Raw genomic sequence first — 72,089 nt, 5'->3', positions numbered from 1 at the left:
TATAGAGATGATGTTTGATTATTTAAGTTTAATTTAAGCAAATATGTATACAATTTGTAATTTGAAGCAATCTAAGGAATATAATTGTTTGTATACAATTTGATTTTAAGGGAATTCGCACATTCAATTGAATGCAAGAAATCGTGTATATAAATAAGATTAGTTGAACTCTTACTGTGATCGTAGTTCTTAGTTCATAAAATTATTTTTTTTTTCTTAAAAAAAAAAAAAAATTTTAAAAAAAATTGCAATTTGCGTCGCACGTAACCCAAGGTGCGACGCAAATCACGCATCTGCGTCGCACTCTAGGCGATGTGCGACGCACATTACCCTTATGTGTTGGCCTGAAGAGAGCCATCTGCGTCGCACCGTATACAACGTGCGACGCAAATAGCTAATTAATCTGCGTCGTATTCGCATACGACGCAGATCATTTTTAGGTCATTTGCGTCGAGACCTGTGCCGTCGGACCCAAGTCCGATGCAAATAGGTGTCCAGGGTCCGACGCAAATCGACCTTTTTGTACTAGTGGTCGTCAGCGTGGAACATGGTGGCCGAAAGGTTGAGGAAGGAGAGGAAAAAAAATTGTGAGTTTCAAGAAAAATTGGAAGAAGATAAGGGGATGTCTGTTGAAAATGGAGATGGGTAATCAGCTTTTATAAAGGGTCATGCCTAATTGTGCAGTTCATCTACAGTTAAAAATATACAAAGCAATAAAATATTAAGATTGGCAAATATATATTAGAGCATGTTGGTAAAATGGTAATATAATATATGTAACTACAATTGCAAAAAAAAAACCAGAAGATTAGAGACAATAACATATAACAGTGTTCTGAATGCTTATTCCCTGCATAGATATAATATTATTGAACATATAAGAGATAATAACTTTATGACTTCACTAGGCCGTCCATATAGGCAACAATTTTTTTTTAAAAAAAAATAACCTGTCCAAATAGGTTATTCAAGAGCAAAAAGAATAACATAAATAAACTGTCCTTTCCCTCCATGAAGGTGGCATTATTATCAAATTATTTATTTTCTTGGTTAGCAGCATGGTGACGTTTACTACAAATTTCTTCTTGTTCATCTCAAACTCTTTTATTACTTGGTTGGGGTTGGAGTTGATTTTCAGTTGGTTGTATAGAAGGGTTATCATTGGTGTTGGGAATAGGGGTTTGTGGATTTTCTCTGGTATGAGTATTTGTACTGTCATTGAGGTTACTGGGTCAGGGCTGTCTTACAGATCCCCTCGCTGGGTTGGTAGTGAATAGCTCATTGTTTCGCTCTATAAAAAATAAACACCTGAGACATAGACAGTGTGCAAAACAATGTTAATCTCGTTACTTTGTTGATATATGTTCGGATAGTGGGTTGATATAATGAATGTAAATATTTTAAAGATATGTTTAATTTTTTTTCGGTAGCAAACTCGTGCTGATAACGTGTTGTGAAAAACAAGGAACAGAAAGATTATACAGTGAGAAATAGCAAAGAAGTGATTTTTTCATCCTGTTGTTGTGCATTACTACTTATGGCGAAAGCCATAGTTATACTACAGGAAATATATTACAAGTTAACATGTGTACATTACCCTAGTATGCAGGTTTAGGAAAAACTTTCCTTGCACTAAATACATGGCATTCACTTTTTAACTTCATAACTTAAACATTAATATATGTTTGTGTTTTGTGATAATTTTAGGTTTCTTTCTAGCTATTATCTTAGAAAAGTTTTAATTGTTTGATGTATAGTGTTGTTCATATAAAAACACTAAAAATAACATTCTTAATCAATCATCTAATTAGTCATGGACTCTTCCATTGAAGGTTAGGAAATTGGCAATTACATGTGTGCATGCTTTAAAATGGGAATTCGTTTAAAGATTTAGAGATTGGTAATTTTCTTTTATTTATGTTTGGAAGCACTACACGGAAAAGTGAACGTGGATACAAGATAATTAGGCACAAGAGATAGGACTTATTTTTTTCAATATTTTTTATCGAACTAATTATTTTTTCTTATGAACAATATTGTTTTAACTTTATTTAATTTCGTTGTAACGTTATTGAATTGAAGGGTTTAAATTTTAGTTAGATTTTACTATGGTAATTTTTTATTTTATCGTAGAATCTATTAACATTGTTATTTGTTATTAATATTAGTATCTTCTCTTAAATTCTGCATTGTATTTGAATTGTTCCATTTTATGGTTGAGTAATAAAGAACAATAAGAACAGTGGAATAATTAGTAAAATTATTTTTTTACTTTTTGTAATATGTTGCACCCTTGAAAAGTGTTGTGATGCTATAGCGACGCTCTTAATGCGTCCTAATAGGTTGGCAAAAGCGTTGGATTGAGCTCTGATATATGACATTTATGTTGCTCTTTGAAAAGTCAATGAAGGCTCTTAAAAAATGTTACGACCCTATAATAACCACGCTCATAATGTGCAGTAATAGGTCTACAAAACAGTGTCATAATTGTGGCGCTTTTTGGTATTTATACCGATGCTATCAAATTGCGTCACCAAAAGGTCCCAATGATACTGGCAAAGTCGTAGCTTTCCTAGCATTGGTAAAGGCTTTTGCAACACTTTTTACCATCGCAATAACCCTTTTTAGTGCGTCGCAAAAGCCCATGTGTCGTACTGGTCGATGATGACGATGATGAAGTTGCAACAAATATAATAGTTCTCCTAAGTCGTTTATTTTCTCCTTTTGATTATCCAACTTCGAAAGTATGTTCTCGAGGATGCTCTAGTTTGTATTTTCTTTTTTTTTAATGAATCAAATTATAATATGTTATCGAGTGTTGCAACTGTTCTCTTTATACCAAATGTGTTTGTTACAATTGTTTTATACTTTAACATTTTCTGCTAAAATCGACTAGATAACTTTGATCGTTTTGAAAACAAACTTAACATGTAGAAATTAACTCTTTGATTAAGTTCTAAATCTCTTACATAAGGTGTGTTGTCTGCCTCGAGTTGTAACAAACATGTGAGTTAGTCGTACAATCGTTTAGGTAAAAGACTTAAACATACTGAAAATTGACCTCATTGCATAAGATGAGTTCTTACATTTGGTGTGTTGTATGCCCCAAGTTAAAGATTGTGTTGTTGGTAAACAGGTTAGTTTTGTAGTTCAAACATAGTATTTTTTTAGATTGTCGGTGTTCCGTGGTCGGGCGAAAAGGGATGGCCTCAATTGATTCAAGTCGTTAAGTTCCCTGCTTTAATACCTGAGTCACTCTATAGGGTCATCCCACTTGGGTCCCAACATGCCCTTCAGTTTCCCGAGTCTGGTGGCCTCTACTTTCCTCAATACTCAACCCCCTGTATCGATAAGTCTCGCCTTGACGCGGAGGTTGAATTTCTTAGTGATCCTTCGTTTGTTCAGAATGAACTTAAGTAAAAAATTACCCCTCGACTCAGGGAGCACATCAAGGTTGATTCTCTTTTCTTCCTCGTTTAGTTCATATTCATAGAAGGTAACTCTAGAGATGGGATTCCCACTTCAACCGGTAGTATGACTTCACTTCCGTACACCCCCTTGACAGTGGTCCTCGCCGACAATAGAACCCCTGGGAGATCCTCAATCCACACCCCCTTTGTTCCCTCACGGGACTTCTTTATCTCATTCAACACTACCTTGTTTGCCACTTTGGCTTGGCCATTAGCCTGTGGTCAAGACACTACTGAAAATCTAGTCTAGATACCGAACCTCGAACAATAATCTCGAGTAGGTACTATTGAATTGTCTGCCGTTATCGAAGATAAGCGTTTGTGGCACTCTGAATCGAGTAATAACATTTCTCCATATGAATTTAAGCACTTGATTGTCAGTGATAGATGCGAGTAGATCATCCTTGATTCATTTGGTGAAGTAGTCAATGGCCATTATGAGAAATGTTCTCTGTTTCGAAGCATCACTGAATGGGCCTAGCAAATCCATCACCCACTTGTCAAAGGGCAGTACCGCCTGAATGTTGGTTAGGGGGTTAGCCGGTATCCCGAGTTCGGAGGCTTCTTGCTGTAAAGTGGGCCAGTAGTACCCAACTCTTAATTTCTTTCCTGCGTGTAAGATTTCTTAGAAAGGTGGTCATCATGCCATATGAACCAACTCACCCTCTTTTTCAACTAGTTTGCCTCTTTTTCTCCTGAGGGTAATGTCCCATCCCTTAAGAATGCAATAATCTCTTCCATCCATGTATCAGTTATGCTGAGAGTGTGAACTTGTATGTACTTTATGCTTGGCTGACCGAGTACCTTGCAGATTATGGTTGGAGGTGCTAACCCCTTAGCTGAGCTTGCCATTCGAGTTAGGGCATCAGCCTGCTGATTATTTGATTTGGGGAGGTAATGGATGTCGAACATGGAGACTTTCTTGATCAGCTCTCGAGTTTTCTAATAAGGTACATCCTCATATTATCCGCTTTGGATTCATAGTCCTTGAGACTTGTCCGACAATCAGTTTGGAGTCGGACATAGCAGTGAAGGCCCGTGCTGCCACCACTACATTTTTAATCAAAGGCAATGGCTAAAATTAGCTAATGCGACGATTGGCTTTTACACCGTTGTAGTAGGAGCATCTATTGCAACAATCCATGTCAATTCAGGTTCATGGATTGAGCTACTGCAATAGCTTATCAATGACTGTTACATTAGGTGTATCTATAGAAACAACTTGCTTATTGTCGTTACGTTAGATAGAATTATATGTTAAGATAATTAAGGGTCGTCGCATTAGACATTATTTATGGAAAACAATGATCTTTCCCTCTATATCTATAGAAACGACTTGCTTATTTGGCCAACGTGGTCATGGAAAAAACAACTAGCGGTCAATGGAGAATGTGGTGGATTTCACGGACCTTAAGAGAGCTTGTCTGAAAGATTGCTATCCACTACCGAGAATAGACCAGCTGGTAGATTCTACTAGCGGTCATGCACTGTTAAGCTTTATGGACATATTTTCAGGCTATCATCAGATAAGCTTGTTGGAGGCCGATAGAAAGAAGACGACATTCATTACGGATTGTGGCGTGTACAATTATAAAGGCGATGTCATTTGGGCTTCGCAATATTGGGGTCATATCAGAAATTGGTTGATACGGTTTTTGCGGACTAGAGGGGGAGACATCGAAGCTTATGTTGACGACTCCATCGTCAAGAGTAAAACTGACCGCGAACACCTCGATGATTTTGCAGTGACCTTCAGAACATTAAGAAAGTACCATATGAAACTTAGCCCAAAAAAGTGCGTCTTTGGGTAAAAGCAGGAAAGTTCCTAGGCTTTCTCGTAAGCAAGAGAGGGATTGATGCAAATCCGGAAAAAATTCAAACCATTATCAACCGACCTGAGCTAAGGAGCATTAAGGATACTCAAAGGTTGACAGGGTGCATGACGGCCCTCACTCGATTTATTTCAAAATCAGTAGATAAAGCTTTGTCTTTTTTCACATTGTTAAGAGGAAAAAAGAAGTTTGAGTGTGGAGAGGAGCAAAGCAAGGCGTTCCTGACAGTGAAAGAACACTTGAAGGGCCTGCGCACCATCACAAGGCCGCAAACCAGAGACGTATTACAATTGTATATCTCGGCCTCGCCAAGAACGGTCGCGGCCATGTTGTTGGTGGAAAAGGAGAAGAGACAGCAGCCAATATATTTCATCAGCCACATCCTTAACGGTATTGAGAGCCATTGGCTTTGGCTGTGATAATTGCCGCCAGGAAGCTCATACCATACTTTGACTGTCATCCCATCCAAGTTTTAACCAATCAGCTGCTGGAGAAGGCTTTGCAGAAGATGGATAGTTTAGGCCGCCTACTAAAATGGGGCGTCGAACTATCTGAGTATGATATACAATACAAGCCCAGGACCGCCATCAAGGCACAGGCCCTGACAGATTTTATTGCGGAAGCCTCGTATGATATGAAAGAACTGGAGCAAAAGAAGAGCTGGCTGCTGGAGGTTAACGGATCCTCCGCTGTTAGCGGATCGAGGACAGGTATAGTGATGACTAGCCCTAAAGAGAATTCATACTAGTACGCCATCAAGTTTGCCTTTCCAGCGTCGAACAATGAAGCAGAGTACGAAGCACCAATTGTTGGTTTAAGAATGTGTTTGGCGGCGGGTGCTAAAAATATACGTTTAAAGAAGGATTCAAAGATGGTCAGCGGTCAGTTGAGGGGAGAATTTGAAGTCAGAGTAGGCCAACATAGTGAAGTATGTGGAGAAGGCCAAAGAACTGATTACCCAGTTGAGCCATTTCGAGATCCAGGTGATACCCCGGGCCGAGAACACAAAACCAGACGCCCTGTCCAAGCTAGCCAACTCTGACTCATTCAGCATAGAAAAAACTTTCACGATAGACGTACTAAAAAAGAAGAGCATTACAAAGCACATTGTGACCGTCAACAGCATAAACCAACAGGGAGAATGGTTTAGTGAGCTGGTGGCGTACAAGTTGACGGGAGCACTTCCCAATGATCCCTCGGCCGCCAAGAAGCTGAGACGACAAGCAAGTTGGTACGTCATATACAGAGATGAGCTATACAAGAAATCATTCAGCCTACCTCTGCTTAAGTGCGCAACGGCCTGGTAATCCGCGAAAATTATTGAGGAGATACATGAAGGCATTGGCGGCAATCACATTGGCGATAAGGCATTGGCATTGAAAGTGCTAAGGGCGGGGTTTTATTGGCCAAATATGCTGGCGGACGCCTATAACTATGTTAAGAAATGCGACAAATGCCAGAGTTACGCTCCTGTCATCAACAGGCCAACCAATGATTTATGGCCTATCCCGTTCCCAATCCCGTTCGCTCAGTGGGGAATGGACATCCTGGGACCAATTACCAGAGCAAATGGAGGAAGGAGTTTCCTAATAGTCGGAATTGATTACTTTACGAAATGGATTGAGGCGGAATCGACAACAAAAATCAAGGCAAGACAGGTCAAGAAATTCATCTGGCAGAATATTATGACAGGATTTGAGATTCCCACGGCCATCATTTTCGATCATGGTGTCCAATTTTACTGCCATCCCATACAAGTTTTTTTTGACATAATTTCGTGTGAACCTTAGCTGTTTGCCATCCTCAGAGCAACGGGCAAGCAGAGGTCGTGGATAACGAAATCTCGAACGCCTTAAAGAACAAGCTTAATGAACTCAAAGGAAGATGGGCCGACATGGTACCCGCTGTTCTCTGGTCGAATAGAATAATAGAGAAAGAGGCAACAGGAGAAAACCCTTTCAAGCTAGCCTTCGGTACAGAAGTAGTGTTGCCGGTCGAGGTGGGCTTGCCCTCGTATCGGATCAAACACCAGATCCCCGAGAAGAATGAGCAAGCACTCAGGGAGAATTTAGACTTCTTGCGAGAAATAAGGCTGATAGCGGAACTAAGAGCAGTGGCCTACAAGGACAGAATCAGTAAGGCTTACTACAAGAAGGTTTAGGAAAGGTCGTTGGATGTAAGCGACCTAGACCTTCGTAGGACAGTGGCCACTAGCAAGGTGCATGTTGAAGGAAAGATAACCGCCAATTGGGAGGGCCCTTACATTATTGCCAAGAAGCTTGCCCCCGGTTCCTTCATTCTCAGAGGCATGGACGACAAGGAACTTAAGAATTGTTGGAATGCTAGTGTATTGAAGAAGTATTATGTTTAAGTTATGAAATGTAATAGGCCGAGAGCCAGTTTTGAATACATGAATAATATAAACTTCTGTTAGTGTTGCACGAAAATGAAGTTATTTGTGTATTAATGAGTTGCATAACAGATCAGTATGATAAAAACCATATGACAGGCAAGGTGCGTTAGCGGTCATATGACAGCCCCAGCACATAACAAAAAGCCATATGGCAAGCAAGGTGCGTTAGCGGTCATATAACAGACCTAACACGTAATAAAAAACCATATGACAGGCAAAGTGCATTAACGGTCACATGATAGACTTATCACGTAATAAAAAGCCATATGACAGGCAAAGTGCATTAACAGTCACATGACAGACCTAGCACGTAATGAAAAGCCTTATGACAAGCAAAGTGCTTTAACGGTCATATAACAGACCAAGCACATAATACCGCCATATGACAGGCAAAGTTTGCTAACAGTTATTAAACAGATCAAACTCATATTAACCATCATGCAAAGACAGGAACATTAATATGCAAGGAAGCAAAAGTACGAAAGTACATTTCCATAAAAGCTACTGGCTTGGCGGCCAACTACAGATAAAAAAATTGTAGCGGCAATAAAAAAGGCTTTCAGTTGGAATAAGTACTTACAAAATCAAAACCAAGTCCTTGTTTACAAACGCTAACATGGGTCGAATACAATGTTTAGCTAAAATATTACGAAAAAAATTATATGAAACTACAAACTATTTGAAGAGCAAGAAGAGCTGAGAGAAGGCCGCCAATTGCTTCAAGAGGGAGGAGATCCTTCGGTCGAAGGGTCTCTCGGATCCACATTAGTAATGGCGTCCTCATCAGCAAAGTTGGGATCCCCCTCGAAAGGCGTGAGATGTTGGCTGGCAGCATGAGCATCCTCGATCACATTCCAGTCAAACCCTGGCAGCATGAGCATACACATCTCATGGCAGCCACCCATCCGCCATCATACCTCTTGTGGAGGGCCGCCACATAATCGTTAGACTTTTTAAACTCAGCAACAGCTTTGTTGACCCCCCTAGCTTCAGCTTTAGTAGAGGCGTCCAACACAGCAACCTCCTTCTCAGAGTTGGCGACCGCAAGAGCTTTGGTCAACGCCTTGACATTCTCTTCAGTCTCTTCCAACAAAGAAGCCCTCGACCGTAATGTCTAGAGGCTGCAACTCTGCAACCTTTGTCGCCAACTCACTCTCGGCATCCTTAAGGAGGCCCTGGCAAGTCTCCATGGAAGCCTTATAGTTGTCCGCCAACTTCTGGTACTCAACGTACTGCTCAATCAGCTCAATAGCAGAATTGTCGGCCTGTAAAAAGGAAGAGAACGCCAATGAGTTTATATAAACAAGTGAAAATAAGATTTCAATTAACCGAAGTAAGAAAACGTACCACAAGCTGGTCATGAGCCAGCCGGGCAGCAGGAGTTACCAAGGACCCTGCAGGCCTATCTAAGGGCAGTTGCATGCCCTTCAGAATACGGTAGGCTAGAATGCCACCGTTCTCAGGTATGTCGGCATAAAACGATTCATCCTCCCTGACGTCCCAGTCAGGATGGTAAATTTTGCCGGGGATGACAGGCCGAGGAGAAAATGTGGCCGCTATAGAATCATTGAGCGACACCTCCTTCTTTTCAATCCATTCCTGGTACCGAGAAAAGATACCAGGACATACAGGTTGGAAAGAAAACTAGGCATGGTAGTCAGCTCCCTTTTCTTCTCCCTGATGGAAGAATAAGAGCCGACAACCCAGAAGTGCCGCTAGCATGTCCAGGACCAGTGGCTGCGACAGTATGCTCCGAGACCTCCGTAGGAGCATCGATGTTCAGATCTTCCACTTGAACAATGTCATTTGCGGTAGAAGTTCTAGGGTCCTCCAAGGCTTGCCTCTTATTGGCGGCCGTGTCCGCCGGGACCTACTCACGAGGTCGTCTCCTGTTAACAACACCCCTAGTTACATGCCGAGAGGCTGATGACTTGAGGGGAATGGCAGGAGATGGCGGAATGTTGGTGCTACTAGCAGCAGTAGCGCCTTGAGCAGGGGCACGAGACGAAGTCTCCCCGCCGCGACCTCGCCGGATGTTCTGGGGTCCATTGCGGTTCCCCCCTCGACGACCGTGAGTGATGTCGTGCATTGTCTCGTAATAGGCAGATAGAGGGAGCAGGCGACAAGTTAGTTAGCGGCCGGAAGTCCTCGTCGACGCAAAGCACGTCGAGATCAAGGTTATCAAAACCTGCAAGCAAGCAAGACACAGTTAAAAAAAAACGAAAAAGAAGAGTGTTCATCATGTCGGACCCATCCGGCAGCAACACTTATCATTCTCATGAGTAGGCGACAATATAATAGCTGATAAGGGTTTATTCCATATATTGTACTTAGAATGCGGAATCCAATGTTTGGGCTCTTTGACCGTATTCGTCTTTTTATCATCATAAGTGACAACATAATCTTCCGTATGAAAATAGTCAAAAGCCGCCAACTCCTCCTCATTTAACGGCACCAAAGGTAGATGCTCCATATGGGGACGAGCCTTAGTGAAGTGGCGGCGCACAGAGAAGTTCTCGGGCACTCTTAGCCACAAGAAGGCGTCCTGCCAACCCTTTAAACCTGTCATCTTAGGCTGAACAATCATCTCTTCTCAGCCGTAGTTATCGACTACCAGCACGCTTGCTTAGAAGATCCGTTCTTTTTAACTAGTGGATATGACAAAATAAATTTATTGTATGCGGAAAATCCAAAAAGCGTACAACCCAAATGTACACGATCCAGTTCCGGATCACCAAGGGTGTCAGCTGCGCCAGACATACATTAAACGCGTTCAAGATGTCCACCAAGAAAGAGTCCAGAGGGCATTTGATATAAATCCCGAGTAACTCTTGGGAACGCAAGATCAAGGGCGTCCTGACGCCATGGTCCATCTATCTCTACGTTGAGAGGACCGGCAGTAGCATCCTCAGGCAGCCAAAGAGCATCTGACCCCGGGCCGGCAACACCCTCTTCAGGCTGGCTTGAGCGAGAACTTTCCCTAGTTATAGGTGCTGCCAAAAGCGCAGAAGCACTGACTCTACGATGGTAAGCGGCCTCAGTAGCATCTTCACGAACCATGACGGTAGCAGTCGAATCACTGCCGTCACCTAAATCAGTATTAGGATGGTTAGGAGCCGCAAATCCCTGCAAGCGGTCGTAAAAATCGTCCGCCACCCTAACCCGGCGTCCGCTTCGCTATCCAACCAGGAATGCTCTCTAAGAGGGGCCACATCAAGGCCGGGAACGGCATTGGCCGGTGGATGCCTAAGAGAGCGTCTAGCAAGAATTTGGTGCCTAAGCTCCCTAAGTGTTTGTTTGTCACCACTTGGACTAGAAGACGTATATCTCGTAGTCAAGTTATGCTCCTCAGGGGTGGAAGGACCTGAACCGGAAGCGGTTCACTATCCACCAAACCGGAAGCAGGATCGTTATCAGCCAAAGGGGAAGAAGGATCACTTTTGGTCATAAACACCTCACTAAGGGAATTCTGGCAATCAGATAGGTCTGACATGATGGAAACACGAAAGAAACTTAAGGAAACGAGGAAATAAATTGAGGGAATAGCTGGAAAAGAAGGATCGCCGAAAAAAGTGAAGGCAAAGAGCGAAAATAGCCGGAAAAGATGAGCAAGGTCCTCAAACGGTGGAATCTCACAAAAGATCGCAGCTTCAAATCGGAAAATCACCGGAAAGTCCCAAAAGAGCGCCGGAAAAACACGAAACCTCAAGAGCATAAATAACCCAGATAATGTTCGTCGGGAAATAGCGAAATTTTCAGTGCTCCAGAACCGGAAAGTAAAAACTCGAAGATTGAGAAACTTTTCAAAGTGAGTTGAGCACAAGAAGGGTGATTTCTCAAGCAATGCAAGTTTTGGTAATGGAGGAGTTCGTTAGAATACTGAAGGAGAGAGAGACAGAGAGAGTTTTGAGCGAAGAATGAAAAATTCAGGAAAAGACAACTGCTCTGATTTATATGCACAGATAAACGACTGAGAATAAAAAAACTCTCCAACGCCTCTCTAGATTCCTGCCAAGTGTCATGGCGAAATGAAGCCCTAATAATATAAAATATTAGGCGGGATTTTCGGAAAGGTAATCATTAACTTTTCAAAATGCTTCAACTCCCTGCAGTGACACGTGGCATCCAACAAATTAATCTCATCGAAAAATCAAGCACGACAAAAGTAGGCTCGCGTCCACCAACAACATCCTTAGCGGTCAAGACCCCAAATGATGCTAGGGGGGCTAGTTGTATGGGTATAACCCAAGTACGTTAGCAGACCAACATGGTGAGTCTGGGAACATCAATGAGGACGCGAGCACGGTGAACGTCGTCCACAGCTCTAGCAAGTCAGTTCACCAGCGGAGTCCGATAACGTTGGCGGTCGCCTAATAAGACAAAGGTATGTAAATCTTCTTACCTGTCATGCGCGTCATAGCCATACATGTGTCAAAGGATTACACCCCTCTCAGAGGAATAGTACTTCTATAAATACCCCACTAGTACTATTCTGCAGGTACATCCTCTCTCATACTAAAAATAGCTTCTCTCTCTCTAAAAATCCTAGTTGGACAAACACTGACTTGAGCGTTGGAGGGGGTTTCCTCACATCCCCCCGAGGGTAGCTCACGTTTGCTTAATTGTACAGCTATTAACCAAAGGACATTCCCAAGATCTTTGGCGAACTTCTTTTAGGGCCGTCAACCGTTTCACAACCGAAACAATTACTATTATAGTTTTCCAAAAGTACTTCAGCAATATTATATTGCGACATTACTAACAAATAAAGCTCGTTACTTTATATTATGAACAAAAGCACACTAGTAATGAAAGATCAACAAATAAAGCTCATTAGCTGATATAATGTACGCGAACTGTTCTTCATGAAAATATATCTAAATGATGTACAAGTCGATCTCTAGTAAATCACCTTATCCTAAACAATGATACACATCTCATAGGCATAAGAAGCTCGAATTAGGCAACTTTCATCACCAAAAAAGAAATAAAATACTTCTTATCTGGTGTTCAATCTATTTGTTTCTATATATTGTTCTTAAACTTTTCTCTCCGTCTTTCTTTGTTGGCCACTAAAGAAAAAATGTCCGGATTACATACAAAAAGTGCATTATTTGCAGCTAATACCATTATGTTTCCCAGTGAAGACAACTTTTGCATTTAGGCAATTTGTTACCATACCAAGGGCACTATCAAGAACCTTTTTATGCAAGACTGCTTTTCCATCAAAGGTAAGGTTAATATCTGCAACCTCAATACCTTCACAAGGCAATGCAGGGCTGCATGCAAAAGTAACCACCTCAGTTGTGGCTGAGGTTCCCCTTATATTCTTGAAATGCACATCACTAATCTTCACATGAGATGCCTGCAATTTCAATTACAGAATTATTATTTGTCTCTCGAAAATTTCATAGCTATTAAGGGTTAATAATTTTCTAAAAGTTGTACAATATATATAATCTATACGTCAATACATGTGTCCATTTCTTATATCCCTTTCTTTGAAATCTCTGACTAATAAAAAGTTTTAATTTTTAAAGTAATTCCAATGTTGAATTAACCTCTTAAATTATAGTTCCTATGTTCCCGTTTCCTTCTTTTTCAGTTTAATTTTTTACTCTTCTTTTTATACTACCTCATAAATAATTTCCGTTTCCCTTTTCCTTTTCGTTTCCTGTAACTAACATATGATGTTTGTGCTTTTCATGTTTATTTAAGTCATCGATCTCTATTATTCTGGAGTTATTACTTTTTAGAACTTAAGCTTTTCACACTTGTTTTTTTTACCATGAACCTCATGCTTCTTAACTTTTTAGCTGATTCTTTTATTTGTTTGATAATGTTGAGTTTTTTTTTTTTTTTTTTTTTTTTTTTTTTTTTTTTTGAGTTATTCCCTCCTTGGAGGGAGAGTTCACACATGTTATGAGCTTATTATGGTTGCCAAGGTATTTGTCATATGGGTTTTAATGTCTTCAGCCCACATGATGACTTGACTTTTAAAAGAAGCTTTAGGGGTTGATTTAATGAAAGAGTGTATGCTGGAATTAATGTACAACAACATACAACAGCATGACTGTTTAGACACAATACAAAAATAGAGTGAGGCAGAGAGTTTGACTGAGTTTTCACTCTTGGAGCTATTACGATTTTTCACTTCGATCAAAGGCCAAATGTGCTCGGATTATAATCAAATTTTGACACGGTGCTCCTACCATCCCAACCCACATATTCAACGGGTGGATCGTCATTTTCTCCCCTTTATTTTACTGTTGTGGGTTGTTTTAATATTGCTTTGTTGATGTCTACATTGGTTTGCTTGAGATTGGTTGTGATTGCCCATTCTACAACACACAAGAGTAAAGTGTATTTTTGCTTCCGCTGATATCGTGTGTGGTCTATGAGTACTTTCCCAGCAACTTGGTATCATAGCCGATTATTAGCATTTGGGTGTTCTTCAGTTGATTAGAATGGAAGATAAAATTGTTTATGGTGGCATGTTTAATCTCACGTCTTCTAATTATCAAACTTGGAAGACGAGAATGGAACATATGAAAGACTTGCATGAACCAATCTTGAATGCGAATAGGCCAAGTGGCAAAGATGAAGCCGCTTGGAAGTTGCTTAATCGGAAGGTTGTTGGTTTAATTCAGAAATTTACTAACCAAAGTGTTTTTCATCATGTATCTAGTGACACAAATGCCTACAATTTGTGGAATCGACTTTGAGTATATGTATGAGAGGAAGAATGCACTAAACAAAGCGTCACTCATGAGAAGACTTGTTAAATTGGAATACATAGATGGTAAAAGTGTTATTAAGCACCTAATTTGTCTTTCAAGGTTTAGTGAATCAATTGTCTGCAATGAAATTGGTGTTAGAAGATGAGCTACAAGCTTTTTTTCTCTTGTGTTCTTTTCCAGATAGTTGAGAGACTCTTGTTGTGTCACTTGAAAACTCTGTCTTGGAGGAAAAACTCACAATGGAGATTATGAAGGTAAGGTTGATGAATGAAGAAGCTAGGCGGAAGGATCTTAACTCCTCTTCGAATGACATAGGGGCTTATGTAGTAGAAAAGCCGGGTTGAGGAAGAAGAATAAATAAGAATTACGAGCCTAATAATTTTGAGTCCAGGGGAAGATTGAAGTCAAGGGAACTAATCACTTGTTATTATTGTGATAAACCGGGCCACAAGAAATCTAAGTGTCAAAAATAGAAGTGTGACAAAGCCCAACAATGTAGGGAGAACGGTAAAGAATACCAACATTCTGAGAAAGATGAGGAGAATTAAGATTCTTCAACAGTTGCAACTAGTGATGACTTGTACTTTGTTGGTTGGTGATACTAAAGTTGAGGTCTCTTTTGATACTTATTCTTGGTTGATTTACTAGGGGGCATCATATCATTTCACTTCACACACTAGTTCTTCTCATCATACACTAGTGGTGGTTTTGGCTATGTGAAAATGGGAAATGACAAGGTATCCAGGATTTTAGCCTTCGGTACAATTTGTTTGGAGACATCCACTGGTTGCAGGTTGACTCTCGGCGATGTGAATCATGTTCCAAATGTTCGTGTGAACAAAATCTCTGCTGGAAAGTTGGATGATGATGGTTATTCTAGTTACATTGGTGAAGGAAATGGAAGTTGACTAAAGGATCTTTTATCATGGCTCGAGGAAAGAAAGAAAAGGGTTTTTTTCGTGATGCAAGCAAAGTTATGTGAGAAGGGCGATAATGTGTCAAATTCATCCAAGTTGATGTATAAGGAGCTTGATCACATGAAAAAGAAGAGTGTGAAGTTCCTCTTCGAAAGTAATTCTCTTCTATTTTTCATGGTTGTGTTGATCATAGGAGTATAGAAGTAAGGAAGTGTAGTGATGATGGTGCTTTGAGTAATGGTGATGTGTTGATTTCATCGCTTGTTGAGCATGTTGTTTGTAAGCCACTACATGTACCTCGCTTGCGATGAGATGATGAAAGTTATCAGAACGGTATGTCAAAGGTGCACCAACAAGGGAAGAGAGTACAAGCAATGCAAGATGGGTCTAGTGCCTTACATGAGACATCTTTCCATTGACATGGTCTGATAAAGTTGCTTAAGATCAAACACCCAAGGATAAGCGGGCGTGTTGGTTGTGAAAGGTCGTTGTGAAAGGTCATCATCTGTCAAAGGGTATGGTTGAAAATAGATCCAACAAAATGTCATGTTTTTCACCCAAGGATAAGTGGAGAGCTTGTAAGAAAGTGGGTACTGTAACCTCTCCTCTTTAGGGGGAGAATGATATGAGTTCCGTGTGTTGGTTGTTCCTCCCTCAAGTAGGAGTGAGTGGGAGATTTGTTGGGATATCTCCTCCTTCTTGGAGGAAGAATCCACACATGGTATGAGCTTATTATGTTTGTTAAGGTAATTGTCATATGGGTGTTAATATGTCTTGAGCTCACATGATGACTTTGCTTCTAGAAGAAGCTTTAAGGGCTGATTTAATGAAAGAGGGTGTGCTGGAGTTAATGTACAATGCACAGCAGTAATATTTAGATACATGAGAAAAATAGAGTGAGGCAAAGAGTTTGACTCAGGTTTCACTCTTGGAGCCGTTTCATTATTGCACTCTGATTGAAGGCCACACGTGCTCGGTTCATCGTCAAATTTAGACAAGATGTTCCTGTCATCACACCCCGCATATTTAACGTTTCGTCATTTTGTGCTCTCTAGGTTGGTATTTCTAATTCAACCCTAATTTTTCCATAATTGTTGGTTTACCACTTTCAGTGATGTTTTATGGAAGATTGTTATTCCAATGTCGTTCCTTGATGTTTGTGACACCTCTAATGTAATTTACAGAAGATAATTGGTGTACACGTTAATTTTATTGGCGATTAGTGGAAAGATGTGGTGCCACCTAACGGCTTCGTGGTTTTCTCCCCTTAATTGGGGTTTCCACGTAAATCCTTGTGTGCTTTATTATATTGTTGTAGGTTGTTTTAGTATTGCTTTATTGTTGTCTATATTAGTTTGCTTGAGATTGACTCTGATTTCCCATTGTACAAAACACAAGGGGAAAGTGTATTTTTGCTTCCACTTGATATTATGTGTAGTCGGTGAATACTTTCCGAACAGATAATACAACGATTCTTCCAAATGAATTCAGGCTTTGAATCAATTTTGAATATATCAACCTTCGTAATTATTTTTTCTATAGTAAGTCGAACTGATATGGATGCTGTAAAACACGTAAATTAGAACTCGTGTCAACTGATAATTACTTCTTTCAAAAAATTTAAAAAATTTACATATACTAGGTGTTGTAGCTCGTACATTGCTCTGGCTGTTCATGTCCATCAAATTTTCTAATAATTATTTTTTCTTGAAAAAAATCATTTTATTTTCGAAAACACACTAAGCCGACCATCCTTATGGGGCATGAATCACGAGAATTCGACCAAAACAAGTACCAATATGCCGACTTCATTTCATGATAAACATGTTTGTTTGTTTTTTTTACCCCGAAAATGACGTTTTTGAGAAGAAAAAAAACTTTACTAACCACCCTTATAGATCACAAAACCACGAGAATCTAGTCAAAATAAGTACTAATACGTCAACTTACGCGATATCCATCCAGAGCCGGAGAAAACGTGTTTTTGACCCTGAAATAGGATTCCCCTGACCATCCTTATGGGGCATGAATAAAGAAAATTCGGTCCAAATAAGTATCAATATGCCAACTTTCACCGTAAGCACCTCAAGCCAATCTAAAGGATGTTTTTTTTACCTCAAAAACGATTTCCGAGAAGGATTACGCTGAATTTTTTTTCTTTTTAAAATTTTTTAATATTACTATTTTTTATTTTCTCTATTTATATTTTCAATTTTTTTTTAAATCCAATAATCAGTTGACACATGTTCCCGAATAACATGTTTCACAATTTGCATTCAATTTGAATTACTCTAGAAAAACTAGGTCTAAAGATTTGTTTGTTAAAAAAAGTTAAATAGTTGGATTATTTTGAGAGAACTGTTGAAATGATGAAAAATACTCTAGTTAAATTTTTCTAAATTAACTGCCCTTCTTATAAGGTGTTGGTATGGATATTTGATAATAGGAAAGATAATTAAGTTCCTTTTTCTCTTTGAGGTATCTGGTTAATGATATTTTACTTTTCTTTTTCTTGCCATTTTCAATTCAAATATTTTCCAAAGGTTTCTACTATGATTCCAAAATCCTATACATCGTAGCTTTGACCAATGTCCTTTTCACTACAACTTTAGCAACCCTCGTCAATAGAATCCATGATATCCCCATTAATCACCAACTATCGTTGCTACCAACACCAAATTCCCACCTTTACCACCAACTCTTCAACTCCTGACTAGACAAAATCTGAATCCGTAGACCAAGATCCTTTTTCAGGTGCTAGATCCTGAAACGTAGACCCAACAGATTCATATCCTATGCTGAGAACGCAGATCCGAATCCCAACCTAAACCCAAGACCCAGACTCGGATCCGTAGAACTTTTTTTAAAAGGGTTGGGTTAGTTTTTATTATTCATTAAATAAATCCTAACAAAAACCCTAAGTCTCATTTCTAGCCACCCTTGTCATATTCACTCCCATTCGTTATCTCTCTCCTCCATCTACCACGACGCTCACTAGCCCTGACGCCCACCAAAACTTGATGCCCACCATCCCCCACCGCTTACCATCTCGTGACACCCACCACCCCCTAACGACCACGTCTCTTTGGACCAGCTACTCTTTAGCGCTCCCAACTTGCTAGGTACTCTCTCTAACATGCCACGACGTCCACAACCACCATGACACCACTGTCTCTATCATCACATATCTCTTATGTAGTGAATATTGCATATTTTAGGTTAACTAAATTGGCATGTAATAAAGTTATATCTAATATATATATCATTTTCGATCACATTTAGTAAACTCGAGCTTATGCAATTTTTAAAAATTATTATTGATTATTGATTTTTAGGGGGTTTGATTTAAAAATTTTTTTTGCTTTTGGGGGTCTTGACTTTTGGTTTTTCTGGGGCCTGGATTTCGGGTTCTAGGATTTCGCTTAAGTTGACTTGTTATTAGTTGTGGAAGTCATTCTTAAATTCGCAAATGTTGATGACTTCTTGTTATTTCTTGTTGAATTCGTTTAATTGAATTTGTGTACCATCATAATCTGTTGATTTGAATTTGTGGTAAAATTATTGAAATTAGTTGCAAATTTGTAGTGAAATAGCTGAAATTAGTTGAGAAATTATGTTTATATGAAATAGTAGATAAAATAGTATAAATCATGGACAGATACGTTTTAGACCTGTATACACAGTATTTGGATTAGGGTCTTTTTTCAGACCTATCGAATTCAAATCCAGATTCAGCCTTTCATAACGAATCTGGATTTGAGTCCCTAAAACGCGGTCCCTTAACTCCTACTACGATAAGAAACTCAAAATAGATATTATAAACTCTTCCTAAACCCCTTATTTTACCCAAAGTTTATTGAACTTGTTAGAAGTTAAAACCGACATGTAAATTTGCTTAAAAAAGGCTCTTAAGACTAAAGGCGATGGAGAAGAAACATTAAACATATAGAGTGAACAATTATGCCTGCTGGTTTTATATTATTTTCCCCTCATTTTTTAGCTTTGCAAACACATAAGCCATGAGGGAATCAAATGTATCTTGATTCATGTCTTTACTTTTCTGTTTCGTAATGCTTTTATGTTTTTCATCTTCCAACCAAATGGCCCCTAATTTTTGATGAAAATTTATTCTCCTTCCTCTCCAAATTGGATTCAACACTTTCCTTTTCTGTTCTATCAGATTAGTCAAAGCACTTCCATTATACAAGTTTTCAAACATCTCGTTTGACCCCTTCTCTATCTCAATAATCCCTAGATTTTTTTTAACCTTCAATAAATAAATAAATATTCCATTAGATCTTATTATATCTACTATTTAACAACTTAATATTTCATTACTATTTTCAACTTGTCAACTTATACAACATGCTTCAACAACTGTTTAAATTTTTTTGGGCAAATGGGGTGTCAAACCTTGAAATAAGCAATTTCAAGTTCATATATGACAGCTTTTAAATACTATAAAGAAGTTTATATTTAGTTTTGTACTAAAAAGTAAATTCATGACAAACTCATGGAAGGCATATGTTTATTTAGGATTTATCTCAACTATTTTAAGTGTTGTACTAATATTTTGTTTCTTCTACAAATTAGTTTATGAATGGGTATTTGTGCAGATTCGCAACATAGGTCAACTCTTCATCCATAATAAGTTGAATCAAATTAAGTTTTAAATCAAAATCACTACAAACCGATAGGAACCATTGTAAAATATTGTATCAAACAATAATGTGAAATAGGTTTTCTAATTGTTAGATCTCATCAATAATCGCGGGTTTGTCATAGCAAAAAACCTGATTGATCCAACTTGATATGTATTTTTTAGTTTTGTCGTATATTATAAATGTCGTATGGCTTAAAATTAATGAATTAATCAATATTGATTTGAAAAAAATTAAAATTAAATTATCCTGTTTTTCAATTGTTGCCTTTTTGATTTTTTTTTCAAATTACTTTCTTTATTTCAACTGTTTTGACACTGATAATAACATCAAACAACAAAATAAACACTTCAAAAAAATTAAAAACCAAATCCATGCGTACTCCGTATTTCTCTGTCTCTCAATACTTTAGAAATTTGCTTATCTCTTTAAAAAGTCATAACATTTGACGATATCTTTTCATTAATATATAAGAAAAAAATATCATGTGTGATCTTATTTGCTTTATTCAATGTGTATTTTCAAATCAATTACTTTTAAAAAAATTTATTTATACATGATTGAAAATATTACTGATAAAATTTTTTTGAGTACCATGAAATAAATGAATAATATATTAAGCATATTTCACAGCAGTAAACAATAGTAACTTGCTGGAAAATGAACGAAGCTGGTATTTAAAGGTAGATGGCGCTTGGAAGGAGGAACTAGTAAAAAATTAGCCAACTTGGAGAGCAGCTTACGGATGGAGCTTAGGGCAACGAGGATCTGAAACTAACCATGGTGGGCAAGGAATACATGCAATGTCAAGTGTTCAAGTGGAAGCGTATGCTCTACTACGAAGCAGTCAGGAAATCTTGGATTTGGGAGTTGAAAACATCGAGATTTGGACAGACTGCTCTACTTTATTTAAGGGCTTGCAAGTAATAGAACAGGCGCCACCATTGATAAGGAAAATTCTAGGGGATGTAATGGTTACTTTAGATAATTTTAGTAGCTATAAGGTTATGAAAGTTAGTAGGGAAAAAGTCAGTAGGGCCAACTAACTTGCCACTATAGCAAGAAAGGTAAGTGCCTAAAGAATATTTATCCTCTATTGTTACTACTTATATATTATTAAAAAAAAAGCATATTTCACGTTGTACAAGAATGAAGAAAATGATATTTTGCCAAATTGCCAATAAAAGGTTTATGAAAAAACAAGTTGTGTAAAATTTTTACCTCTTTACTTTCTTTCTTGCCATATTGTTGGTCAATGATGATTGGATTCTTTACATGATCCATTACCAAATCTTCAAATATGATTGCTGAAGCTTTATTTGGCTTATTCCCTGGCCATGACTTGATTCTTGCACCGTTTGTGGTTCCACTTAGGGTACAGTTCTTAACTAGGACGCGTACTACTTCTAGCTCGTCCTTGTATTTCCCAAGGCTCCCAACACTGTTAAACATCAAACATGAAACATGTATATAAGAGCATGACACTCATGTTCCAAAAAAAGCATGTCATTAACTTTCTCTCTCCAATTACAAAAGTTTATCATGCCTTATGACCCATTTTGACAAATTCACCCCACTTATAAACCAAACAAAAAAAAAGTATCCTTCTCTTTCCTACTTTTTATTATACTTCATCTCATTTTCTCTCTCCTAAATCAATACATTATTTATATCTTTTGATATTTATAATATCATATAAGATTATAAATAAATTATATTGTATATTTATGATTCTAAATTAATTCATTTAAAAATTCTTAAAGAATAAATGTTTCCAAAAATAATTATTCATATGTAAAAATAATTAATTTCAAAAGTGTGTCAAAATATAACAAAATGAATGTCTATTTATAGATCACAAAAAGATAGGACCATTAGTAAAAAAATTATTTTTCATTAATTTGTATTTTTAAAGTTATTCATATTATCAAAATTTGAATAACAAAAAAAACCTTTTTGACACACTTTCATATGCTGTCTACAAATAGTTGGCTTGGGTTATAGGATAACCAACCATGATTTGGGTCATAGGATGACTTACCATGGATTGAGTCATAGGCTAATAGCATGACCCAAATACAAACAAAAAAAATCATGAATACAACCCCATGTTTTCTTTGAATAAGGTTCATGACTCAATTTTATGCCCAAAAAAACCATGAGTCGAGATGCTATAAGCAAGCAAATCTGAGTATGTTTTGCAGTCATCAGATTTACTATTTGCTCTTTATAATTGATTTATCAAATCGTACATTTATTAATGATGTGTTTTGCTATATTTTCCTGAAAAACACATTTATAATATATTGTTTTATGGGTGTAACTGGTAGATCACAAGTCATGACGTAACAACCTCCTCCAATCTCTTCTCTCCACCAATACCAGACCACCTCCTCCATACCTCATTCCTCCTCGGGCCATGTATTTTTGAATAAAAACATGAGGGTCTTTCCTTCTGTTTTCCCTCCATTCCCTCATTCATTCCCCTTACATTCCCTTTCATTCCTCCTCGCCTCTTCCATTTCCTCTCATCTTTCACTTTATCTCTCATCCTTTTCATCTTCTTCCATTTCCTTCATTGAAGGACTACAATGCTTCAACATTTTCCAACGATTTTAAATTTTTTGACCATCTCGTCATATTGTTGGAAAATGCTAATGTAACTAATTTTTTTCCGAATAAAACTGATAAAATATCTTGAAACTGACACTTCAAAAACTTAACATGGGGGTCTCGCTGACCGGTCAACGAGTAGGAGTTAAGGGACGTTTTGCTATATTTTCCTAAAAAACACATTTATAATATATATTATTTTTTGGGTATAACAGTTACATAATAAGTGTTGAGATATAACAGCCTCCTCGAACCCTATCTCAATCCACCACCACCAGACCACCTCCTCCAACCACTCTTTCTCCCTCCTTCCCTCATATGTTACATTCATTTTCGTTCCCCTTTTCTTTTCCAAATATGACGATTGATTCAGAAGGATCTAGCATCATGAATAACCCACCATTTCGCATCTATTTATGATGATATTTCACGGTATATTCTACTGTAATTTGTATTTCTACATCAATTTAAAATTTAAGGTTGAATTTCGTTGTTTATTAGATTGTGTTTATGAGATTGTCATCTAGTGTTTGATCGATTGATATTATATATGGGTTTTAATTACTCTCAAACGCAATTAACCCCCTGTCACGACCCTCGACTTTCCTTCAAAGATGAGGAGACATAGAAATGTGGGATGTCGAGGAGGAAGGACGAAGATGTCAAAAGCTAAAAGCACTGGTGAAGACGGAAAGTCAAGTCCGAGGACGAGTAGAGGAAGTAAGCATAGGTTGTGAGTGGTGCGGTGGTGGAGGTTGTGGTTTGAGGAGTTCGAGGGGTGGTGGTCCGTGAACGACGAGTAATAACAAAACACTAACAGTAAGTGGCCAAAATAACACTAACAAGGACTAATATGCAAAATACAAAATTCTTGGAGGGTTTAACAGAAAACTCATAATTTACTTTTTTGTTAAGAGATTAGAGATTTACTTTTTGACAAAAAAAAAAAAAATATGATTTCACACAATATAAAAATGAGTTGATATATAAATAACAAGCGTCTCAAACAAACAAATAGTGGTTGGTATAGAACACACAAGTTTCTTAAACGCCCCAACAATGGTTCTTATAAATTTTACTTTTTTGATAAATCGCACTTATCGATCCAACTTTTTTCATAGATCACATCTGTACTTTTTGACAAAAAAGTAAGATTACAAGACAAACATGGGTTGGTGTATAGATAACAAATTTCTTAAACACATAAGCATGGGTCAGTTTCATAAATAATAGGTATTTTAAATACACAACAAGAGTTTTTAAAGTACGAGAGAAAGAAATCTCATTTTTTTTTATATGAATAGATAAAAATACATTTTTATTTTTTATATTAAAAACACACTTTAATCATATAAGCTGACAAATTTATTGATATACCCTCCAACAATTATGTTTTTGCATATTGCTCCTTGTTAGTGGCCTTTTGGCCACTAACTATAGTGATTTATCATGGCTCGTGAATGACATGGATGGTACAAAATAATGATACAAAACATATAAATAGTGACATGAAAGTGTATTCTAAATGACATAAAACAAAGTTAATAATAAAATAAACAGTTCTAAAATAATGTGAACATACTAATTTTGACATGAAAGAGTTTTATACATGACATGAATTAATTTCAAAATAATATGGAACATAATTTTAAATGACACAAAACATACCAATAATGACGTAAAACAGATTCAAGAATAACATTAAACATTTCCAAAATGATACGAAACATACTAATAATCACATGAAAGAGTTTGGTAGATGATACGAAACAGAATTTAAATGTGACAAAAAACGATTCCAAAATTATACGAAACACACCAATAATGACTTGAAAAGAGCTTTATAATGACATGAAACAATTATATTAGTTCGTAAATGTTAGATTTTGTTATTCAATAAGTTATGGTGGAACACGTTATACCGAGAACACATTATTTTCTATTATGCTTCTCCTCAAAAAAACTCTTTCTATGTGCTTACTTTTATTCAGGCAATACATCTGTAAGATTTAAGAATAGCAATCAAATATAGCTCTATAATTTAAACAGGACACAAAAGTACCAATAAATTAGTGTTTCATGTCATTATAAAACTATTTTATATCATTATTATGTATTTGATATTATTTTGTAGTTGTCTCATGTCATTTTGTAAAATTTGTCTCATGTTATATATAAAAATATCTAATGTCGTTATTACTAAATTCTATGTCATTTTTCATCAAACTTAAATCCTTTTGAGTTGTTTCATGTTATTTTGCCCTATTTCATTATCATTTGTCAACTCTTTATTCACCTTATCATGATTACTCAAACTAATATCATTTATAGAAGAAATGATATCTTAATACTCACTTTTATTTCATTTTACAACAAATATTTTATAATCATTTTTCATATTTCATAAAATTTTGAGTTTTTACAATTTATAAAAATGAATATTTGGTGCCCAATGAGAAAAAGAGATCAATTTTTTTTTTTTCCAAAATGCATTTAATTAATTGATGATATGAGTAGTGCAAATTAAGAACTATATTAATCAGTTTTATAGATAAAGTAAACAACCGGAGACATTTAGAGATAGATCGTATTGATGCCAATTAGTGAAAGATCCAGCCCATACCTTGTTGGACCCATCCATTCATAAATGTATGGGCCTAAGTTTTTCAGGCACAATGGGTTCGTGTGAGATTTGGGTCCATTATTGGATCAGGTTTGGGTCTAGATCAATGATGTTAGACACAAACTCGCCCCAATTCCTACCCATATACCTATCTATAAATTTTTTCCTAAAACTAAATACATTAGCATTGCAAAATAGAACTTACATGCTCATAACTAGTCTCGCTCAATTTTGTATAAAAAATTGAGTTTGTCTTGTTAGAGACTGCCTACTTTTAAATTAAAATTAGGCAATGGTAAGCCCAATATTAAAAAGAGAATTAGCACAATGGTGACTAGGTTAATTTTTTTCGGTGATTATTTTAATCCATTTAGTGACTAGGTCTACTTTTATATGAAAATTAGACCGTCTCTTTTAATAATTTTTGAAAAAAGTATAATCCATTTAGTGACTAGGTCTACTTTTATATTAAAATTAGACCGTCTCTTTTAATAATTTTCGAAAAAAAAGTAATGGTGAAATTAAGGAAAGTTAGCAAATGATTTTTTTTTTTTTTATATATTCTCAACATGTGCTAAAGTATATATCTATATATCATAGAAGGGAAGGCGGCAGGAAGATGGTGTCCCCCTCTGAAAATACTAAGTTAACCTTAATGATCTAATTAATGAAATGAAAAAAAATATATAAAATAAAATAATTTAATAACCCTTTTTCATTTCAACTTGTCATTCTAAACAACTTAATATGGTATATGCATCAAATACTTTAATCAAAAAATTAAATTTGGACAAAAAATATCCTGACCTCTTTTTTAGAAAGAGAAGATGTTATATATGACGTTCACCTTAAAAGTCTGAAACTCTCACTACCTTTGATACTCTTTAATTCAGTCAAACCAACTCATTATCTCTGTTCTTTCTACTCAAAATTCATTCACAAAAGAATAATATTAGCGATTGTTCACAACCTTTGTTAGTTTTTAACTTTAGCGAATTAATATATCTAAATTCATTTATTTATCACATTTTAAGTTCAATCATAATTCTACTCCCTCCGTCCCATAATATAGTACTTGCATTCTTTTTTGGGTGTCCCAAAATGTTGTGCCTATTTCTTTTTTACCAATTTGTTTGGACTAAATTATCCTTCATTTCTACATAAAACTTTCCAAAATACCCCTACTTTCTTTAAAATATGTGCCCCTATTTATTATTTTACACCATTCCAAGGAATATTTATTGCTCTTTCATTTTATTTTAAAGGAAAAAGAAGAAAAAAACTAGTTCCAAGACAAAAATACCCAATAAGCATTTACTTAAATATATATTTTTGTGAAATCCTAAAACTCTTTCCATTTTCCTTAATTCTTGTGAAAAATGAGAAGTGAGCACTATATTATGGGACGGAGGGAGTATATAATATGGATGTAATATATAATAGAATAACAAGTTTTGAAATTAACGCACACATCGCATACATATGAGTCTAGTAATATACTAATATAAGCATCTTTCAAATAAATTGAAATACTTTTAATTAGTAATTTCTTGAATTATAATTTTATTAATTCATTATTTACTTAGTAATTAGTAATGAATTACAATTTTATTAATTCATTGTTTACTCAAAGGGCATGGGAAAAGAGTGATGTTTTTAGACCCACTAAGTCTGGGGAGAGTCGGGGTCCGACTTAAAAAAATTCGGATTTTAATCTTGTTACCCTCGCTCAAACCCGACCCTTTGTCTTCCCTAATTGCTAGGGGTGTTCATAGATATTCGATCTAGTCGAACAGTTCCTATAAAACGGATATACCATATGCTTTTTTGGTGTTCTAATATTTCGGATCATATATTCGAAAATTTTCAGATCAAATATGGATGGGTACTTTTATTTTCATGTAGCCAAAAGTATCTGAAACATGCAGACATTTTTGGATATTCGAACCAAAATATCAAGCATTGTAACAAGCTATTCCAAAATATTTGGTTTTATTACCGAATATTCAAAAATATTTGCTGACCTGATCTATTCCTAAGCTTTTGGCTGGGATTTTCATAAAAAAAAAAATTAACATTTCTAATTATCAAATATCAGATCTGATCCCAAATTTTGGATATTTGAAATTTTCTGATACTCGAAAATTTTGTATGAAATAATCCGAAATGAATACCCACATAAACAATATCGACACAAATTTCAAACCCAATCTTAATGAAAAAACCTACTCTAACCCCATATTCTTGATTATTAAGATGTTCTTCTTTGTTCTTGCAATTAGATTTCCATGATCTAGTGAGAAGAGAGTTACACATATACTAGAGCATCTAATTTACATTAGATATTACATGTAAATTTGACACATAATGCAAAAATCATTATTGTGTTGCTTAGGATATTCTTTATAAAGAACAATGCAAGCTCAGACACTCAGTGTTGCAGTAAATAACTCATCATAATAATCCCATATATTGTTCACAAATATTAGAATAATACAATTAGAAAAATCTAATCATATATTCAGCTAATAAGCTCGTTCTATCTCATTTTAACTCAACACTATCCTTAGACACCTTGAACCAACTTAGTCATCCCTTCTTTTCTCATTCATTTGTTTCCTATTAAATCTCAAATTAAAACAAACAAACAAACAATATATATATATATATATATATATAATATATAATATATATATATATATATATTATATATATATATTATATATAAATAAACCTCAAGACAACAAATGTCATGCTGCCACATATACTCTCCCCTCCTCCATACAATCTGAGACATCAAACAATAAAAATGTATCTTTCAAGATTCGAACCCCTAACCTCTCATTTGATATGCTAAAGCACTAACCAACTATACTCCAATACTTTTCTGGTCTTTTTTTTGGTTGGAAAATCATTGAAAGACAAGATAATATTTCTATTTTTGAAGACTTCAAATGCACGTTGGTAAGTAATCCGGGTGTATTGTCTGGGACACAAACTAGTTTTTTTAAAAAACTTAATAGTCTTACCAATGGATCAAATTAGCCATGGATGAAAGAGCGTGATAGTGAATGGGTTAAATTTGTTAATAAATAGATTAAACTAATCACTATATTTAGAAAGATGCTCTTTCTCTTCTTAATAATGGGATTGGACCATTACCTAATCTAAAATTATAGATAGGTGGTCTCTCACATCATTAATTAACTGTTAATTGTTTTACAAAAATTACGTGACGTTGCTTTAATCGATTATGATTTATTTCCAAATGTATTATTATTCAAAGATTGAGATAAAAGAGGAAATTTTATCATTGGGCCGGTTTGGGCCCGTGGGAGAAAAATCTCCTTCAAGCAAATGGGGAAAAAGAATTAGCAATGGGGAAAGTATCCATTGATATTCCTTGTCCACACTGTGGAATAACGGAGGAATCTGATACTCATATTTTCAAAGTGTGAAATATATGTGCGAATATGAAGAAGCTCAAATCTTGGGATGATCGTAGACCAACAAAGACATCTTACATCCACAAAAAAGGACAAGAAACTGGTTATAGTAGTTGATGCAAGAGGACAACAAACAAGGTCCAAGGACTTTTGAGTTCATGGGAATATTATGGAGTATTTGGTTATTTAGAAACAAAGACATGTTCGTTCCCAAGGATTTCATAAAATCATATGAAGCTTTTATCATCTTTAACAAATGGAAAGAGAGATGGAACATTTGTCATGACAGAACTTTGATCGAAAATGAATGAAGCGCGAGTTCGGCACTATATCAACACAAATCAAGGGAGAAGTGTTATTGGAGCCATAATAGCCAGAGTAAACGGTGCATGCCACACGAATTGTGGATGGAGCCTAGGAAGCTAGCAAAGAACAACAACATGACTCGGGAAATGCGGCTTATATTTATATATTAATAGAAAACAACATAAAACGAGCAAAAAGGAGAAATGTAATAGACGCAAATTCCACCAACTAGACAAAGGCTTATGCATGTGATTCTTCATAGTCTGAAGGAGAATTTTCAACTAAAAATAAAAAAAAAATTGAGGTATGGACAGATCCAAAGAGGTGGTGAAAACACTTGTAAAAATAAGTGCCTTGAATTGTGTATTGAAGATGTTCGACGAAATGCACAAAAGAGAAGACCTGCGTCTCGCCCGGGCAGGTCGGGCGGATGTCGCCCGGGCAATTGTAGTCGGGCTCGCGTGTTACTTTGGAAAAGCGAAATCCCGCCGGACCAGGTGGTTCGGCGTTTTGGCCAGAAAACACGTTTTCTACGCAGGATTATAAACAGGTAATTAACCTAATTGTTTTATACGACGAATTAAGTCTAATTCTCTCTGTAATCTGGTTTTCCTCACATAATAAAATATTCTTTCTCTCTGTCCGTGGACGTAGCCAAATTGGTGAACCACGTAAATCTACTATTTGATTTTTTTTTTGTTTTGCATTCATTATTTGTTTCTCTCTCACGTCTGTCATAACAAATTGGTATAAAGAGCTTTGTGTTCGATCTGTGTGAGAAAGATGTCTGGAATGAATGTAAAATTGATAAGTTTACTGGAAGGAATAGTTTTAATCTATGGCAAATCATGATGCGAGAATTACTAAAGCAACAGGGGTTGTTGGCGCTGTTGGCAAAGAAGTCAACAAATTCAGTCACCGCTGAGATGGAAATTCTAGCGGAAAGGGGCATTCAACAATTATGTTATGTCTGTATGACGACATAATTACTGAAGTTACGGAGCAGGAAACTATTGTTGGTATGTGGTTGAAGTTAGAGAGTTTATACATGACGAAATCTCTAACCAACAAATTGATTTTGAAGCAATGTTTGTTCAGCCTGCGTATGTAGGAAGGTACGTCTCTGAGGGATCACTTAGATGAATTGAATACTATCTTGCTAGATCTTCGAAATATTGATGTTAAAGTAGATGGTGGGGATGTTATTTTAACATTATTAGTATCTTTGCCTGTATCATATGAGAATTTTATGGATTCTTTTATTGTTGGAAAAGATAGTATGTCGTTACAAGAATTAAGATCTGCTCTTCATACTAGAGAGGTCCGTCATAAGGCATCTTATTCTAGTACAGAGAACCAGACATCTGGATTAGTAGTTACTAGGGGTAAGGGACAAAAGAAATATGGTAAAAAGAAAAGGAACTATAAAAATTCGAATTCTAGGGGTCCTAAAACTACTGATGTCTGTAATTATTGTAAGGAAACGGGGCAATGGAAAATTGAATGTCCTAAGAAAAAGAAGCAGTAGGACAAGAATGAAGATTCTGCTGCTCTAGCAGAAACTGAAGGTAATTTTGAGGAAGGTTTGGCCCTAGTTGTTAATAACCAGTCACATTTTGGGGATGTGTGGGTTCTTGATTCTGGGGTGTTGTATCATATTAGTCCATGCAGGGAGTGGTTTTCAGCTTATGAGCAGATGGATGGGGGCAATGATTTTATGGCGAACAGTGCTGCCTGCAAAGTAGTTGGAATACGCTCTATCAAGGTGAGGACTCACGATGGTACATTATGTACCTTGAACGAAGTTAGGCATGTTCCACTGATGACAAAGAATCTTATATCTTTGAGTCTTCTTGATAGTAAGGGTTTCAGTTTTCAAGGTGAAGGTGGAGTTATGAGTGTTTGCAAAGGTTCAAAGGTGGTTATGAAAGGTATTAAAAATGGTACCTTACATATTCTTCAAGGTTCTACTGTGACAGGTTCTTGCTGTTGCATCATATGAGATTCACAAGGAGGAGTTGACGAAGTTGTGGCATATGAGACATGGACACATGGGTGAAAGGAGGATGAAAATTCTGTCAAAGAGGGATCTTATTTGTGGGCACAAGGTGCAGGATCTAGAGTTATGTGTTTAGGAAGTTTCATCGCAGCAAGTTCCCAAAGGCAGTCCATACAACAAAAGGTACTCTTGATTATATCCATTCTGACTATTGGGGACCTTCCAGAGTTGCATCTATTGGAGGTGACAAGTATTTTGTGTCGATGATTATTCAAGAATGACTTGCATAATTATGATGAAGCATAAAAGTGAGACTTTCAAGAATATCAACCAGTGAAAGGTTTTAGTGGAAAATCAAGTTGAAAGGAAGATCAAAAGGCTGCATACTAATAATGGTCTAGAGTTCTATTGGTATGAGTTCGATGAGTTCTGCAAGAATGAATGGATTGCTTGCCATCATACTGTTAGAACGCATGAATCAGACAATGTTGGAAAGAGTGAGGTGCATGCTCTCAAATGATGGGTTGGCTAGAAGATTTTGGGCAGAAGATGTAAGTACAGCTTGCCATCTAATCAATCTTGGACCTCATACAGGTATTGACTGTAAAACACCTTATGAGATGTAGTCTGGTAAGCCTGCAGATTATTCTCTATTGAGATTTTTGGTTCTACTATTTATTATCATGTAAATAAGGGTAAACTAGAACCTATAGCTAAGAAGGCTGTATTTGTGGGTTTGGGAGTGGAGTTAAGGGTTATAGAATCTGGTCACCTTCTGAGAGTCGTGTTATAGTTAGTAGAAGTGTAATATTCGATGAAAATTCTATGCTCAACTCTCCTATGAAGTCTACAGTGGTGTCTGTTAGTAGTGATGTTGATAAACAGGTGGAGTTGCAAGTCTCTCACGATGAGAGTGAATCACAACACCATGGTGGAGAAGATTGACATGGTGCTATTGAAGAGTCTTCAAGTCATCAATCAACCACATCTGAAGTACATCAACCAAGCATAGGAATTGATAGAGCTAGAAGAGTTAGTGTGGGACCTCCAAAGAGATATGGTTTTAAGGACATTGTTGCTTATGCACTACAGGTTGCGGAGGAGGTGGAGGTGGAATCTCATGAGTCATCCACCTATAAAGAAGCTATTTCTGGTAGGAGTTTACTCAATGGCTCGTTGCAATAGGAGATGAGATGGAGTCTCTGGATAAGAATCAGACTTGGGAGCTAGTCAAACGTCCTAAGGAGAGGAAGGTTGTCACATGCAAATGGGTTTTCAAGAAGAAGCAAGGGTCTTCACCCTCTGAGGAGGTCAAGTATAAAGCTTGGGTTGTTGCAAGAGGGTTAACAAAAAGGGAAGGAGTTCATTATAACAATATTTTTTCACCAGTAGTCAAACATACTTCCATTAGAGTGCTACTAGCAAAGTTACACATCAGGATCTTGAACTGGAGCAACTAGATGAGAAAACAAGTTTCCTACATGGGGAGTTGGAAGAGGATATGTATACGACTCAACCAGATGGGTTCCAAGTTCCTAAAAAAGAAGACTATGTTTGCAGGTTGAAGAAGTCCTTATATCGACTAAAGCAGTCTCCTAGGCAGTGGTATAAGCGGTTTGACAGCTATATGATTGGGTTAGGCTACAATAGGAGTTTCTATGAAAGTTGTGTGTATCACAACAAGTTGAATGATGGGTCAATTATTTGTCTGGTCCTTTATGTAGATGATATGCTCATAGCTGCAAAGACCAAGTTCGATATTCAGAGGTTGAAGGGTCAACTCTGTGCTGAGTTTGAGATGAATGACTTGGGTGCTGCGAAAAAGATTGTGGGGATGGAGTTCTATAGGGAAAGAGGTCAGAAGAAACTTTTCTTGTCACAGACTGGTGATATTCAAAAGATATTGTCAAGGTTTGGCATGACAACAGCTAAGCCTATAGATACTTCAAGTGCTTCCAATAATCATTTGTCTGTTGCTTTTGCACCCAAGACTGCCGAGGAGACGGAGTACATGAGTCGGGTTCTTTATGCTACTATACTATGGAGCTTGATGTATGCTACGGTTCGCACTAGACCGGATCTTGCACATGCAGTCAGTGTGGTTAGTAGATTCATGGGTGATCCTAGTCAGGAGCATTGGCAGACAGTCAAGAGGATTTTTTGTTACCTTAGAGGTACGTCTGACATTGGTCTTATATATGGGAATGATACTCAGTGTTTAGTCACTGGTTATTCTGATTCTGATTATGCTGGAGATGTTAACAGTTGGAGGTGAATGACTAGTTATGTATTTACTCTTGGTGGTTCTGTCGTTAGTTGGAAGGCAACTTTGCAGGTTACAGTTATTTTGTCTACTACTGAAGCAGAGTACATGGCGTTGACAGTAGCTGCTAAAGAGGTGATATGGCTGAAAGGACTAATTAGTGATATCGGTTTACATCACGATCAGGCAATTGTGTATTGTGACAGTCTGAGTGCAATATGCTTAGCCAATGATCAAGCCCATCATGAGAGGACTAAGCATATTGATGTGAGATATTAATTCCTGGGGAGTGAGACCAGAATTAAGGTAAAGAAGGTAGAAACTGCTGATATGTTCATCAAGCCGGTTCCGCAGAGTAAGTTTCAACATTGTTTGGACTTACTCAATGTTCGTGATTATTAGTTGCCCTCTTGGGGAAATTCAGGGGTCCTTATGGACTAATCTGGTCTAGTTGTCTTTTGGGACAAGTCTGTTGTAGGGGGATTCTGAGCGTTGTGATCAATTCATCTGTTTTCTTGTTTATTGTGAGAGGATACAAGTCAAGGTGGAGATTTGTAAGAATAAGTGCCTTGAATTGTGTATTGAAGATGTTCAAGGAAATGCTGAAAAGAGAAGACCTGCATCGCGCCTGGGCAGGTCGGGCGGATGTCACCCGGGCAATTCCAGTCGGGCCCGCGTGTTACTTTAGAAAAGCGAAATCCAGCCCGGTTAGGCGGTTCGGTGTTATGTCCGGAAAACACGTTTTCGACGCGGGATTAAGTCTAATTCTCTTTGTAATCTGGTTTTCCTCACATAATAAAATATTCTCTCTATCTGCCCGTGGACGTAGCCAAATTGGTGAACCACGTAAATCTGTTGTCTGATTTTCTTTGTTTTGCATTCATTAGTCGTTTCTCTCTCACGTCTATCATAACAGGACTTAAAGAGATAAAGAGTGCAATATCTTTGACCCCAGCTATTACTAAGAATATCCTAAGCGTAGCTAGAAAATTTGAATTGAATAGTTTCTTAATTGTTAGTAAAGAAAGAGTAGACGAAGTATAAAAAGGCAATTATCTTGCTACTCGAGCTCGAAAGTATGGCAGTAGAATTTTTTTTTTTTTCTTGCTATATACTTCCTCCGTTCGAAATAGTTACACTATTTCTATTTTGTGCACTATTCACATCTTACACTTAGATTGTCTTTGGTGATTTATATTTTAGAAAAAACATAGTCATGTGAGCTGTTATTAGATTTGTCTCGATGTAAATTTTTTTAATATAAACTTTTTATAAATTTTACTTATTGATAGATATATATATTAATGGTTAAAATCATACATCGGCATGTGTAAAAGTTAAAAATGGTCAATCTATACAAATATATTAAAAGGTGTGCATAAACAAGAAGTTGTGCCGCGTGGTGCTCTCCCTAAAAAGTTTTAGTTCATGTATTTCATGTACAATAAAAAAAATTAGAATTGCCTAGTATAGGGGTTTGATCTCGAGACCTCAAGTACATCTACAAAAGTCTTAACCACTAGACTAAGTTATAATTAGTGTTATTATCATAGAGTATTATATTAATAAATAAAGGGAAAATTTCAAAAAACTACCTTTTATAATCAAAAAATTTCAAAAAACTACCTTTTAAAAATTTTCTTTCAAAAAACTACCTTATATAACAAATTTGTTTCAATGTACTACCAGTTTATCATAAATGAGGTTTAATCACCAATGATTAAGTCATCGTAAATTGATTTTCTTTCTTCTCCTCTCATTTCTCTCTTCTTTTCTCGCTGCCCCATCGGCAACAACAGCTACGGTGACTATCATCTATTGATCCGTATTAAATATAAACATAAAGTGGTAGTATATTGAAAGGAATTTGTTATTTAAGGTAATTTTTTGAAAGAAAATTTTTAAAAGGTAGTTTTTTGAAAAAAGTTGGTTATAAAAGGTAGTTTTTTGAAATTTTCCCATAAATGAATAAAATTTCTTACCCAAAGCATAACCCGGACCTAATAACTAGTTATAACTAAACGGAGGATATATATATCTATCTCTTTGCGAAAAAAGTTCAGATAAAGGAATAAAATTCACACGGGAGTATGAAGTACTAGTTACCTTATACCATGTCCTGGGCCACATGTGACACCAATGATAGTGATATCTTTGGACCCGTGGCCAACAGAGATGCAATCATCACCAGTGCCAATAATGCTGTTTGCAACGGTAACAAGATCTGAACTGCCAATGTGAATGCCGTCAGTGTTAGGGCTGTTAAAAGGAGCTGTGATCTTCACATCACGAATCGTCACATTGTGGCAGTTGCTTACAAACATATGGAAAAACATGGGATTTACAGATTTCACTCCTTCAACCACACTATTGTTCGCCCTGTGAAATTTGATGGACTAAAAATCCAAAATAAATTGTGTTAATAAAAACAATTGACATCAATATTGACCGTTAACAATTTAATTATGGAAACATAGAGAGTGCACAACGTTTGTAGTCAAACATTTCCTAGCATTGACGATTATCAGCTCCTTCTCATTAAGTTAATCAATTTATTAGTCATTTAGCACACCCCTCTTCCCCTAAAATGAGATATTTGACAAAAATTGTCATGCTATTACATGTATTCCCCCTCCCAAACAAATCTATACAAATATATTAAAAGGTCTATTGACAATGTATACACGCCATGTGGCACCTCGGTTATTTCACTAAAATTGTCTAATGTAAAATTAACTTAGGGGATGTTTGGTTGGGGTATTTTTAATGGAATGGAATGGAATGACATCCATTCCATTGTTTGGTTGGGCATATTTAGGGTAGAGTCTCATACCCATGTGTATCTATCTCCATGCCATCCCCCTAGAATCCCAATCTCCCCTCTCCCCTAAGTTTCTAACTCCATTCCACTCAAGTTTCAAGCCCTAATTTTTGTGGAAGGGGGAGAGAGAGGGGTTAAACCCTACACAAGAGAAGCCATCAGTCACCGACCACCCATTTCCGACCACCACCGTCGCCAACCACCCTTTTCCGACCACCGACCGACCGGCGAACCTCTTATTTGCAGAAGGTATTCTATGAATTTTCATTTTTTTCATCTTTTTGCCTCTGGTAGAATATTTGCGCATAAGTTTGGTGTAATATACAATGGTTTGCATCTTTCATTTTTTGCATATGTTTGTCCAGGTGTTTCAATAAGTTTGGTGTAATATACAATGATTTTGTTTAGACTTTGATTACATCTTTTTTTTTGTCGCTTGATAGAAGTTGTGCCACCAAATTTCTTTACTGTATAAGGTGCCATAGAAGTTCTCCTTTAGTCATGCATCTTTCTTTTCCCAGCAATATGCTGATACACTATCACAAACTAAATCTCCTGCTTATTGTCCAATATAGGGCTCACAAGCTCACTGGTTCTTTGGTTGGGAGTCGATAACTCGAAAAGATAATTTGTGATAGTAAATGTGAACTAAAATTATATTGAAAAAGAAGAAATTTCACTAGTGCAAGAAGAAATGCATGGTAACCAACCATCAATTACAAGTTTTTATCCCTTGAAAATTAGTGCATGAAATTGTATTAATAACACTGATAAATGATCTTAGGAACTTTCTTTACTAATAATATACTAGCTTTTCAGGTTATATGAATGAAATGAACATGCACATGTCGACTATTGCAAGTGTCTTCTCCACTACACAACAACATGAGCAAGCCATAATGGCTCGTGAACAAGTTGAAGAAAATCAAAAGAGTAATTTGATAAATGAATTGCTTAGCATTCCAGGATTGACAAGATTTGAAGTAATGGAAGCTTCCAAAAGATTGGCCTCTAATTCAAGTGAACTATCCCTCTTCTACCAATGCCCAGATGATCAATGGAGAAAAGATTTTATTGTCAACCTCATTCATCCTAACTTGGGAACATGAAGACACAAAGATGCTTGGTTTAACCCTTGTTTAGATTTCATGTTGGATTTTTACAACTATGAATTGGACTATTATGTTTTGTGGTGTTTTTATCTTGGTTTGGACACTTTATATTGATGTTTTAAATGCTCTTGTAGAGCTTTGATGTATTGAATTTGAGCATGATTTAGGGATTTTGGATACTATGTTGATATGGCTACTTGGATGCAAGTTGTAAAGTATTATATATATATATATATTATATATTATATATATATAATATATATATTATATACATATAGCTGGTACAATTATATTAAAATAAAAACTGGATGCAGAATCCATTCCAAAAGTGAACCAAACAGCAGAAATGGACATTGAATCCATTACAGGATTGAACCAAACAGTTTGAAACTGGTATGGGGTTCTGGATCCATACCACCCTGGTATGGATATCCATACCATTCCATTTCAGTTCACTGAACCAAACAGGCCCTTAGAGCATCTACAATGGGGTGGGTTGGTCTTACTTGGTCTTGGAGTTTTTTTTTTCTCTCTCCTTTCCTCCTTCTTACACATCACATCCCACTAAAACTCTCACCAACTCATCTTTTTTTTGTCACAATGGTGTGGTTGGTCTTACTTGGTTTTTCTATTCTCTCTCTCCTACTTTTACCAAACCCCACCATATACAATGTTTATTTTTTAAATAAAATAGATGATTTATATAAAATAGATGCTTTTGTGCACACCATCCCATGCTCATATGGTCTGGATTTCCAGACCAACCAAGCCAAAGAGTCAAGTTCCACAACAACAAAACCAAGTAAAACTAGTTTTACTATTTGCTAGACCAAGCTAAACCCACCCCATTGTAGATGCTCTTTACAACAAGATTTGAACCCGTGAGCTCTTGCTATTATACATGTCACAATTACCATCTTAATCAACTTTTAATCATGCTTAAAGTAGCCACATTATTATATTTGTACCTTTTAAATGTTGAGTTTTCCTTAATATATTTTAATAGAAATAGAAAAAAATGCATATCAAGTTCGAAAACAGTGCCAACCCGGAACAACGTCCAGGCCCAAATACTAATTTTTATTTTTAAAAAGCGTATAAAAGTGTGGTATTTATTAACAAAATTTTTTTAAGGGGAAGAAATATCAATTTGGCAAGACCCCGTCTTTCCTTTAACCAATTTGATAGTTTGGGTTCCCCTAAAAAAAAAAAATTGATAGTTTGGGTTACATTTGTCACTTCGATAGTCGAGCTCTCGAATGCATGGGGATCACATCCACCCAAATTGAACAGTTAAGAAGGTGGTGACGTGGTTGGCTCAGCAGCTTCCTAATGAACGTTTTGTAGTGAGGACTTTCTAGAACTTTGTTTATCCTCAAAATCGGGAAGCACTTGATCAACTTCAGCACCCAAAGAACCATTACTTAACCCACTAGAAATAAAACATTGAAAAACTATTAGAACTGATGAGTTGGATTCCACTATTTATTTATTTCTCTTAGTAGTGGGTTGTTGACCCACTGGGTAGATAAAGTTTTTTCCACCATTACTATAGTAAGCACACCTAAACTAAGTTGTCTTTTTCCTTGTTAAATAATAAAAATGTGTATTGAAAGACTCAACTCATAATCTCTCATTTGAAATATAAAGACACTAACCAACTAATGTACAATCTCATATATATAGGTTTTGTGGTAGAAAAGAAGTATTTAAAAAAAAAATTACATACACCCCATTAATTATTGAATTCAGTAACTGGTAATCAAATAGGAAATGCACAATTATATCCATTATCCCAAAATGACATTTTCATATGTTTAAATACAAAGTCAAATAAATTTATAATAAATCTTTTTTAAAAGAATAATGACTCCTTTAATCTTCTTGTAGAGTATTGTTCTTTTCAAATGACTATCAATCATACGTTTAGCTCTCATTATCATGAGTTAAATAAAATTTTGGCAATATTTGCTAGATTAATAACAAAAATGGATATAGTCTAAGATAGAGGTGTTTTCTAACTATAATTTTATAAGTGTGTGTAAAATTGACTTATCTCATTTATTTTATGTTGAAAGGTTTTAGTATGGCTTTAATCAAAAATAATAAATAATAGTTTTAGCTTGGTGATTGTCCTTTAAAATAGAATTCGATTTTTCTTAGTAATGGAAGATGACTTACTTGTTCAAGTTAGTCTATTGCACATTGTAACTATCACAAAATTTGATGTTTCATTATTTTTTTATAATGGTATAAAATATAATATCACAAATTAACTAAAAAAATAGTTTGGGGGCATTACTCGCACCACCAATTAATTGCTTAATAAAAACTAAACATTTATAATGCAAAAAGTCTAAACACCATGACTTGAGAAAATATAATATATAATCCTCTGAAGTATTTGTACTCACTACTGACTACTTTTTCTTCAACATTCTTTTGACGCAGGAAATTTGGGTCAACATCCATAAAACAATGAACAACAAAAATGGATATAAAAAATTTCCACCCCTAAGCAATAACTCAAATAAAAAACCTACTCATCTTCACAGTTTGAAACCTTCAAAACCACCACATAAACCCTCAAGTATTGATCATCGAACCTACAAAAAAGCGTTTTGCCATCCTACCACATTTCAACACCCCCTACCACCCCATCCAACCCCACCTTTTACACATGCCTCACCCTTACCAAACCTGACCCAAACTAGGTACCCAAACAAAACCACATTGAATATCATAACACAAAAGTAATAAAACCTAACCCATCGTATCAATCTTTTGACAACCTAACAAAACTTATATACAAAGAAACAAGCAGGGAGCGACAATGAGCTGCATGATTCTTGGAGATGAAATTGTCAAAGTACAAAATGAAATAATAGTTGTAGAATTTGATCAAGACTGGCAAGTGGCACTAAAAGGTTCCTAGGGAAGACAATGCAATTTGAAAATCTATAGAGTTCCTATTGCAGCTTGGAGTTATGAATTTTTTTCAGAATTGGAAGCATATATGGAAGAGTAACCTTAGTGGATTACTCAAAATTTGACTATGTAAAAGTCATATTTATTACAGATTGCCTGTTTCATATAAATGCAAAAATAATCTTAGAAATTGAAGGGACTAAATTTCCAGTTCATGCTTTTAAATTCCATCAAACATTGATGCATCAAAAGAACGACCACCACCTCCGCCCATAAGTTCACCTCCCCACTCCAAAACCAATTGAAGGGTTGGAGGTCCCTTCACCTTCCCTAGGTTCATGCTTTGACAAACTCGAGATTGAATTAATTAAAACACCTCGAAAATCATCAAAGCCTGCTAAAGAGAAAATGTCCTATTTGTGACTCCTAATAATGAATGTAATTCCATCGTCATTCCTCCCCATCCTATTAATTCCCTTTCTAGAAGAATCACACTCCTATCACCTGCAAAAGATGACGGTCATGATGAGTGTAAGCCCACATCATCCAACTCCTTTTAATCAGTCCTCAAAACAGTTCCCCCTATCTCCAAAATCTAAAAAGTTTTGTGAAAAATAATAATACTACACCCTTCCCACATACACAAAACCAATTCCCCGAAGCCCACAAATAGAAAAGCCCAACCTATCTCCCCCCACAAATTCCTCCAACACTTCCCATAATAAAATAGATTATATCCTCTGTCCAAGCCTAAGACACCTTCAATCTCCTCCACATATTCCTCTGGACTAACTTTCCCCTGGGTTTAAAGCCTTTACTATTCTCCACATTAATTCATCCCACATTAAGAAAAAAACGAGAAACAAAAAAATCTCTCTCCTTCAACCTCTCAAACTTGGTTACCTCCTTTAGAAAAGATTATCTCATCCTCCTTTACCTTATCACAGCAGACCAAGTCATGAAATTAGCAAAAGAGATAAATGTTCATCTTGATGGGGCACATACCGAATTAAACGATCGAATTGACAATATTCTTCGATCGAATTAACCTAATATCGGCTGCTATTGATCGACTATTTATGATCCCTGATTTGATATACACCTTCCCTTCTCTAAAACTAGCCTTATTATTCCGACGACTGCCCACACTTCACAAATTTCACTAAATCAAACTAGGGGGCCCAAACCATTTAAATTCCAGAACTGCTGGTTATCTCGCTCGCGTTAATTTTTAAACTTGTAAAATAAGTTTATGGTGACTCAAAATCCATTTCTCTTCCCGAAAAATTGAAAACTTACAGTTAAGCCTCAAAAAATGGAAGAAATTGGAAATTTGTCACATTGACAATACCATCTGAAACTTAGATCGAGAAATTCAAGCCCTTGATCAAATTGCCAATGAAAGAATCCTAAAAGAAAATGAAATAGAAACCCGAAACCAACATCAATATGACCTTTGGATGTGGATGAAAGGACAAGAGACCTATTGGCCCTGGAACGCCATAATTAAAGGGATGCGAGATGGAGATTAGAATACAACAGTTTTTCACATAATTGCAACCATTTGAAAAAGAAAAATTTCAATTACTGCTTTGATTAATAATAATACTAACTTCTATGATGTTTCCAGTATAGAAAAAAAATCAATGGATTTTTTCAAGAACATTTTCTAACACATTTCCAATCGCGACCAATAGTTAGAAGCCTCAATTTCAAACTCCTCTTTGAAGAGCAATGCATCTATTTGACATCCCCATTTATCCATGAGCAAATATACCAACTTATGGTCTCTTATGACATCCAAAAGGCCATGGGCTAGATGCTTTCAATTTTCATTTGATAAAATCAGTATGGGAGTTCATAAAATAAGTTATCTATGAAACCATGCAGAATTTTAGGGCATCATCAAGGTTACTAAAGGGTTGCAACTCTGCATACGTTGCTCTAATCAAAAAATTGATCATCCATAGGGATTAAAGGACTTCAGACCAATCAGTATGATAGGTTGTGTGTACTAGATCATGTCAAAATTCCTTGTACATAGGCTTCAAAAGGTCATGTAGCACCTTATTGGGCCTTCTTACTTCTCCTTTATGAAAGGTTGGTAGATTTTGGATAGGAACCTAATTACGGGGGAAGTAATTGAATCATGCAAAAGAAAAAACATCTAAGCAACAATAATCCTCAAGTTGGACTTCAACAAGACTTTTGATAGTGTTTCGTTGTCCTTCTTGGATTGGATAATGACTCAACTTGCTTTACGAAACAATGGAGACGTTGGATTACCTCTTGCATTACATCAGACTCGGCATCAATTTTATTAAATGGTTCACCAACTCCCCCTTTTATGTTAGAGTGAGGGCTTCGACAAGGGGACCCATTGTACTCCTTGCTCTTTGATTTAGTGGTCAAATGCTTAAGCTTTCGAGATCTTTCAAGCAACGGAAATACGTTATGGGAAGGTATTGAGGTTTGTATATGAGGGCAAAAATCGCACATCTTCAGCATCCCGATGACATAATAATATTTCGAAGATAATCATTGAAAGTATTTTGAAGGTCGAGAAGACGCTAATGCTCTTTCATCTTTGTTTGCGTCTACATGTCAACTTTCATAAAAGCTCTTTTTTGAGCATAAATATATAAAAGATTGGTTGAATCTTATGGCGAGCTCCCTCATGTGCAAAATTGGTTCATTCCCATTCAATTAGCTAGGCATGCCTATTGGTGGTAATGTTTCAAGAATCAGTTTATGCGATCCCGTCATTAAAAAGAGAAAAAATTCAATTACAACTCTAATTATTAATAATACTACTGTCTATGATGTTTCTAGTATTATAAAAGAGTCAATGGATTTTTTCAGGAACATTTTCTTAAAAGAATTCCAATCACGACCATCATTTAGAAGCCTCAATTTCAAACTCCTCAATGAAGAGCAATGCATGTGTCTGACAATCCCATTTAGCCATGAGCAAATAGACCATGCCGTGGCCTCTTGTGATAGCCAAAAGTCCGCTAAGTCGGATGGTTTCAATTTCCATTTCATAAAATCCTCATGGGAGTTCATCAAACAAGATATATGTGAAACTGTGCAGAATTTTCGGACTTCACCAAGGCTACAAGAGGGTTGCAACTCGACATACATTGCACTAATCGACAAAATTGATCATCCACAGGGATTAAAGGACTTCTTACCAGTTAGTATGGCAGGGTGTGTGTACAAAATCATTTCAAAACTGCTTGCATGTAGTCTTCAAAGGGTCATGGAGCACCTTATTGGGCTGTATCAATCCTCCTCAATCAAAGGTTGGCAGATTTTGGAGGGGGGCTAATTGTAGGGGAATAAACTAAATCATGCAAAAGGAAAAAAAAAACAAAGCAACAATCCTCAAGTTGGACATCCCTAAGCCTTTTGACAGTGTTTTGTGGTCCTTCTTAAATTGAATAATGACTCAAATGGTTTCCTCGAAACAATAGAGAACTTTGATTGCCTGTTGTATTACATCAGCCTTCGCATCAATTCTGTTGTGGTTCATCAACTCCACCTTTTAAGTTGAAGCGAGGGCTTCGACAAGGGGACATATTTCCCCCCTTCCTCTTCGATTTACTTAGTGGTCAAATTCTTAAGCTTGGTGATCCTCAAACAACGGTAATGCAATTATGGGAAGGGATTGATATTTGTAGAGGAGGGAAAAAAACACACATCTTCAATACACCAATGACACAAGAATGTTTTGTAAGCCAAGCACTAAAAGTCTTTTGAACATCTATAAGACGCTAATTCTCTTCCATATTACTTCGGGTCTACATGTCAACTTCCATAAAAGCTCTATTTTGGGCATAAATATCGAAAATGATTGGTTAAATCTTGTCGTGAGCTTACTTATGTGAAAAATTGGTTTATTCCCTTTCACAATTGGTGGGAATGTTTCAAGAATTAGTGTATGGGTTCCATCATATAAAACATCTCAAAAAAAAACTTGCAAATAGAAGGGGAAGCTCTTATCCCTTGGTGGCCGAGTTACCCTCATTAAAGTGTCTCTTTTAAGCCTACCTTTATACTTTATGTCACTTCCTTCGGAGTGGTTCAACAGACAAGCTCTCTATCCCACTGGTAGCATGGAATATCATTGAGCTCCCTAAGGCTCTTGCAGGGCTTGGAACATGATCAACTAAGACATGATAATGATCTAAGTAGGAGAGATCTCGAGAATAATAACCAATGAAACAATAGTTTATCGAATTTTGAAGAGCAAAAAGATGGATAAAATGCAAACATTTTTCATTGGTGGCGATATTAAAAACGCACAAAAATTTCGACATTGAGAAATAAAAGATATTGACAATATTTCAACCACATTCTTCCCAAAAATGCTCAAGTCGCGAGAATTTAGCTAGTTAATATCATGTGGGTAATTTGTGGCAAAGAAAAAAAAATTCCTCTTAATGAAATGGTTGTGTTGATTATTTCAGGAATCAAATACTTTGTGGAGAAGTCTCATCCAAGACAAGTACACATATTTAAATACCATTGGTGACATTATCTCTCCCACTTCTGGTGGGCGTTGGAAAAACCACTGTAATGTTATTCAAAACCATCTATTCAACTCGAATACACTCTTGACAAACTACTGCAAGAGGGTTGTCAATGGGCTTGATTCCTATTTTGGTCATGAATTAAGGACAGAGCCTTCCCCTTCAATTTTTTTGTTCCCATTCAATCTCCTTTGCGTCGAATTCGGTAATAGCCTCCATGGACTAATAGAATGGAAATGGTTCTCTTATGTGGACCCCCTCAAAAATGCCGGGGATTTCTCAATTAAATCCAATTTCTTTGACCTTGCCAACTCATCTACTCCCCTCTCACATTGAAGCCATCAACGAAGTTCGGCGCAATCTGGTTCCACATCGTATCGAGATATTTACTTGGATGGCACTACTTGGTAAAAATCGATACTTGCCAACGTCTTATTCATATTGTTATTCTTTCCGCTTTAGAATTTCAATGTATTTAATGTAAAGCCAAGCAAGAATGCATTAATCAACTTTTCCTCCATTGTAATTTCTCATCAACTTTGTTGTTGGTGGTTAAACCTCTAAAATGTTAAATGGGCCCCACCATCTATTCTCAAATAAGCTTTCTTCAAATGGAATTTCAAAGCCTATGGTCCATTCTTGAAAGCTGCCAAATTTCTTTATAATTGTTCGGTCATTGTGAAAGGAGATAAACATCCACATATTCGACGATGTCACCTGCTCTCAAAAGGATATTCGGCACTTGGTTCTTCTCAAGTTAAGTTTGTGGATCTCGGATTTGGAGAAGCCCTTGTAATCTGGTTGCTTCGATTCCCAAAACTATTAAATGCTCACTTCCCCACCTCTCACCTCAAGTGCGTGCAATGTAAAATGCCTCTTATGATCCTATTCAAATTTGCTCTGTAACATGTGGGTGCTTCGGAATAACAGTTGTATGTTCATATGTGTTTTCTCCTCTCCAATTCCTTCAATAGAAATCAACTCAGCCAAAGTGTTTGCAATGAAACATGTAATTTAAGATTACATTGACTTATTATTTCCGCAGCCCATCACAATTGAATTTGATTCTGCCAACGCCTTCATGTGGTGCAAGCAAATCAATGAGGGACCTTGGACGTGAAGCTTTACAAAAACTTCCTCTCTTATCCGTCTTCACAAGTCTAAGGGTGAAAAATATGGTTGTGGATGACCTTGCCATGAAAGGGATCTTAAGAAAGGATGAATTTTAGCTTGGCTCTAACTGAAACTTCCTTCTAGTTAGTTTTGTCTTGATTGTATTTCTGTAATGTGAGTTTGATTTGTACTTACCGAGACCATGCATGGTCTCTTTAGGTTATTTTGTAATTATGCCTCCTCTTTTGGCACCAATTAATGAAGAAATAAATTATAAAAAAAAAAAAAAATTCTAAACACCATGAGTTGAGCGAATATATTATATAATCATCTGAAGTATTTTATGATCACAATTGATTACTATTTCTACAACATTATTTTCATGCGGCATGACTAATGAGGAAAGTGCGGCATGACTAATGAGCATGAACCAAATGCGTTAGTTCCAATAGCTGCGTACAAGACTAGCTCATGTTGAAGAACCTATGTTAAGTGTGTGATATAACCTTTGAACTTAAGAACAAACTAGAGGGGCATACTTCTCCAAATGTGGTGCTATAGTAACATAAGGGTACGATTGTGCCTGCATCCATGCATTAAGGCACAACTAATGAGCATCAGGATGTGGAAAAGCCTAACTCGGTGTGTAGAAATAAGGCTCAAATTTCCTTTTCTCTTGCTTTTGCTTCCAATAATGTCATTGTAGTTTCCATTTTTTGGTTGTAGAATCTTACATAGTTAAGCTAATATTTTTTTCTTGCCTTTTCTTTGTCTTGTTTTGGTTGCACATTTCCCAGCTTTGGTAGCTTTATTAAAGGGCTGTAATCATTTCAAGTAATTTTGGCAAGATTTGTGGTTTTGGGTTGAGAATTGGGGTTTTAAAGAGCTCTCATTAGACATGATTTTAAATTGATTTTATTTCATTAAATGCCATCAAAGTATTCTTAGATATTAGAGTTTTTTTATATAAGGAACAATTAATACTGAAAAATATTTGCTTATGACATGTGTTAAGCCATTATATTAGAAAACTGTGATGTGGCAGTTTGAGCGACGTGGTAGATATACGATATATCATATATTGCAAATGCTAATAAGTATTTGGGTAAGAAACTTTTAAAGCTATAAGTTTAAACATTCAGGTAATTTAGTAATTCATGTCTTGCAAACCTTATTGATGAATATATTGCTTACTCACAGTAGGAAGCGGAGCGCAATCAGATTTCTTAGAACAATCATTAGTCCTCCAATTTTTTGCACCTTGGCCGTCGACGATGCCAGGACCGGTAAAGATGACACCATTGACATTCTCAAACATGATTAAGTATGGTTCAGGATAGAGACTAAGATCGGTGTTGGCTAACACAGTACCTTGAATATCTACAGTAACTTGTGCTTTGCATGGACCACTAAATAGCACTGGCCCTATCACATACCTCCCGTTTGGTATCACTACTCTTGTTACCCCGGTGGCATCACATGCTTTCCTCCATGCCTGGATAAATGCCTGCAATTTAAATAAGTAAAATGAAGAACAACATTAATCCTTTATCTTTGAAGATTATCTCTCTACATTTAAAGTGGTCAATTTTGAAATATTTCTATTCTGTTAACTTCTTTCCCTTTTGAGAAAATTTAACAGACTAATGTTTTTATTTTTCTTTCTACAAGAGGTTTTTCGCCTCATTAGCTCAAAGTTTTGTATCAGTACATTAAGAGTTTTGTTTCATTTTTCTTCAAAATTTGAACATTAAACTTATTTCGAGCCTTTAATATCACATGTCGGTTCTATTATTGAATATCCATCAATAAAAGTAGTTAAAATCAAATGGTATGTTTTTAATGATTAAGATAATACATTATTTGGAGTTAAACAGAAGATTTACAACCAATATATTGACAATTATTAATGATTGGAAGTTGCTCATCAGGGATATACATTTAGTGCCATGAATGTCATTCTAGTCACTATTTATATAGTTTTATTATCACATTATTATAACACGATGACAAATTAGGTTGTGAGCATTGAAGAAAAACAAGTATTGCATGCAAAGAATAAAATGCTAAAATTATACCATAGAATTGGTAGATTCTCCTTCTTCAGAAGTATCATCGGAGCCATCACCCACAGCACCAAATTTATTAATATCAAAAACTCCTGGCGCACTCGGGCCTGTTGTAGGGCCACCCTTTCCACTAGGTCTTCCTTCTCCTTTGTATACAGAGAAGGTTATTAGGCATAATAGAAGAACAACTATCGTCATTATGACCTTGTAACAATTTGCCTCAAGGTTGTGAAACTATTGCAATACCAGAAATCTTCTATTTTCTATTTTTAAATAAATCCTTTCTTAGAGAATTTAGCGAGTTGCTAGATTTTTAAAATGAATGATGATCTTACCGCTAAAATTTGCGTAAATATCGAAATATATTATTAGTATGGTCTATTCTTGTTTTCTCTTGCAACCATCATTATTAGTTTTATTTATTACATAGAGTGAATATGTAAGGATTGGTTTGATTAATGTGTTCTTCTAGAAAAAAAGATCATTCATCATATACATAAGCAAATGAAATGTCTTACTTAGGAGCTCAATAAATACCGATAAGGTTATCCATAATCCTTAGGGCTATGCATAAGAACCACCAATTCCTATAATGTGCATAATCAAATTCCAATTGAATCTTTGACAAGTTTATTAATAACAATTAGACGTGATAATTAATACTCATTAAATTGCCTTTATAAAATAACTTAAAATAAATAAATTTTTCAAACAAGTGAATACCATTTATTTTCTTAATTTTTTATTTTTGGAAAATGTTTTGATAATAAATGTTGGTAGTTGATTAATTTATAGCCCCTGGTCCTTTAGGAAAATCTAGCGTAATGTAGCCTTAATAGGTGAGGATTGTTAAGCATAAGTAGAACATAACAATAGAAACATAAATAGAAACAAGTAAATATAAGACTTGAATGAAAAAAAGACATACAAATGACATTAACACAACTTGACAACATTTCGAAAGGTAAAAAAAAAAAGTCTTTATTGATACCCTATGGAACCAATAGCATACAAACATAAGCTACATATAATATACGGCTAACAGGTTATATCATAATCATAAGAATTGTATGCCGCGACTCATATCCAGCAATAAAAAAAACCTCAATCATTGAAAATCTGCAAAATGATAAATGTAAAAAGATGGGTTTATAAAAGAAGAAAAAAGTGACAAAGGAGAAAATGGAAAAAAAAGTATTACCTAAAACTTCAAAGTAAATACAGGGTTTATTCCTACAATATTAAGTATTCTCTTTAGTCTTTTGTGTGAAGATGAAGCACTTTCTTTTATTTTATTGAAGACAAAATATTATAGCTACAAGGACAAGTGGGCTGAGTGTGATCGACTTGTTTACATATTGAAAAACATTTAGTCTTCTTTTCCACCCTTCTCACATCACTTTTTTGGACGTCCTTTACTGTTGGATTTAGGGGGTATATTCATTCCACCTCTAGATGCATAATCCATGAGATAGCTTTCTTCCATCATAATGACATCTTCTCTTTTAACAACACTAAGACTAGAACAAGTATGTCCCTCTTGAACTTCATATATAGATTGAACAACACTAGTAGAATGCAAGATTCCTTGTTCAACACTAGTATTCAACAATGCATTACGATACCATCTTAAAGGTAAATACAATGCTTGGGTTTTAAAACAATCTCTATTGGAGAAAACTGGAAGTATATGATGACAAAGTATACCCCAAAATTCATATTTTTTGCAACTACATAATGTCGTTGCTCCATACCAAAAAACGTTGTGATTTATAAGACTCAACCCTTCAAAACATCTTAGTATGAATGCATTACCTTGATCATATATGATTAAAAATATTGACTCACTCTATGAAATTCTCTAAAAACATTTTAAAAGCAAATGGTGTAAGAACTCCAAAAGCTTATTCTTCTAATGGAGACTTTGATTTAACAAAAATTGGGCTAAGAATGGCAGTCATCCTACTATGTACTCACACTAGAAGAAAATTGAAAACATATCTAGTTCACAAAATCTATCAAACTCACATTAGAAGAAACAAACTTGTTGACAAAATAATTTATAGACTCCGATCTTCCCGTAGTTCTCATCCCACCAAAAAAATGATTGCGAAGATACGTTGGTGCCCAAAAATATTTCACATATTACAAACCTTGAATATGCTTATTCTCTTGCAAATGATATTTAGCCAAAATTGTCAACAACTACCTCATATATATCACTTTTCATAAATAACTACCTAATATAAACTTTGTCTTATACAACTACCTAACTTAAGAATTCCGTCAACGTAACACTGCCAAAGACGTTAAATTTTGAAATTTCCGTCATATGGGGCTCACCATTTCTAATTTCCCACCAATTTGACTGCATTTCCCTCCTAAAAACTATGTAAGGCATTATAAAACCCTCGAAAACCTTACATCATCAATACTTAGGCGAAAATATTCACTAAAGGTTAAGTGTGAAGGTTTTTAATTCTTCAGGTAAGTTCCCCTTCCTTCACCTTTTGATATTAGGGTTTATAGAATAGTGCTTTTGGTAAAAATTTAATATCATTGGTTATGTAATTGGGGCTTTCTTATGATTTTATTTGAAATTAAGGTTTTTCTATAAATTGGGGGATTTGTTAATTATGATGAATTTCTGATTTTTTGGCTAATTTTTGTTGAATTTGTTGGATTCAAAGAATGGATAGCACATCAATATGTCTGTCAAATCGAGTTCTTCTTAAAATTTGCAAATGTAAGATTGGTGTGGCAACTGTGACATCATGGACCAGTGATAATCCTGGGAGGAAATCTATAGCTTGCAAGTTTTATGATCACATTAGAAAGATCAGGCATGGTTGTGATGTGTGGGAGTGGGTTGATTAACATCAAGAGGAATGGCAAAAGGTGCTAACTAATCATTTGTTGTTGGAGAAGAATCTGCTTGGTAGTGATCTTGAGGTTTTGAAAGTTGAGGTTCATAAAATGGGACAACAAAGGTTGAAGCTTGCTAAGGAGAATGAAAGATTGGTGAAGAAACTGAAGGCAGGTAGGGAGAACAGAGGAAGTGAGGGTGGAAGGATTTATATTTTCTATGGATTTGTTTCCTTTGTTTTCTGTAATTTGGTATGGATTATGATGAAGAAGTTTGATGCATAAGATGTAACAAATAAGGTAGGATTAATCAAGTACTAGGCAAGTTATCAACTTTTGTAAACCTGGAATGGTTACTTTGTTGTTGTAATGGTTTCTTTGTTTTCAATGAAAACTAGTGAGTTGTTGCTATGAAAAACTTTAATTGTGAGTTTGCATTTTTGTGTACATTACTCTAAAAAAACGAATTTGCATTAGGATTATGAGCCTGTTAATGCTAAAAATTGCTTTAACTCTAGAGGCTAACATACATAACATCAAATTCTATTCTTAATCTAATATTAGCCAAAACATATTTGGCACAAAATAAATGTTGTACCTATTAAACTGTTTCAGTAATGTATGCCAAAACATTAGGAACTACTTAAGCATTCTTTTACAAAAATCAAATTACACTTGCCAAGCAGGCTTTTTAGCAGGCCCCTTTACAATTTTTTCTATTTTAGGCTTCTTGACAGGTCCCTTTTTGGCAGCAACTTGTGAGCATTATTCCTCTTGTTGCTTCGCTTTACTTGGCTGCTTCTTTCACTTATGTTGTCCAGCTTGTACTTGATTTGATCCTTGGCTGCTTTGTGTCCAAGGTGGGAGGAGTTTGTGCTTGGTTGAACTGCGCTACTTGGGCCACCTTCATGTTCCATTGCCATGGGGTTACTAATACATTCAGCTTCATAAACCTAACACAAAACATAAACATATCAATAATACACTTTCATGTCAGTAAACAATAATATAAACTAAATTTATGGTAAGTACATTACCTTCCTTGTTATTATGGCCTCCTTTCTACCCCTTTGAGCAATTATCCAAGGATCCATTTTAAATGGTCTACCTCCCTTAGATTTTTCCTTTGGAGGAGATGGATGTTTGTTGCACTTGGTCTTGTAGTGGTCCAACTGACCACAATTACCACATTGGTTCTGTCTTTTAGGCCTCATAACATAAGTGCTTTCCTTGTCTTGTTTTTCATCTGCTTCTTTTTTTCTTTTCTTAAGAGAAGGTCTGCCTGACATCTTCCTGATTGGTGGAGGTAATGCATGAGGGAATTCAGTAGCTTCCCATTGCTTCATTCCAGGCATAAGTTTTATATATGGATCATTGGTGGAAAATTAGAAAAGGTGGACCCCATGTGATGGAAATTTCAAAATTTAACGTCTTTGATAGTTTTACGTTGACGGAATTGTTAAGTTAGGTAGTTATATAAGGAAAAGTTTATATGAGGTAGTTGTTTATAAGAAGTGATATATATTTGGTAGTTGTTGACAATTTTGACTTACAGTTATGAACCATCACAATTCCACTTATGATCATACTCTTGGGTATACTCGTCTTATATACCTCAATTCAACACACCAATCTTGTTAGGCGGTGCAGAGAAGTGCCACAAATAACTAAATTTTGAAGTTATATGCCATATACAAAATCTATGTTGTTTACTTGGCAATTCAGTTACAATTGCTTCAGACATCCAAAAATCTTAATCGGTTATAATGGCCTTTGGAGGATTTTTTAATTATAGACATAAAAGTCAGCATTATCCAAGTAATAATGGGATATGTTGGAATTAGTAAATAAATTATTAGTAATAATAAAGCAAAGTAATCCTCACCTTCATCAACCACTTAAAGTTAAATCTTGTTTCATTACATAGGACAGCACAACCAAATAAAATAGTCTTAGCATGGTTATCGACGCCACCAAAAATTCCATAAGGCATGTCATCAGAATTCACTTTGTAAGTTGTATAAAAAACAATTACATCATTATATCTTTGATATAATTCAAAACTTTACGCTTGACACCAAAATAGATGTTCAAGCTTCCTTTCATCGTCCATGGTCTATGAATATTGAAACAAATTGTTATCTTGCTTTGCTAATTGCATATACTCTAAAAGGCTCTTGACAACATCATCTCCAAGCATTCTCTTCATTTTAGAAGATAGATTATGAACATGTCTTGCAATAAATGATTGCTCCACATGGTTGATGCCTTTCTCAAGCTCCATGATTCGAATGATTTGTCTAACTGATATTCCATCTTCTTTATACAACAAAATTTGTGTCTCCTCCTCTGGACTAATTGTATGATTAGCTGGTAGAAATCACATTTCTTCATATGACAATAGTTCATGATTATGCTCCTTGAGAAACTTTTTGACATGCCATTCTTCTGGGACTATATCAAAAGACTTTTTTAGAGTGACACGGATATGTGCCTTGCACTCACGTCTTGAAGATTCCTTAGGTCTTTGAGACTAGGAAAAATCAACAACCTTAAAAGGTTTTTCCCCTCCACGATGGCAGTAAAAGTCACGTCTCATAGTCTTCCCATGTTTAGTGTCTGATCTATCTTTGTAAACTACATATCCGTGCCGTTTCACATAGTTGTTACAGTATATATAGGCCTCTTCTTGACTCTCAAAAGTTTGTCCAATAAACGATTCATATTCATCCTCCGCAGTTAGAGTATCATTTAAGTCAAAATCTAAAATTTGCACTATCTGTGCACAGGAATATGGTTAAAATGATATTTACTAATTTCACACTACCGAACTTATGTTGAAAGAAGTTTAATATTTGTATTATGCTGCATTTTAAGATAATTTACAAGTATAAGTTTATACGATCTCAAGTATGGATTTGGAAGAAGTATACAAATTATGCTAACATACGCTACCCAAACCTGATTTTTATAGGGAACTAGAAATTTGCTAGAAAGATCTATCTTATTATAAAGTAAAAAGAAACACGTTCCTAGGTATTCACATGCATCCTCCCAATTAATTCCAAAATGCCTATGATGATGATAATTAACCAATTAGAACTCTAAATATTTTTTTTGTTTTTTTATTAGCAAGTAGAAGTAAGTTGCACCAAGTAACAATTACATGTAAGAGGATTAGAGGAATGCAACACAACTTTTCTAGGAAAAGAACTCTAAACATTAAACTCATATAAAGTAAGAAACATATCTTAGGGAGTAATTTCGGGAATCTTGCCCATCAATTGTTGGCCCTTCCACAAGCAATAGATAAGGAATTAGTTATTTGAATGAGTATCAGGAGTAAAATATGGTAATGAACAAGGATTATATGCAATAGATGGAGATGAAGAATTGGGGAAAAAAATAGGCGTCCAAGTGGTATAAGGAATAAGTTATTTATTGGTTTTTTTTTTCTTTTTTCGAAAATAACTGAAGTAGTAGTAGGATTCTGATTGTTATGGGACAAATAAAAGTATCTTATTGTTATTAATGCTTACATGCATTCTTAAGGCTAGATATGACATTTGCCAATAAATATTCCTTTCCTCTCTAAATACACTTCACATTTCTCCATTTTAGTTTGCGAATGCACGTTTGTATCATTAATATCTTTAGTTATATATTAGTGAAAATAATAAAAGTTTGATTTTCGTGATCTACACATTGAGATTAATTAAGCAATACTCCACATGAATAATTTTTTTCCTTACCTATTTTAAAAAATTTGAAAAAATTTCTTTACTTATGAAAGGTCCCTAGTTAGAAATGAAAAGTGTATACAGATGTACGATGCTTCCTTAGTTGTTCTTCTTTTTCCTAATCCTTTACTGTAGTTTTTACCCATCTTCTTTACACATAATTAGCCACTAATATCTTTTTGTACATATTAGTAAAGTTTGATATATTAGAAAATATATACATTGGTAAAAATCAAACAAGATTTTAGATGACAACATATTTTTTCTTATATTTCTTCCATTATGAAATAAGCGAAAAACTTATAAAAAAGCTCCCACATGTAAAAGAAGAGTGATTCACTAATTTCTAAACGAAGGAAGTATATACTCTTCTAATCTCTATTATATAAGGGAAGGGGAGGAGCTATGGTATCCTCGGATGAAGAAGCCATTTTACCCCCTCCCCCCCCCCCCCCTTCCCTTTCTAAATTACAGATTCACTAACAAACGAAAGGGGGCTTCAAAAACAAATATTGGAAATAAAATTATAACAATCACTCACAAGTCAACTAAAATCATAGAATTGCATAATTTACATTATACAATTCACTCAACTGAGGAAACTTTACAAAACTAAATAATTCACTTACAAACTATAACCAATACACTAAAACATCGATCAACACATACTCACAACCTCTCAAAAAAAAAAAAACACATACTCACAAAAATATTGGCAAAAATTTGACTTGAAATCAAAGTGTCCACTTTTTTCACAATCTATGAAATAGTGTACTTAATTAAAAATTCAACTAAAAATTATAATATTAGAAACTATAAATAAATTCAATAAAATTTCTAGTTTGTTCATAGAATTTCACTTTGAAAAAAAAAAAAAAATGAAAGATTGGTGACATACTTAAGTGATAGAGACTAAACCAACCAAATTTTGCAACTAACAACAATTATACTTTGTATGTCTAATATTCAAATTTTGACTCATACTTATGTCGAAGAAAACCAAATTTCTGTCTTGAAAAAAATTGAAGCACGCATCGCGTGCAAAAAATGCTAGTACTACTAAATGAAAGAGTAAAGGCAACCCGCAAATCAATAAGTGTGTTGTGCAAACTCTTGGCTACACCTATAAAATTATGCATGTGACCGGGCGCGTGCAAAACATGCACTGGAACACACGTTTCATCTTGGATTAGACTCCACCATCGATGACGAGATTCAAAAATACATTCTCTAAAATAACGAACTAAAAAAGTGAATCTGGCCTACAAACACGACCCACTGTGGCCTTTCAATTAACGTACCTTGTTTATAATAACGCACCACTATTTTCTCGCTAAAAACAACTTCAAATAAAAAAACAACTCCAAATGCATATAAAACACTTAACCACCCAACTATCCATCCTACCTCCTATATGTTCTTGACAACCCATTCTTAGTCTACCTTATTTTTAGATTTTATGGACTTATTCGATTGGTCAGTATAATTTATATATACCTAACTTTGAATTATTTTTCCCAAGCCATACGAGGATAAAACCTCCTATACGTTTCCAGGGGAGTATTGTTGATCGAATCTATCCCAATGAGCTGGCGTCGCCGACTGGAACACTTAAAGGAGCTCTTGTATCAATAACTGTCATTCCTCGCATTAGACCATCTATAGCACTCATAGCTACAACCTTAACTCCATTATTTCCTAATCATTGTTGTACCTCACAAGTCACATGGTAACTCCTCCAAAAAAAAGGTAACAAATCAGTACCCTCATAAAATGTCGAGCAATATTTCAACAGCACCTCAAGAACATATGGATCTTGATGAAATAGAATAATCACTGCTTCATCTCGGATTAGACTCCAATACTGGTAACGAAATTGAGGAATACATTCTCTGCAACAACGAACTGCAAAGTAACTCTTCATCATCTATGTTACTACCATTAAAACGTGTCAAGCACTAATCGATAAATACGTTAACCAGTTACCATAACATAATCTTCTGAACCCCTGATTATCTGAATTAGTAACCCTTACATATGCTAATAAGTAATCCCTGCATATGATAATCGATCACCCTATGTGTACTAATCAGTAACCTTTAAATATGTTTATCAGTAACCAGAACAAAATCTTACTGGGCCCTTATTATTTGAGTAAGTAACTTCTACTTACGCTAATAGATAATCCCTTCTTATGATGAGTAGCCCCTACCCCCACATATAAGAATCATCAAAAACCTCCAAATATGTTAATTAGTAACATTTGCTTAATAATCAATAATCCTTTACTATACGAATCCGCAACCTCTAAATATGTTAATGTTTGGGCCCAATATTGCCCAGTGGGCCGCCACATGCTCCAAAAGCTCTTCGCCAGCATGGCAGTCCCCCAGCGGGACCCACCTGCCTAAAATTATGTGCCAGCATGGCAGAGAGATTCTTCACACATTTCAACACCTATAAATACTGGGCAGATCACCATTTATTGAGGTAATTAATTCTAGACAAACTAGTTTATAGATCCCAATTAATTAATATACATCAACTGACTTGATCGTCAGAGGGGCGATCCCGGATCCACCCCCGGGGTAGTCTAACCCTCGTCCTGTGCAGGTCTCCCAGCACTTTTCGAGCATCCGGCCCTCATTAGTCCTAATCTCGATCTATCCCACATAATACAAGTTTTTACCCGAAACTGGTTGGCGCCGTCTGTGGGGTATATCGAACTAAAAGTCATGGCCATCACTTGGAGAAACCGGACGCGACAAAGGACTCCCGTCCCCTCTCATCACTCGAGAGCACCGTCCCATGAGGTGGCCGACGAGACAACGGAGAACCCTCGGCAGGCTCCTGTTTTTCTCGGCCCGCAACCAACACATCCTCGAAGAGATTAACCCTCGAGAGGCTGCGAGTGCAGTTAACCTTATGGCGCCTCGAGTTAGGACAGCTCCAACCACAGCGGGTCCCCCCGCGATTTGAGCAGACTAGTCCTAACCCGGTCACTCAAACAGGACCTTCAGCAGCTAGCCGACCGCCTCAGTGACAATTTTGAGCGCGGCCTCCAAGCTCTGATACTAAACTTCCAAGTAGGAGGAGAAGGGACCTCGAACATGCCCCCTCTGCCTCCCATGCCTCGATTGGTGATTGACCGTAATCGAGTAGGAAACCTCGATCAACCCCAGGTCATAGCCCTCGATCTGCCAACCTCACCAAGAGTGTCTCGACGGGCAACTAAGGCCGCCCCCAGAAGGAGGGACGAGCGACACGTGATTAACGAGCGTCATCTGAGAAATGGTAATCGTGACGCTCGAGAAGTCTTGAATGAAAAGCGAGAACAGTGCAGGGCGAGGAATACGCCTCCCAGCCCTAACTAGGAACAGAGGGAACCTCGGGAGAAGGACCCCTAGGAGCAGGGAGAGCCTCGAAAAGAGAAAGAACCTCGATATCGATGGGGTCATAGACAACGGGCATCGAGTTTCGAATCCAGCCACGAGTCGGAAGTCCAAATGGGCAACCTAGGGTTCTCAACACCCTTCGGAGAGAACATCATGAGAGCTCTCACCCCTCAAAATGTTAAGGTTCCCCCCATCGATCATTATGATGGAACGACAAACCCATCGATCACCTGGCAGCTTTCAAAGCAAAGATGAGTGTTCAGACCAAAAGTGAGGCTGCATGGTGCAAGTTCTTCCCGACCACTCTAAAGGGGTTGGCCTTAACTTGGTTCACCGAGCTCCCCTCCGAGAGTATATCGAGCTTCACCGCCCTCGAGACAGCTTTCAAGCAGAACTTCATCACAAGTAGAAGGCATCGGAAGACCAGTATCCACCTCATGTCGATTAGACAACGGAGGGAAGAGGACCTAGCCGACAACATCAAGAGATTCAACAAAGAATCGCTAAAACTTTATGACCTCCAGGACAGCGTCGCATTCACCGCGCTCATGCCCGGGTTATATCCTTCGAGCAAGTTCAAGCTGAAGCTCGCGGAAAGTGAAGCCTCGTTGTTCTCAGAAGCCATGAACCTTGCTCAAAAGTTCATTCAGGCCTCCGATATCTGCAAAACGCATGAGGAGCCTGGCTCCGGAAAGAGAAAGCATGAATACACCTCTTGAGCAGATAACCCCAGGGATGTCCCTCGAAAAGAAAAAGACAAGAAGCCTCGATTGGAAAACAACTGGAACGACCCCCGATATAACTTGAATCAAAGAGAGATCTATCTAGATATCAAAGGGAAGTATCCCCTGCCAAAGCCTAATCCCATCCGGACATCCGTCAACAAACGAGATAAAAGGCTCTGGTGTGAGTTCCATCACGACTGTGGTCACACCACACGTGACTGTCGAGAACTAAAAAGAGCGCTAGACAAGCTAGTCAGCGAAGGGAAATTGAACCGATATTTGAAGGACCCAAAAGAGAAGAAAGTCAAACCCAGCCAAGAAAAGCAGACCTGGAGTGACGAGACCGCAGGGTATGTCAACGTCATCGCGAGAGGATTCGCCTCGGGCGGCTTAACCAGCCGCTCTTGGAAGAAACACCTCTGTACCCTGAAGCACGGGAGTGACGCGGCCTCTGCCGCAGTATGCCCGACTATGACCTTCAAAGACAACCATCGACCTATACAAACCCCGCATGACAACCCTTCGGTTGTCGAAATGAAAATAGCCAATCTGCGGGTAGGTCGAGTTCTGATAGATAGCGGGAGCTCTGCGGATATCGTCCGGTTTTTTCACCAAATACCCCTGACAAATAAATTTATTCACCAAATACCCCAGCTTTTTTCAAAATTCACCAGATACCCGTAAGGTTTTAAAAAATTCACCAGATACCCCTAACATTTTAAAAAATTCACCAGATACCCCAAATTTTTTAAAAAATGACAAATAATGCCCTTAATGACTTACGACGGTTAACTCCATTAGTCATTAGTGTTAATTAACCCTAAAAAACCATAAAAAACCCTAAAAAACCTAACTAACCTAACCCCCTCTCTCTCCCCTAACCCACCACCACCCAACAACCCCAACCCCACCACCCATCCCCACCACCCAGCCCCCTCCCCCTCACCGGCAACCCATCTCCCTCGCCGGCAACCCCCTCCCCCTCGTGCCGCCTTTCCGGCAGCCCCCTCCCCTCCCCCTCCTTCCTTCCTTCGCCCTCCTCTTTCCGGCAGCCCCCCCTCTCTCACTCTCGTCGCGCGCGCCTCCCCTCCCCCTCCCTCACTCTCGTCGGCGCCTCCCCTCCCCCTCCCTCACTCTCGTTAGCGCCTCCCCTCCCTCAGTCTTGTCGGCCCCGCCGCTGCTGCTGTTGTTTTTGCTGCTGTTGTTTCTACTGCGATGAGAGTGAGGGAGGGGGACGGGGCTGCCGGAAAGAGGAGCGCGAAGGAAGGAAGGAGGGGGAGGGGAGGCGCGACGAGAGTGAGGGAGGGGGAAGGGGCTGCCGGAAAGGCGGCGCGAGGGGGAGGGGGTTGCCGGCGAGGGAGATGGGTTGCCGGCAAGGGGGAGGGGAGGGGGAGGGGATGAAGCTGGGTTGGGTGGTGGGTCTAGGGTTTGGGGGTTGGGGGTTGGGGGTTGGGGTTGGGTTAGGGAGAGTTAATTAGGTTAATTAGGGCTTAATTAGGGCTAATTAGGTTGACTTAGGGCTAATTAAGTTGACTTATGGCAAACTTGTAAATATAGGCTAACGGAGCACTAACGTCCGTTAATAGTAAGGGTATCTGGTGAATTGTTTTAAAAGTTAGGGGTATTTGGTGAATTTTGAAAAAAGTTGGGGTATTTGGTGAATAAATTTATTTGTCAGGGGTATTTGGTGAAAAAACCGGATATCATCACTATGGACTGCCTAAGGACGCTGAAATACGAAGAAAAGGACCTCACCCCCATCGACCAGGCGTTGGTGGGACTTTGGGGACAATCCATTCTCCCCCCCGGCTCGGTCAAGCTGCCCACTCGAATGGGGGAGAAGGGGGCAGGTCGGAATGTCATCATCGACTACCTGGTGGTCGACACCAGCCTTCCTTATAATGTGATCATAGGGCGGCCCACACTCAACAAAGTAAAGGTTGTCATCTCGACGTATCAATTGCTCCTGTAGTTCGAGGGGGATGATGGGAAGGTTGCTCGATTGTTCGGCGACCAGAAGTCCGCCCGAGAATGCTACATCAACAGTTTGAAAAGCAAGAACAAGGGAGTCTCCCGAAAAAGAAAGTGCCCCGAGCCAGAGGAGCCCTCCCCGTGATGGGACTCTACATGGCTGATAACCTAAAGCGGTACGAGAGGCCTCGTCCTGCGGATCGAGATGAAGAAGTGTGCATCGATAGTGAACGAGGCCGCACGGTCCAAATAGGCAAACAGGTCCCCGAAGGAATTAGGACCCAAATCCTCGAAGTCATTAAGGAGTCCAAGATGTCTTCGCTTATACTGTCGACGAGATGCCTGGAATCGACCCTAAGCTTATGGTCCATGGCTCAAACAAAAACTCAAGCACCAAGGGGTGGAAAGGAGTGCAGCGGCCTCCGAAAACGTGCAAAAGTTGCTAGCCGCCGGTTTCATTCGGGAGTGCCAATACACCAAGTGGTTAGCCAACGTGGTTCTGGTACGAAAGCAAACCGGAGCCTGGAGGATGTGCGTCGATTTCACAGACCTGAACAAGGCCTGCCCAAAGGACGATTTCCCTCTAGCAAAGATCGACAGGCTGGTTGACTCGACAGCCGGCCATGCATTGTTTAGCTTCATGGATGCAAATGCGGGGTACCATCAGATCCCGGTGGCCGCATAAGATCAAGTCCACACCGCCTTCACCACAAGCTCAGGGGTATATTGCTACAAAGTAATGCCTTCCGGCCTCAAGAATGTCGTGGACACCTACTAGCGTTTTATAAACAAGATGTTCGAAAAGCCGATCGGACGGAATGTCGAGGTCTATGTCGACGACATGATCGTCAAGAGCAAGAAAGAAGAAGATCACTTCTCCGACCTAAGGGAAACACTTTCCACTATGCGCACCCACAACATGAAGCTGAATCCGAAGAAGTGTGTCTTCGGTGTAAGGGGAGGAAAGTGCCTAGGCTTCCTTGTCGACGAAAGAGGGATCGAGGCCAACCCCGACAAAATTCAGGCCATTATCGAGATGAAAATTCCTCGGACTGTTAAAGAAGTCCAGCGCCTAACCAGCTGCATGGCGGCCTTAGGGCCTTTCCTCTCTCGATCAGCTGACAATGATAAGTGGACTTTAGGTTCACTTATTTGCATTTAGTTTAGGTCATTTAGATTCATTTTAGGCCATATAGTTCCCTTTTTCTTCCCCTTTTCCATCATTTCTCATATTCTCATGTTTAGCATGTAGTTTTAGTTCATTTGCATACTATTAGGTTGCATATAGGTCATTTCATTTGCATGTGCATTCTACCCCCCTCCCCCATCTAATATGTTCTTGGAGTGTTTTGAAGCAAAGATAAGCAAGGAAGAGGCTCCAAAGCGCCCGAGGAAAAGAAGCGGGCGCTCCATATTAGATGAGGCAAATGACAGTAGCATGGAGCGGCCCAGGAGCGGTGCAAGTGCTGGCGCTCCAAGGCTCTCACTGCTTGGCAGAAACTTGGAGTGGCCCTGGAGCGGCCCAGGAGCGGTCGCTCCAAGCCCGGAGCGGGCGCTCCAACGCCCAGATATTCCGTTCTTTTTGTTTCGTCTTTTACAACTTTGCCCTTGTTTCTACGGGGTATAAAACCAATTTTGTAATAATTTTAAGACTAAGCTTTTAATTTTCTGAAATTAATTAGTTCTAATTAGAGAGATTTTTTAGAGAGAGAAGTAGAATTTAGAGAGAGAAATTATATCTAAACTTTTGAATGTGGGTTATTGAAGCTATTTCAATGGAGTTTTGCATTTGAATATCATCCATCTTTGAGTATTTCTTCTATCTTTTCTCTTATTTGCTCTTATGTTTGTTTTATCTTGCTTTGGTATTGATTATTAGTAATTAGTTGATGATTAGCTTATTAGATATGATATTCACTATTGTTGCTTCACCATTGTTGCTTCAAGCTTTTTATTTATCCCTTTCCATGGCTAGTGAGTAGATTAGTAACTAGGGGAAGGGGATGACCTTGCTAACCATGAGTTGGCCTTAAAAGTCAAGCTTGGGGATGCGCTTGGGTGAGATTGTGTTGTCTAACTAATTTGATTGCCTTGTTTATTTGATTGATCACCATTTGAAATTGTGGAGGAAATCTAAGGTGAAGGTTTGAGAAATGAAATCTTAGATAGACCTTTAGCTAGATTATAGGTTGGCTTCACCATGAGAATAGGTGTTTGACTCCCTAGGACCTCGTTTGGATCACTATGAGTTGTGGAAATGCTTGATTAATTGATTTTACCATAAGAATAGTAAAATCGGTTGATTAAGTCCCCCTAATTAGCTCGAGAGAGTAATTGGGAAGAATTTGAGTGATCGAGTCCCCTAATCGACCCTATTGAATCCCCTTGGCTTGACAATTTGGTTGATAATCTGTTAGCTCGTGAATCCCCTATCCCTAGTGTCCTTTTAATATATTTTAATTCCGATTATTTAATCTATTTGTTAGTTTCTTAGTTCCTAATTTCTTAGTTGTTCACTAATTTCAAAAACCCCCAAAAATAGGCTTAACTCGCTAAATCGCATTCAACCCTTAATTAATCTTTGCTTCCTTGTGGATCGACCCTTTCTTACCCTATATTAGGCTAAGTTAGGTATTTAATTTGGCACGTGCAAGACCGGTCAATTGGCGCGTTTCCGGAAGCAACGGATTACATTGCATTGAATTGTGATTTTTGAGTCTAATTCAACTCTATTCCCCTCCCCTTTTCCATTTTTATATTTCGTTGGTTACCGATTGGTTGCTTGCTACTTGGTGGTAAACCTTTGTGTTGATAACTCTCCCTTTAGCTTTTGTGTTTGCATGTCAAGAAGGTTACGAAGTGATCATTTGCTTCCAATCGACCACAATCTTGAGGGCACTCTACGGGAGTTGAGGAGGATTTTTGGGAACCAAGGGTGCTAGCTACTAGTGAGGAGCAACCGGGGAGGTATTTGAGGAAGATCAATCCAGTTCTTCTACTTCTAGTATCATGGCGGAGGGTCCACCCCCTCCAAGAGCTTTGAGGGACTATGGTCACCCCGAAGCATTTGAGCTCAAAAGTGGGATACGAAGGCCGGCAACTACCGCTAACTTTGAGTTCTCTCCACATTTGATTAGAATGATCAAGCAAGAGCCTTATGGAGGATTTTCTCATGAGTGTCCACTTGACCATTTGGCGAACTTTCTTGAGCTTTGTGCCACGGTCAAGCAAAATAATGTTAATCAAGAGTTCGTGAGGCTTAATCTTTTTCACTTCTCTCTCACGGGAAGGCCAAGAAGTGGTTACAGTCTCCCTCCCGATTCCTTGACTACTTGGGCAAGTGACGGCGGCTTTTGTTGATGAGTTTTATTCTCAAGAGAAGACTTCCGAGGCTAGGAGGAAGATCTCTAATTTCATACAAGATGAGGATGAGAGTTTGAATGAGGCATGGGATAGGTTCAAAGACCTCCGAAGATCGTGTCCGCACCATGGGTATAGTCAATGGATGTTGATGCAAAGCTTCTATGATGGGTTGCTTCCATGACTAGAGCTAGTCTTGATTCCGGAGGGGGTCAACTCACCAAACTACCGGTTGATAACATTGAGCCACCATAGAGGAGGTTGTGAGGCATTACTCTTGGGGAACACAAGGTCTACAAGCAAGAAGGCTAGTGGCAAAGGGAAGTATGATGTAGATGCTATGGATCATATCCATGCCAAGCTAGACACTCTAGCTAAGAAACTCGAGAAGGTGAACTTGGCATCCCCAAGCCAACCACCTTCCCAAGCTTTCTCTTGTGAAATTTGTGGGGGCACCGATCATGCAAGCTCTTATTGTGGAGGATCTACGGAACATGTCTGGTGCAAGGCAAGATGGGCCTTCAAACTTCAACAACCAAGGGAGGTGGAACAACCCCTCTCAAGGATCATGGAAACACCCTCCACCACAAAATCACAACAACTACACATCCAACTTCCGACCACCCGGTTTCAACCAACCACAACAAAGACCACCCTTTGAGCCTAACCAACCAAAGCCTTCATCACTTGAGTCTACACTTCAACTTTTCCTTGCCCAACAAACCAAGACCAATACCGATAATGATAAGAAGTTTGGGGATATTCACTCTTCCTTAACAAATGCAAGCTCACAACAAAATGATTGAGACCCAACTTGCTCAAATTGCCCAACAAGTAAGCAACACCACTTCCCCCTCTACTAAATTTCCAAGCCAACCCGTGATTCACGAGCATGCCAAGGCCATTACTTTGAGATCCGGAGCAAATTATGAGGGGCCTAAGATGCCTAGTGAGGTGAATGAAAGCCCGAAAGTTGAGAAAGAGGGGAGTGAAGGTGAGGTTGAGAAGCTTCTTGAAGAGGTAATAGTGGAGGATGAAAGTGATGTTGTACCGAGTCAAGAGAAAGAAGTTCATGAGCAACGCAACGAGGCTAGTCAAGTGACACCCAAGGCTTATGTGCCTCCGGTTCCTTTTCCTCAAAGGTTAGCTAAGAAAAACTCAATGACAAATTCATGAAGTTCTTGGAAGTCATGAAAGGACTTCAAGTGCATATCCCTTTCCTCCAAGCCATGTCTCAAATGCCCACTTATGCCAAGTTTCTTAAGGAGCTCCTCTCCAATAAGACCAAGCTCGAGGAAAGTGCTACTATTGCTTTGACCGCCGAAGTTAGTGTCGTACTTCAAAACAAGCTCCCCAAGAAGCTTGAAGATCCGGGGTCATTTTCTATTCCTTTGAAGATTGGGGACTTGGAGCCCAAGAGGGCCTTGGCGGATTTGGGGGCGAGTGTGAGTTTGATGCCCTTGTCCATAGCTAAGCAACTTAATTTTGAACTCAAGCCTACAAGGAGGGTCATTCAACTCGCCGATAGATCGGTGAAGGTTCCTATTGGAGAGTTGGAGGATGTGCCGGTCCAAGTTGGAAGGGTCTTCATCCCATGTGACTTTGTGGTTATGGAGATGGAGGAAGACTCCCAAGTCCCTCTTATACTTGGGAGGCCTTTCCTTAAAACGGTGGGGTTCTTGTTGATATGAAACTGATGTGCTTACATTAAGGGTAGGAGATGAGAGCATGGAGTTTGCTTTCAAGCAATCAATGAAGTCTCCAATCATGGAAGAAGTGAAGAGAATAGATAGTTTTGATGAGGAGGTCTTGAGTTTGAAGGGTATGAGGAATAAGAAGGACCCTTTGGAAGATGTACTTTTGGGCGAGGATTTGGAGGATAATGAGGAAGGGAAGAACTTCAAGCTTGCCATGGATGCCTCTCCAACCTATTGTGCCAAGGAGAAGATCGAAGCCCTTGAGGTGCCTTCACCTAAGGAGGAGAATTCTAAGTGTAATAGCCCTGTTTTTAAGAGCGTTTATTTAAACGTTAAATACATTTATTAAGTTGATTATGTTCCGAAAATTCTTATTTTCATTTGAATTGTGGCGTGTTATTTTTATTTGTCTTGTTGTAATATATTCGTTATATTTTTTTTAATGGAGTTGTTATTATATTATTTTATATATCGCGTTTAGTTAGCAATTTATGGATTTGTATTTACCCGATTACGAAACCAAAGTCGGGCTCCCATCCCTTCTTGTTGTCGGTTATACTTGGAAAATAAAAACAAAAACCATTTCCAACTTTCATCTATAGTCTCGTGGGTTCCAAAAATATCAAAACCCAAAACCCCCAAAGTTGAAACCCCAAAACCCGTAAAAACCCATTCCTTTTCCCCTGTTCTTCACTGCAACCTCGCCACACCTTCCCTTCAATTCCCCGGCGATTTGCCGAGCTTGCCGGAGTTTCCCCCCCTGCTGCTCGTCGGAGCCTCGTCGCCCGCCTACTACAGCTCGCTGTTTTCTCTCTCTCTTCTTTCGCTCTTCTTTGCTTCTCCTGTTGTGTTGTTCGCTGCTGCTTGGAGTTTCGCTGTCGGCAAACGCCGGCGCCACTCCCTGTGTCGTCGCCAACCTCGTCGCTGCTATCCGCCGCTGCCGGAACCGAGTCCCTTCCCCAGCCGTACGTGTCTTCCCTGCTCTTGAAGCAGAGGTAAAGACTAGTTATTCTTTGTTTTCCTCTTTAAGTTCTGATTTTCTATTTGTTAATTAATCCCAAGTAGATGTTGTTATTGCTGTTGTTGCTCTGTCGTTTGTTGTTGTAGTTGGGTTGATATTGTTTTATTGTTGGGTTGTTGTTCTGTTGACATGGTTTGGTGGTGGTTGTTAATTCATTGGGTTAAGTATTGTGAATTCAAGTTAGAACTAAGTTCCTGCGAATTCTTTATGAGCTAAGTTAGTTTTGTCTTCTTTTTATGTTATTAGTAGAGTTAAGTTTGTTTAGTTTGATTAAGTTAAGAGTTATAGTTCTTGATTGAGGATAAAGGAAATTAGAATGATAAGTGGAGGTAATTCTAAATTGAGAATTGGTTATGGATTCACTTTGTAGTTTAGATTAGTTTAAGGATAGTTTTTAATTATCGTTATTGTTATGAGGTGAATTGTTGGAGAACGATTATGGAATTGAATCTCATTTGGAGATGAAGATTAATGAAGGAGGGAATTGAATCTCATTTGGAGATGAAGATTAATGAAGGAGGTTGTATTGTTCAAATCTAGATTGCGATTCAGGTAACTTTTATGTTCAGTAAAATTATTTACTCATGCCCATGTGCGTGTGGATTTCTGTTCTGTTTTTATAATACTTAAGTTCGTACTATGGCCATAGATATGAATGTGATGATGAAATATCATTGATTGAATATGAATACGAAAACTGTTTTGCTGGCTTAGTTTATGAACTGAAAATAGAAAGTGGGCAAGGTATTGGTGGAGGACGGTTACTCTTTTGACCTGATACGGTCGGCTACGCTCCATAACGAACCTTGGGAGTAGTATTGCTGGGCTCCATAACGAACCTTGGAGGCAGCGTTTGTCTTTTGTCCAAAGCCTGTACTTGCCACTAATTTGTTTAAGAGAGTGAGCTATGCCAGCGTTGTAATGAAAAGGAAATGATTTGAGAAATAAAACGTTTATAACGGGCTGAAGTAAAGGTTACGAGTTTTCCACTCATTTTGGAATTTTGTTTGTTTTGTATTTTCTCCCTGAATTTGCAGGTTTGATATTCAGAGCTCGGAATTCGAAGTGGAGCAAGATCAAGGTGTCATAGTGGCTTAAGGATTAAGCTTGTATTCTAGTTAGTTGATTGGAGAATATTTATTCATATTTTCGATGTATAATATTTGGGAATATTAGTCGAGTTATTGGTGCATTTAAGGATATTTTTTTTTCCGCTGCAAAGTAATTTATTTAAGAGTTAATTATTGTTTATGGATTTTAAGTGTGTTTCATTAGCAGCTCGGAAGAGCGGGCTGTTACAAGATGGTATCATAGCAACCTTGCGACCGTATGCCTAGTTGGCTACCTAGCGAGGGTAAAAGATCTTTGGGATAGTTTGAAATCAATTTGGGATAGATTATTAGTGGTTGAGAATTGATGATAAGAAATTAGGAATGTTGAAGTTTGAGTGTGTAAGTGTTGCGCTTTTGCGTGTGCTATATGATTTCGTTTATGTAAAGGTGTAGTGTCTTGTGTTATTTATGATGGTATGTATTTTGAGAAAATTATATGATTTGCTTAACTAAATTTCAAACGAGATCTCTACGACTGAGATGATTGGAATTCTATTCCGAAAATTTTGCCCCTTTTGTTTTCTTTGCTCCTCGATTTTGATATTTAGTTGAAGTGAAGATACAGAAGCTGATGGTAGAATTGAGGTTGGATGTCTGATATCTTACAAGTTGAGATTTTGGTTTTATTTAAATTATTATTTTCAAGTTTCGAGGACGAAACTTTAAATAAGGGTGGTAGTATGTAATAGCCCTGTTTTTAAGAGCGTTTATTTAAACGTTAAATACATTTATTAAGTTGATTATGTTCCGAAAATTCTTATTTTCATTTGAATTGTGGCGTGTTATTTTTATTTGTCTTGTTGTAATATATTCGTTATATTTTTTTTAATGGAGTTGCTATTATATTATTTTATATATCGCGTTTAGTTAGCAATTTATGGATTTGTATTTACCCGATTACGAAACCAAAGTCGGGCTCCCATCCCTTCTTGTTGTCGGTTATACTTGGAAAATAAAAACAAAAACCATTTCCAACTTTCATCTATAGTCTCGTGGGTTCCAAAAATATCAAAACCCAAAACCCCCAAAGTTGAAACCCCAAAACCCGTAAAAACCCATTCCTTTTCCCCTGTTCTTCGCTGCAACCTCGCCACACCTTCCCTTCAATTCGCCGGCGATTTGCCGAGCTTGCCGGAGTTTCCCCCCCTGCTGCTCGTTGGAGCCTCGTCGCCCGCCTACTACAGCTCGCTGTTTTCTCTCTCTCTTCTTTCGCTCTTCTTTGCTTCTCCTGTTGTGTTGTTCGCTGCTGCTTGGAGTTTCGCTGTCGGCGAACGCCGGCGCCACTCCCTGTGTAGTCGCCAACCTCGTCGCTGCTATCCGCCGCTGCCGGAACCGAGTCCCTTCCCCAGCCGTACGTGTCTTCCCTGCTCTTGAAGCAGAGGTAAAGACTAGTTATTCTTTGTTTTCCTCTTTAAGTTCTGATTTTCTATTTGTTAATTAATCCAAGTAGATGTTGTTATTGCTGTTGTTGCTCTGTCGTTTGTTGTTGTAGTTGGGTTGATATTGTTTTATTGTTGGGTTGTTGTTCTGTTGACATGGTTTGGTGGTGGTTGTTAATTCATTGGGTTAAGTATTGTGAATTCAAGTTAGAACTAAGTTCCTGCGAATTCTTTATGAGCTAAGTTAGTTTTGTCTTCTTTTTATGTTATTAGTAGAGTTAAGTTTGTTTAGTTTGATTAGGTTAAGAGTTATAGTTCTTGATTGAGGATAAAGGAAATTAGAATGATAAGTGGAGGTAACTTCTAAATTGAGAATTGGTTATGGATTCACTTTGTAGTTTAGATTAGTTTAAGGATAGTTTTTAATTATCGTTATTGTTATGAGGTGAATTGTTGGAGAACGATTATGGAATTGAATCTCATTTGGAGATGAAGATTAATGAAGGAGGTTGTATTGTTCAAATCTGGATTGCGATTCAGGTAACTTTTATGTTCAGTAAAATTATTTACTCATGCCCATGTGTGTTTGGATCTCTATTCTGTTTTTATAATACTTAAGTTCGTACTATGGCCATAGATATGAATGTGATGATGAAATTTCATTGATTGAATATGAATACGAAAACTGTTTTGCTGGCTTAGTTTATGAACTGAAAATAGAAAGTGGGCAAGGTATTGGTGGAGGACGGTTACTCTTTTGACCTGATACGGTCGGCTACGCTCCATAACGAACCTTGGGAGTAGTATTGCTGGGCTCCATAACGAACCTTGGAGGCAGCGTTTGTCTTTTGTCCAAAGCCTGTACTTGCCACTAATTTGTTTAAGAGAGTGAGCTATGCCAGCGTTGTAATGAAAAGGAAATGATTTGAGAAATAAAACGTTTATAACGGGCTGAAGTAAAGGTTACGAGTTTTCCACTCATTTTGGAATTTTGTTTGTTTTGTATTTTCTCCCTGAATTTGCAGGTTTGATATTCAGAGCTCGGAATTCGAAGTGGAGCAAGATCAAGGTGTCATAGTGGCTTAAGGATTAAGCTTGTATTCTAGTTAGTTGATTGGAGAATATTTATTCATATTTTCGATGTATAATATTTGGGAATATTAGTCGAGTTATTGGTGCATTTAAGGATATTTTTTTTTCCGCTGCAAAGTAATTTATTTAAGAGTTAATTATTGTTTATGGATTTTAAGTGTGTTTCATTAGCAGCTCGGAAGAGCGGGCTGTTACACTAAGCCTCCTCCCAAGGTAGAGTTGAAACCCCTTCCCCCTTCTTTAAAATATGCATTTCTTGGTGAGGGTGAGACTTACCCGGTGATGGTCAATGCTATGCTTGAAGGCACTCAACTTACTCAACTTCTTGATGTCCTTGGGGAACATAGAAGTGCCATTGGGTATAGCATTGAAGATCTCAAGGGGCTAAGTCCTACCTTGTGCATGCATAGAATTCATCTTGATGACGATCATGCTTCTTCTATTGAGCCTCAAAGAAGGTTGAATCCCAATATGAAGGAAGTGGTAAAAAAGGAGGTCTTGAAACTCCTTGAGGCGGGGATAATCTACCCTATCTCCAATAGCCGGTGGGTTAGTCCCGTCCATGTGGTCCCTAAAAAGGGAGGCATGACCTTCATCACCAATGAAAAGGGAGAGCTAATCTCTACTAGATCAGTGACCGGGTGGCGTATGTGCATTGATTACCGGAGATTGAATAAGGCCACCCGGAAAGATCATTTCCCCATCCCTTTTATAGATCAAATGTTGGAAAGGTTGGCGGGTCATTCCCATTTTTGTTTCCTTGATGGTTATTCGGGGTTCTTTCAAATTCCCATCCACCCGATGACCAAGAAAGGACTACATTCACTTGTCCATTTGGTACCTTTGCTTATCGAAGGATGTCATTTGGCTTGTGCAATGCGCCCTCTACATTCCAAAGATGTATGGCCGCCATCTTTTCGGACATGTTGGAAGACACCATTGAGGTATTCATGGATGACTTCTCCGTGGTAGGTTCATCTTTTGACGATTGTCTCAAGAACTTGAAAAATGTGCTTCAAAGATGTCAAAAGATGAATCTAGTGCTTAATTGGAGAAATGTCACTTCATGTTGAGGATGGCATTGTGTTGGGACACAAGATCTCCCACAAGGGAATTGAGGTAGATAGGGCCAAGATTGAGGTCATAGAGAAGTTACCCCAACCTACTACGGTGAAGGGAGTGCGTTCTTTTTTGGGTCATGCCGGTTTCTATCGCCGGTTCATAAAATACTTCTCTAAGATTGCTAGGCCCCTATCTAGCCTCTTGCAAAAAGTTAACGAGTTTGTTTTTTATGATGCTTGCATGAACGCTTTTGAGACTTTAAAGCATGCCCTTATTTCCGCCCCCATTGTGCAAGCTCCGGATTGGAGCTTGCCTTTTGAACTAATGTGTGATGCTAGTGATTATGCAGTGGAAGCCGTTTTAGGGCAACGAAAAGAGGGAAAGCTTCATGTGGTCCATTATGCGAGCAAGACACTTGATTCGGCTCAAAAGAACTACGCCACAACGGAGAAAGAGTTGTTAGCGGTTGTGTTTGCCTTCGATAAGTTTCGGCCTTATTGTGTGCTCCAAAGTGGTAGTGTACACGGACCACTCGGCAATCAAATATCTTATGTCCAAGAAAGATGCGAAGCCGCGATTGATTAGATGGATCTTGCTCCTCCAAGAATTTGATATTGAGATTAAGGACAAGAAGGGAACGGAAAACTTGGTGGCCGACCACCTTTCACGGTTACCTTTGATTGAAGACTCCCCCTCCCATGAGCTTCCCATTGATGATAGCTTAAAGGATGATCTCTTATACTCCATCAAAGCCCTTGATACCCATGGTTTCCGACATGGCGAATTACTTGGCTTGTGGGATTATTCCT

At 37.5% G+C, this 72,089-nt stretch overlaps 3 protein-coding genes and 1 non-coding gene across 4 annotated transcripts; 2 read left to right on the top strand and 2 right to left on the bottom strand.

The window, feature by feature from the left end:
• Positions 1–12,825: 12,825 nt before the first annotated feature.
• On the bottom strand, positions 12,826–48,059 carry LOC104898989 (exopolygalacturonase clone GBGE184). The gene is made up of 5 exons (XM_048633979.2): positions 47,871–48,059; positions 46,991–47,299; positions 35,390–35,679; positions 21,255–21,474; positions 12,826–13,080 (listed from the first exon to the last, which is right to left on the bottom strand). The coding sequence occupies exons 1-5, from the start codon at positions 48,057–48,059 to the stop codon at positions 12,826–12,828; spliced, it is 1,263 nt and encodes a 420-aa protein (XP_048489936.2).
• A 10,053-nt stretch (positions 48,060–58,112) lies between these two features.
• Positions 58,113–58,580, top strand: LOC104898990 (uncharacterized). The gene has a single exon (XM_010686127.1). It carries the CDS (start codon positions 58,113–58,115, stop codon positions 58,578–58,580), a length of 468 nt encoding a protein of 155 aa, XP_010684429.1.
• Positions 58,581–63,946: 5,366 nt separating this feature from the next.
• Positions 63,947–64,053, bottom strand: LOC125492188 (small nucleolar RNA R71). Its single transcript, XR_007268632.2, has one exon. It is a non-coding gene; the product is annotated as a small nucleolar RNA R71 (small nucleolar RNA).
• Positions 64,054–65,089: 1,036 nt separating this feature from the next.
• Positions 65,090–65,608, top strand: LOC109135473 (uncharacterized). Its single transcript, XM_019250587.3, has one exon. It carries the CDS (start codon positions 65,090–65,092, stop codon positions 65,606–65,608), a length of 519 nt encoding a protein of 172 aa, XP_019106132.3.
• Positions 65,609–72,089: the final 6,481 nt, after the last annotated feature.

Source organism: Beta vulgaris, chromosome 7, assembly GCF_026745355.1.
Source record: "Beta vulgaris subsp. vulgaris cultivar EL10 chromosome 7, EL10.2, whole genome shotgun sequence".
Taxonomy (NCBI): domain Eukaryota; kingdom Viridiplantae; phylum Streptophyta; class Magnoliopsida; order Caryophyllales; family Amaranthaceae; genus Beta; species Beta vulgaris.
The sequence above is the reverse complement of the archived record's forward strand: the minus strand, read 5'-3'. Positions and strand labels throughout refer to the sequence as shown.

Bases quoted from the DNA above. Each gene is read 5' to 3' on its own strand.
- LOC104898989 (XM_048633979.2), bottom strand. From the start codon at position 48,059: ATGACGATAGTTGTTCTTCTATTATGCCTAATAACCTTCTCTGTATAC. The intron at 35,680-46,990 runs GTGAGTAAGCAA...TTGGATTTTTAG, and splicing joins ATTGCGCTCCGCTTCCTACT to TCCATCAAATTTCACAGGGC. The intron at 13,081-21,254 runs GTAAAAATTTTA...TTGAAATTGCAG, and splicing joins GCAAGAAAGAAAGTAAAGAG to GCATCTCATGTGAAGATTAG.
- LOC109135473 (XM_019250587.3), top strand. From the start codon at position 65,090: ATGAAGTTCTTGGAAGTCATGAAAGGACTTCAAGTGCATATCCCTTTC.
- LOC104898990 (XM_010686127.1), top strand. From the start codon at position 58,113: ATGAGTGTTCAGACCAAAAGTGAGGCTGCATGGTGCAAGTTCTTCCCG.